Genomic DNA, 72,089 nt, shown 5'->3' with positions numbered 1-72,089 from the left:
TTCCAATGTACAAATCAGTGGACATTGAATGAGTTGTCTGCCACCATAAATGATTAACTTAATTTTTCATTGATTTTTTATTTCGATTTTTAAATGAAATTATTATTTATTTAATTTTTTATTTCCAAATCCTTTCCCACCATTACAATTTGAAATTTAAAATTGAAATTCAAAATTTGAAATCAATTTAGAATTCGAATTTCAAAAGAGTGAGCAATTCTAATATAGAAAACATTTAAAAGAACTGAGTAATTCCAATGTACAAATAAGTGGGACATTGAATGAGTTGTCTGCCACCTTAAATGACTAACTTAGTTTTCTATTGATTTTTTATTTCGATTTTTTTAAAAAAATATTATTTATTTAATTTTTTTTTCCAAATCCTTTCCCAACATTACAATTTGAAATTTAAAATTGAAATCTAAAATTTGAAATCAATTCAGAATTCGAATTTCAAAAGAGTGAGAAAATACACAGAAGAATTAGCATTAAAAATCTTGTTCCTCTATGATTTCAACTTTCAAGGAATGAGAAGAAAATCGAAATGGAGAGTAAATGCGCATTTTCCCTTTATTTCATTTGATAGCGGCTATCTCCTAATAACTTTTGGGAAGAACACTATCTTAGTGTGTGCGTGTGTGCATATATATATATATATATATATATATATATATATATATATATATATATATATTCTATTAATTAATATGATAAATGTTATTATTAAAAAGTCAAGTTAGGCTATATACGTATACATTTGGTCTTAGCCAATTTCTCTATCGCTTTTTTTTTTTCGTATCCTCTTCAAATTTTGAGCGAAATATTTTGAATTATCTCTTCGGCTTTTGCACAATAATCCCCTGTTTCTATTTTCATATTAATTGTTATCTTTTCATTGCTATCTTCATTCATTCATTAACATCATTTCCTAGGCTATGCGTGGATCATTGTAAAAGGATGCAATTATTGCAATACGCATACTTCCTTCCATGCATTGTTTAGTGCGTGTGCTTATAATAAATAGATTATATTTTCCATAGAAATAATGGTATCGTAATCTTCACGGAATTATTACATTATCTTTTATTTTTATTTTCTAGAAAAATTAAAAGATGGCCTTTTAATTTACGATTGAGAAAATAGTGGGAGTTACTAATGCAAGTTGATCATGAAAACGGTATACTTCAACAAATCTATGATTTATTACTGATATCTTTATATTTTATGAGAATCTAAATAGTTTTTAAGTAAATTATGCATTTTATAAATTTTTAGTCTAAATATTTATAGGCTTTAATGTGTCTAAAGTGAATGTAGATAAGTTATCTACATTCGCTCCCAAAACAACGTCGTTTTGAGTTGAAAAATTAAAAAATTATAATGAAAAAGACTATTATAACCCTAAAATAAATTACAATTACAAAAATACCTTGATTTTTGCCTCAAAGCGACGTCGTTTTGGACTCACTGTAGATAAGTTATCTACATTGACTGTAGAAAAAGTGAACCCATATTTATATGTGCTAATAGAGGGAAATTTTTAAAAGTTGAGAAATTATCCCATGATTAAGGTGGCCTTCTTTTTTATCAAGCAAATGTCAAATCAGCTATGATCAAATTAAAGTGTTGCCAAGTTGGCTTTAATTATTATTATTATTTTTTATTTTTTTATGTTTGAATATTTTTACGCTGCACTGTTATTTTTTTCCCCATTTTGCGTGGTTTAAATCACCATAAATATCAAGTACAAATATTTAATGGCAAATATCTTTTTGCGATGCAGGAGCTGGATGGTCATTCATTTTTATAGTGATTAAATTTTAATAATTTATTTTTTACAGAATCATAGATGTAAATTTTTAATTTTTTATTAAAATTTAAATTTTAAATTCTTTTATTATAATTATACATATTTTTTTAAAGTAAGTTTTTTCTCTTTTAATTTAAAATTTTATATTTTTTAAATTGGTTATACATATAAATTAAAAACGTTTATATTACTTTTTTAAAAAAAATACTCATACGAAATTTTTTCTTTTTTTGAATTATTTTTTAAGTTAAATTTTTAATTTATTTTCTTTTAAAGTATAAATATGTTATTTCTTATTTTTTTTCATTTAATTTCCAAATTTAAATTATTTTGAATCAACTATATTGAAATTTTTATAATTTTAAACATTTTTTTGTTTAATCTATAATTTTCTCTTTAAAATTTTAATTGTGTTTTGGTGAGAAATTGATTGATTAATAAATGGCAGTTAATGATGTGTTGTTATGTCTGATTCTTTAATCAGTCTTTTAAAATTCCTTTCACGGTATGATTTATGACATTTACAGAGAAATTTAAGTTACCATTCCTTTTATTATTACTTAATGTTGGTGATTGTCAAAAAAATTTCGATTCTTTAATCAGTCTTTTTTTTTTTTGGTAATCAATCAGTCTTTTAATATTCTTATGGATGTTGATGTTGGGCTTTTATAAAAATTAAATGATATTTATTAGGCTTGACGTTTCCAATGCAAAAAGTTGTGATTATGTTCATGCAACACAATCCCAAGATTCATAATAATTGTGTTTTAATAAAAATCATTTTTGTTTTCAGTTTCAACAAAAATCGAAAAAGCTTGAAAACTCTTAACTTCATCTGATATTGAAATCATGAATAAACAAATGAAACGCGGAGCATTATATACTGGACAACGATTGAAATTTTATCTTATCTTACATCGTTTAAGTGCAGCCTTTATATTTATATTAATTAAACCTCAACGAAAATGCCTAATACATGATTGTTAAGCATCAAAAAGAGGTTCCCTCCCAATGTTTAATTATAACATAGCCATCGTCCATAAAATTATGCAACTTATTCCAAAGCATCATTTATTCCTTCCAACAAATGGCTTTACAACAACATCAACAAACACTTTCCTCAATCCTAGCACGTTTGCAGAAGAAGGACCTTCCATTAAAATATGAAACGAATCGGAGAAAGTCAAAGAAAACAAAAAATAATACCAACACAACAACCCCTACAAACAGAAATGAAGAAAGAAATCGTAGGCAAGCTAAGAAAAAAAATAAGAAACACAACTTCTCTATTTATACAAAATGAATGCCTCCCAAAACTCTCCAAATCTTTTCCCACCATCCATATTTTAAATTCAAAATTTGAAACAATTTCAAAATTCGAATTTTAGATCAGATGAGTAATTCCAATGTAAAAAGCAATTAAAACAGCTGAGTCATTCCATTTCAAAATTTGAAATTTTTAGATCAGATGAGCAATTAAAACAACTGAGTCATTCCATTTCAAAATTTGAATTTTAGATCAGATGAGTCATTCCAATTAAATGAGCAATCAAAATTCGAATTTTAAAATTCTAATGTAAAAAGCAATTAAATCAGCTGACCAATTCCAATGTGATGGGCAGTGGGACATTCAATGCCTTGTCTGCCACCACAAATGGTCATTTATTTTTCGATTTAAAAAAAAATTCAATTTTTAAAAGAAATTCTTTTTCCAATTTACCAAAGAAGAAAAGTTTTTATATGCCATGTAGTGTGAACACAATTTTCAAAATTAAGCAGAGAGTGACACATCAGCGAAGTTTCCAACATTGAACTTTCCTTTATATATATGTAGATGCAATTGTTTTAGTGTGAATGTTATTTTTTATTCACTCTTGATTTCACAGAAAAAGAGATTAACACACAAAAAAAAAATTAAGCTTATTTTTGGATTTAAATACTAGTATATATCTATACAAATCAAACTAGAGTTTATGAAATTCTAGTTACAGGATGCAATTATGAGTTCATTTGTAAATATTTACATGTTTGATGTCATTATTTTATTATATATTAACACTGGAATTTTTTTTTTTTTTTTTTTTTTTTTTATAACAACACTGGAATTTTTAACTAATCTTAAGATATGATTTGTATAGTTGAAATAATTCTTTTGTCTTTAACCTATTACTTGATACTTTTTTAAAACTTGAGAAATATTTAAATGTTAGAGATTAGAAATAAAATATTAGCATTAATATGTTTATTAATTTTTTATTTTTTGGGCCAACTTGCCTCAAAATGAAATGGATTGGTATTTTTGACTCACTCACCAATGACGATCAACCCATCCCGTTTTTGGCAAGTTGAAGGCAGGGATGGTTAGCCTAATTTCATCTCTTTCTCTTTTTCTGAATATAATGGTGAGAATTGAACACATAATCTAACATAAACTATTCAAATCCTTCCCCACCAAATACTAATGGCTTAACAAGGAAAACCTAACGCCACCAAGAAGGGCAACATATTATTGCCCGGAAGAGTTTTGGGCCAGCGCTGGTATGGCAACAAAGACATTTTATGGTAAACATATGCCAAAAATTACCTTACTTATAAATCCATGCAAATCCACACGGAAAAGCGGGAAATAGGGATAGAAAAGATTGTTTTTAATTGAAATACTGCTATTTCATCCAAAAAATACATAATATTCTATCATTTAAAATGATAAATAATTTTATCAAAGAAATAAATACAAATCATATTTTGAACTAACTATTGATTTGTACCTTTAATTTGTAGTCAAAGACTAATAATATACTAAATATATTTGATAGTGGACAATGACATGGAATGTCATAGCTGGAAGTAGGGGTGGTAAACGAATCAGAGGCATTTGACTCGGCTCGTGAAGGTTTGAGTTTACATATCTGAAATTGATTGTTGGAACCAGGCTTGGACTTGTATAAAAGCTCATTTAATAAAAAGGTCCCAGACTCCAATTCAAAAGCTCGGCCTTAAAGACTCCCAGGCTGGCCTAATATATTTATTTTTATTTTTATTTTATATTTTTATACTACTTTTAGTAGTCCCCTCTCTCTCCTCAATTCATTTCACCCCATTTTATTGGTTAAAAAGACTTTTTGAATGATTTTTTTTTCTATATTATGCTATTTAGATGTATATTGAATTTATGAATATTTATGAAAATACTAGTGCTGTTGATTATAATATTGTCCTATTTTTTTAAACAGGTTAAATCAAGCTTTTATTTTTCATAAATAAGTCAGGTCACATGCCGATACTTATATTCATAACAAGTAACAGACTTGGTCAGACTGACACATTTAAACACAGACTTAGCCTTTTAAGACCAAAGCTCGGCACGGCTCGGCCTGTTAACACCCCTAGCTGGAAGGGTATATTATGTCTCGTTTTGAAATAGACCTAAAAATGTTATTAAATTCAACTTGGACCGGTTGGGATGAATTAGAAACCGGTAAATCCTTAATATAATATGTTTGAGTAAGTCAACCGATTGGGCATACAATAGACCCAGTGAGAACGGTTCAACTTGATCCATTTTTGGTAAAAAATCGATAACCCAACTGGTTTTCTTTAAATCGGTTGAACTGATGGGTCATATAATTCTTTTTTAAGAAATAAATCAGTGAAGTGTTGTGTTTTTACACCAATACAAGCAAACCAAATTTCTATTACAACACATATTTATATTCACATACACTCCACACATGTCTATTAAAAAAAAGATTAAATTTATGAAGAGTGAAATTGAAATCAAAACTCCAAGTAAAATGAATTGAAAGCATAAAAGATAAAGAGGGAGGGCTTGCTTCGCAAAGGAGAAGGAATCATCAATGTCTCCGTTCCCTAACAACTAGAAAAGGTGCACGAGCAAACACATAAGTCACGTAAATTAAAGAACTAAATATTTTGACTTGCTACATCACATTTTCGACATACAAGGTTTATTGACAAATGGAATGTTTTTTTTTTTTTTTCAAAAATAAATGATATTGGTACTGAGGATTTCAATATGACTTCAATACCATTTTAGATAGGTTAGGATTGGATCAATTAGCTACTGCAACGAAAACAAAAAGAGTAATTTTATGTAAAAATTAATAATTATGACGAACAAAACAAATCATATTATTATTATGGGCCGTGTGAACGAGCTTAACATATATGGATTTTATGCTAGGTAGTGTTGTTATTGTTGTTCAACTTAAACTGTCTGAAAATAATCCTATCCCTTCACAACACAGAGTTTGTGCTAAAGCAATTGCTTTAATAGAGTGTGGAATTGAGGTATGATAGTCATTCCTCTATATGTAAATATTTAAATTTTCACATGAAGCTTGATAGAAAAACCTTGCTAAAATACTACTATAAAGACACGTGCATGTGTAGGATTATAATATTTTTATAGCCAATAAATGACCTTATATATATATATTTGAGAATTTGAATATTTTTGTAAAATTTTAAATATAAAATATTATTTATATATATTTATTCTAGTCAATCAATTTAACCAAGGATTCCCTTATTAATTTTTCTAAGTTGTTTTATGGTTGGTTCTATATGCCATCGGTACAAATTTAATAAGGGAGTCATTGGTTAAATTGATGGTAAAGAAAAAAAAATGTGGATACCAAAAAAAGAAAAAAAAAATGTTAACCCGCTGGTGTAGCTCAATTGGAGAGTGAGCGCTAATGGGGTGTTTGGTTCAAGTTTTTGAAGAGGATTACCGGTAATCCTTCTTTGGTAAATGTAATTACCACGTTTGGTAGAAGGAATAAATTACGATTCCCGGATATCCAAGGATTACCGGTAATTTGATTTATAAAGAAAAGTCACTATTCAGATTACCAAAAATAATATGGTAATTCGGAATACTAATCAGAATACCAAGTAAAGGGAAAGCACAACAATAAATTTTGAGACAAAAATACCCCAATACACATAAAAATCTAGACCCAATCTATCAATTACAAAAGTAAAAATAGTTTGGGGTTATTTTTGTAAAATAACCTCATATTCCAAGTCATATTTCGTTCTAAACCAAATATGGAATCAGTAATTTTTACCCAATATTCCCGGTAATATTTTGGCGAACCAAACACCTCTTTCATAAGATTCCAAGTAAACTCAATTTCTACTGAATTCCCATTAATCATGATTCCCGGTCACCAAAAAATTTCTCTTGTACCAAACACACCCTAAGAGTAAATGCTTGGAATGCCTGTGTACAAATCCTTGGAATCTTTTATGGGCCAAAGAGTAAATGCTCTTTACTTGATGTTTGATATCTCTGTGTTCGTTTGGATGAGCTTTTATTCCTAAAAAAGTTGTTTTTTTTAAGTAAAGGCCTTTTTGAGAATTTTTAGATGTTTGGATAACAACTTTTTAAAAAAGTAAAATTTAAAATAAAAGTTAAAATGCTACTTTTTTCATAGCCTGTAGTTGATTGCTTTTGAAAAAAGCAGAAATTAAAAGATAATATAATTTTTTTTAGAAAAAAGATAATATAAATTTTTTAAAATACAATTTTAACCTTATCCCATCATATCTATTTTAATTCTCTTTATTCCACGATCATGCTATTTCATCTCTCATTTATTGTAATTTTGTATATAAAAGTGTTTTTTTTATTTTAACATCCAAACAATTTTTTTATGTAAAAGTGATTTTCAGATCATATATCCAAACGTAAAATAACTTTACCTTTTAAAAAAAAGCAATGCATAAAAAGTCATTTTTTTAAAAGCTCATCCAAACGGGCCCTAATCTTCAAAAAAAAAAAAAAAACAATTAAAAGTTAGTTTTGGTATTTATCAAAGGAATTTCAATCCGTCTGGAAAAAAATTTGGTCCTACAAAAAAAAATATAACTATGTATTACGAGTAGTATATATTATAATATTAAAAATTATTTTTTTCTCTCCTCATAAGGATGTCCGTTGACATGGCAGAGAGAGAAAAAATAACTTTAATATAATAATTATCTACTACATATAGTACATATATAATTACAATATGTAATATGATCAAAATTTTCTTCCTAGAACATGATTCTGATATTTTCTTTTATTAAAAGGGCTTTAGACTTTCTATCTTATGCTGAGATATCAAAGCAATGCTATCTACGAAAATTTAAAAAAAAAATGATGGCACACTTTTTAATGGGTCAAGAGAAAAAACACTTCTCTCACAACTTGAGGAATGTATTTCCCTTATTAAAATTAGAGATAAATAATTCAGGAACTAATTTTATATATATAATACTAAATAAACATTGGGTTCGTTTTTTCTGGAATCAATGTAGATAAGTTATCTACGTTAAGCTTAAAACGACGTCGTTTTGAGACAAAAATCAAAGTATTTTTGTATTTATAATTTATTTCAGAGTTATAATAATTTTTTTATTATAATTTTTTAATCTTTCAACCCAAAACGATGTCGTTTTGGGAGTAAATATATATAACTTAAACATTAAATCCATAAACATTTTAAGTAGAAAAGCTTGAGTAATTGAATATTTTTATGAATGAAATTTGAAATACAAGCAACGGTAACATGATAACAGTGATGATGGAGCTGGTCATGGTAACTATCTTTAATACTTTAAGGAAATAATTAATTCATTTCCGTAGTTGCCATTAGATATACTTTTGCTATCCCTTCTTTATACATGACAGTATGATAATAGTGACAATGGCCGTGGTAATAACGGTGATTACTCAAGGGAATAATCAATTCATTTCTATAATTGTCACTAAACATACTTGCACTCCATCCACTACTAGAAAAGTCTAAAATTTCGACGGAAATTTTCGACGGAATTTATTTTCCGTCGAACATTTTCGACGGAAAATCAATTCCGTCGAAATTATTATATTAAATAAATTAAAACAAAATTATATTTGTGAATTTTCGACGGAATTCGATTTTCGTCGAAAATCATTATAAAAAATAAATTAAAAAGAAATTATATTTATGAATTTTCGACGGAGTTCATTTTCCGTCAAAAACAATTATATAAAAATAAATTAAAAAAGAATTATATTTATGAATTTTCAACGGAATTGAATTTCAGTCGAAAACCATTATATAAAACTAATTCAAAAAGAAATTATATTTATGAGTTTTCGACGGAATTCATTTTCCGTCGAAAACCATTATATACAAATAAAGAAAAAAGAAATTAAATTTATGAATTTTTCGACGGAATTATATTTCCGTCGAAAACCATTAAATAAAAAAAATTAAAAAACAAATAATATTTATGAATTTTTCGATGGAATTATATTTCTGTCGAAAATTATTACATAAAAATAAAGAAAAAAGAAATTAAATTTATGAATTTTTTGACGGAATTCTATTTCCATCGAAAACCATTAAATAAAAAAATTAAAAAACAAATTATATTTATGAATTTTTCGACGGAATTATATTTCCGTCGAAAACTATTACATAAAAATAAAGAAAAAAGAAATTAAATTTATGAATTTTACGACGGAATTGAATTTCCGTCGAAAACCATTATATAAAAATTCAAAAAGAAATTATATTTATGAGTTTTCGACGGAATTCATTTTCCGTCAAAATCCATTATATAAAACTAAAGAAAAAAGAAATTAAATTTATGAATTTTTCGACGGAATTATATTTCCGTCGAAAACTATTACATAAAAATAAAGAAAAAAGAAATTAAATTTATGAATTTTTTGACGGAATTCTATTTCCGTCGAAAACCATTAAATAGAAAAAATTAAAAAATAAATTATATTTATGAATTTTTCGACGGAATTATATTTCCGTCGAAAACTATTATATAAAAATAAAGAAAAAAGAAATTAAATTTATGAATTTTTCGACGGAATTGAATTTCCGTCGAAAACCATTATATAAAACTAATTCAAAAAGAAATTATATTTATGAGTTTTCGACGGAATTCATTTTCCGTCGAAAACCATTATATAAAAATAAAGAAAAAATAAATTAAATTTATGAATTTTTCGACGGAATTCCATTTCCGTCGGAATCCATTAAATAAAAAAATTAAAATACAAATTATATTTATTAATTTTTCGACAGAATTCTATTTCCGTCGAAAACCATTACATAAAAATAAAGAGAAAAGAAATTAAATTTATGAAGTTTTCGACGGAATTCATTTTCCGTCGAAAATATTAATACAAAAAGAAATTATATTTATGAGTTTGTCGACGGAATTCATTTTCCGTCGAAAACAATTATATAAAAATAAAGAAAAAAAATTATATTTATCAATTTTTCGACAAAATTCGATTTCCGTTGAATACTTATATTTAGTCAATTAAATATCCCAAATTAGTATGAAAGCATTGATGAAAAAGAAGATGGTCAGAAACAGAGAAGAAATTGTTATGTTGAATTATAAATTGATGTTATAATTTTATTTGTTAATTTTTTAAGGTTACAAAATATATTTATTTGTTAACGAGATTTGATTTAATGAGATTTGATTTTATTGTATTGATTAAGAAGATTTGATTTAATGAGATTTGATTTTGATTAAGGAGATTTGATTTTGATATGTTGTTTATTTTGATTATATTTTTTTATCAGGTGTAGTATAGAAAATTGGTATTAATTTTGTAGAGAGAAATTTTAAAAAATAAATTCTAAAATTTTTCAACACATTTTATTTTCTGTCAAAAACTTTTTCAACTATTTTCGACGGAATTTTATTGTTTTTCCATTGAAAATTTTCGACGGAATTTATTTTCCGTCGAAAACTTTTTTAACAATTTTTTGACGGAATCAGTTTTCCGTCGAAAACCATTACAACAATTTTCGATGGAATTTCATTCATTTCCGTCGAAATTTTTTGACGAAATTTATTTTCTGTCACAACTTGAGACAAGATTTTTCGACGGAATTTCATTCATTTTCCGTCGAAAATTTTCGACGGAATTATTTTTCCGTCGAAACTTCCCACAGAAATTATTCCGTCGAAATTTCCGTCGAAATTTTTCGACGGAATCTGTAATTCCGTAAAAAAAATTGTTACCCACGAAGATATATTCGATGGCTTCATTTCCGTCGAAAATATCATTTTCGAAGGAATTTTAACCATTTTTGACGGAATTTTTCCGTCGAAAAAAAAACATTTTCTAGTAGTGATCCCTCCACGTACATTTTCTTTTTCTCTTTTCAATTAGACATCTTCCTTATGCTAAATCAAACATCACCTAATATACATACCTTTTCGGTTTTTACCTATTAGACCTCTCTTCAAATTATTAAAATTAGAACCTTTCATAAATGTAATTTAAAATACAAGTATAGGTAACGTGACAGAGTGATATTATGATAATGGTGATGGTAATAGTGATGGCTATTTTTACATTTTGCAAAATTAAATGTCACTTAATATATATATATATATGTGTGTGTGTGTGTGTGTGAGTTCGCTTTTTCTACAGTCAATGTAGATAACAGTCAATGTAGATAATTTATCTACATTGAACCCAAAACGACGTCGTTTTGAGGCGGAAATCAAAGTATTTTTGTTATTATAATTTATTTTAGGGTTATAATAGTCTTTTTCATTATAATTTTTTATTTTTTCAGTTCAAAACGACGTCGTTTTAGCAGCGAATGTAGACAACTTATCTACATTCACTTTAGAAACATTAAAGCCTATATACACACACACACACACACATATATATATATATACCTTTTATTTATTTATTTTACACTAATCCAAATTATCTTTTTGAGACGAGTTAGTCAATGGGTATTCTCACAAGCTTTTGACTATAAGACTAATTCCAAGTTGGGGCTTGATCACAGTTAAGGCCCGTTTGGATGAGGTTTTAAAAAATGACTTTTTATACATTGCTTTTTTTTAAAAAAAACCTTTTTTAAAAGATAAAATTATTTTCCGTTTGAATGTATAATCTGAAAATTACTTTTACATAAAAAAATTGTTTGGATATTAAAATAAAAAAAAACATTTTTTATATATAAAATTACAATAAAGGAGAGATAAAATAGCATGATTGTGAGATAAGGAGAGATAAAATAGGAATGATAGGATGATGTTAAAATTGTATTTTAAAAATTTATATTATATTTTTTTCAAAAATAAAATGAAATTTATATTATCATTTAATTTTTGCTTTTTTCAAAAGCAACCAACTATTGGCTAAAAAAAGAGCATTTTAACTTTTATTTTAAATTTTGCTTTCTTAAAAAGTTGTTATCCAAACATCTAAAAATTCTCAAAATGAATTTTATTTTAAAAAAAGCAATTTCTTTAGGAAGTAGAGTGTACGATCGATGCATATCTGGGTTAATATGTGTAAAAATATATTGAGATATATGCTGAAGTTGATTATGGTCAGTCGTCTTCTTTACCCATCCAGTCGATACATATGAGGATGAAACGATATTGTGGTCATAAAGACAATTTTGTTCGCTCACCTGCAGCTCCACTAATATTAAGTCAATTACATTAGGGGAGCCAAAAAATGACATCATTAAGGGTGTATCCAACCTCACCAGCAGAATGAGGTGGATCCACATCTAGCATAGGGATTTCCTCATCAACACCATCATCATCATCAGCAACAACACCATCACCAGCCACCTCCATATGTGCATCTCCTTCTTCCAATTGGACTTTAAGCTCATCAGCACCATCATCATCTTGGTGATCCCACATTTCTTTAAGAGACATTTCCCGAACTTAAAGTTGAAAGTCTCAACATCCATGGGTACCTTAAAGCGCTCTAAGATCCTTTGAACAAGAAAGGCATATGAAAGTGCGCCCTTCCTAGCAGCTCATGCATAATGCAATAGATGTAGTGTCTCCAGAAACTTGCACATTATGTCGAATGTACCACATGATAACTAGATCGGTCTCCACCACCTTCCTGCGATTATGAGGTCACAAGAATATAACGTGGTTCATGATATAGAACTGAATATGCACATCCATAGTCAGCCCACACCAAATTGTGTGTTTTATGCAAGCCAACAACCCCACACCACAATAATGACAATTTTGGTAGAAAACCTTCATCGTGACCTCCAAATATGGGTATAACATATCTGCAAGTACCTTCAAGTGTGCACGATCAAAAAGTCTAACATTGTCTAATCCCTCGATCAAGAAAAATATCGAATCCAATTACTTTGGCTCGACTATGCTTAAACGCAAATCTTCGAGCATGCTCTATTGAATCATTTTGGAACAAATATCTATACGAGATGTCAATCGACTCTAGAGCAATTGATCGAGATGATGATGACCCATTATGCCTTTTCTTGGAATGCCTCTTCGAAGCGGGACACATATATATGAACATCTATCAACCATGTGGAATCAATACAAAACTGTAAACAAAAACTAAACCGCATCAAAAATTCTAACAAAATCATAAATGCGAAAGAAAACATGCAATAAACTTAGATTGGGTTAACGTCTTCGATTTTAGGAATTTCTCCCCTAAATACTAACAGAAATCAGAGGCAAATCAAGGTAAAAATTTGAGATTGATGATGATTAACACCAATTCAGCCACAAACTCACACGATTTGGAGTGATTTTTTTAGGTTGGTGACAAGTTGACGTAGAGGAAAAGAAGAGCGACACTAAAAAATATCTCTTTCATGTAAGCGAGGAGTTTTAAAACAAGCCTTTTCAGTACTATACTTACCCGCACTTATTTGTGTAAATGTGTTACTCGAGTACAGAAGTCGTGTACCCAAGTAACTGATTTACTCAAGCAAGTGTCCCACTTACTCGAGTAAGTGTCAGTCAGCTGGTCAAAATGGGGCATATTAGTATACAGTTTGGGGAGGAGACAAAGGAAAAAAAAAATTAAAAATAAGAGCAAAATAGACAATCAGCCGGCGATAATGTGAAGAAGATAATAATGATAGTAGATGATTTAATATAACAATAGTGATGACTAAGATTATTGTTGTTTTGATATTTTGTGGAAATGACTAATTCATATATGTAGTTGTGACTCAACACAAAGTGAATGACAAAGGTATTCCCAAAGGTGCTTTTCCAAACATTGAACTCTTATCCTTGGGGATCAAACAACTACTTTTAATCAATACGACCGGCACCCATTGAGTGGGAAGAAAGATTTTTTCTTCAGTAAAAATATAATATGTTGAAATATGTACAAATGGTGATTTGCATTTTTATTATGAGAACATGTTGTTGGAGAAAATGTTCCATCTCCTATAAAAATAAAAAGGTTATTCCCTTAAATTTTTTTTTTTTACTAACAGTGCGCCTCATGTTTTGTCTCTATGACATAAGACAAGTTATCTAAGTTTAACATGAGATTAATAAACGAGTCATTTAAAATTCAGATACGTTTTTGGGCTTTACCTCCTTGGTCCAAGCAAATTTTAATATCTCTAAGTTTGGCGAATTATTGGAAATTTTACATTTCTCAAACAACGTATTCAACCTCTAGCAAATAAACAATGTGGAAAATAAACTCTATTACGCTATTAACCCCAAAATGTCATCCCGTGTGTGGTGTTAAATGTAACACCCCGTGTATACCCGGTTTGTTAACATGTCATCGTATTAAGCCACGCTTAATTTAAAATGCGGAATAACTTTTTACTTTCAATTATGACGTCATCAATATTACCAAGTTAATTACTTAATTCTTTTCATAAAAAATCGCCTGTATGTAATTGCAAATAAACAGCTATCTACACTGAAATAACCTCAATATATAAATAAAAGTGAGTATCTAAGTCACGGAACTACAACACGTAGACCGGACCATAATCCTAATACATTAATACAACTCAAATCTAAGATATGACATAGTCAATCAATGTGGCATGGACAATCCCCATGCTCACCAAATAAGGCAGCAAGCCCAGCAAGTCTCAACAACAGCAACATAATAGTAAAGCTAAAGACATAATAGCAACAGGCATATCCAGCATCTCAGCACAATCAGCATAACAGATAAATATCAATCAACTAAGCTCTGACCTCCTGCCGCTAGAGGTCTCAACCCCCGCATTACCTGAACCTGAAATAAGCGCCCCAAACATGGGGTGAGATCTCTAAACAGAAATCTCAGTAAGACAAGGGGTCCTCAAGGATCTTCCACCCCAAGCTCACTTACATGTGCAATATAAGTTCCAAAACAGTTATACATTATAAGTTCCAAAATAGTGCAATGCAGCAGATAATCATGTCATGTGTGTTATACCTATTCTACTGATAAGAGAAGTGCAGGAATACGTCTATTACCCACATAGTACATGCCCATGTTGTACCCGCCTACAGGAACACCCAATGGCTTCCTGTCTAGGCGAAACACCATATACATATCATAAAGCAATTGCACTTAACAGCTCAATAGCATTTCAATAAAACAGGACATGAAAACACATCATGCATATAACCATCCCCCCATGGGACATGGTGGAGCAGTACACGAAAGCTTACCTTGCAAGCTAGCTATCCAAGCCAAGAGTCCACACAAACTCAAAGCCCAAACACAGCAGAATCACAATCTGTTTCGGACCAGCAATCATATCAACAACCATAGCTAAAAAGCATAAACATAAAGACAGCGCTTCTCTTTTACGTTTCATGTCTTAAGGCTTCTCACAAAGCCACAAGCCCTTAATCACTTGATTCTGACTTAGTTCAATTATTACAGAAGTCTCACTTCATCAATCTAGGGTCCACAAACCCCAAACAGCCTTCTGTATGAACAGTACAACTACTGTTCTTCGAAAACCCAAATATCTGATATATGTCGGGGGCATATCCGGATATCCATATCCGGATATGCGTATCCGGATATCACAGAGCCTATATCCGGATATCAATATCCGGATATCATACAGCCCATATCCGGATATCAATATCCGGATATCATAGAGCCCATATCTGGATATCAATATCCGGATATTTCGCAGCAGAATGCAATTTCTGCATTTCGCGAGATATCACTTCCAAGGTTCTATTTTTAACACTTTTAAACGTTAAAACATGCATCTTTACACTATTTTAGGTTCATATACTGGTTGGTTACTTGTTTAACTTATTAAACATGGCAAGACTCCACTTTTACCCAATAAAACTCATGATCAAAGGTTGGTAACACTTACCCAAGGTCAAAACAGAGATGCAATGGCTCTTGGAGCTCACCAAACAGCTCCTCAAGCTCTGACTTCTCGAAGGTACGAAAATGGTGATCAAAGGTTGGTTCTTTGTACCAAAGATCACTCCTTGGAGCTCCCACAACCAAGGAAAAGCCCCCCAACACCCAAAAAAAGAAACTCATCCCCACAACAACCAAAAACAGTGGCTGAGCAACCAGAAAAGAGCCCTCTTTCACACTCACAATGATCCCTCTCGCTCACACAAGGTAATAAGTGAAGAGAAATGGAAGAAAAGAGGTCACAATGCTCACAAAATGGATGAGGAAGCAATGGAACAGTGTTTAGCTGGTCAGCCACCCAAGGAGTCACGTAGAAAACTGATATGACCTAGGGTTTAGAGCCAAATATGAGTATTTATAGTGGTTTAAGTCTTAAACACATAGTATTAGCATTAATAGTTATGCTTAGTATTTTAATCCCAAAATTTGGAATCTAAAACTCCTCATTTTTCTAAGATTTATCATATTTTTATTTTATTTTTCGCAGCACCTTTTTGATACGCGCTTTTTCATAGCCAGTATCAGTTTTGGCACCAGTTCTTATTATTTTAACTTGAAACTCGTTTTACAAGTCCTATATAATATTCTAGGAATATTCATGCACTTATTACAATTTTATGGGATACTTCATCGGTACACATTTATACCGTGTAGCGGAACCAGTATCTGCATTTTTCGTCAGAAAAGCGACTTTCAGCATTATAACTCACTTACCAATATTATTTAAGCCTTATCATAATTATTAGGATCAGTTATGAAATTATTTCCTAATTTCTCATAATTAATTAATTAACTTCCTTAATTAATGGTGCGAGTTCTTACATAAAACAGCGTGGGGTCATCATTTTGAAACCACGTAGGCAACTGATGCCACGGCATTGTGAAATTTGGATCAAGTACGGCAAGCAAGAAAGGCCTCTGATACAAAGGATTATCCTTAAGTAGTAGAATAGATGCATCAGTGAGGACATAACCCATTTCTAGCTCATTCTCGATGCTATTCTGTTTAGAGAAGAAGCCAGAATTGGTCAAAATTCGCATCAAGCGGTATTTTGTCTGGGCTTATCAAAAAAGTAATTTTTATATCTTCTTTATTTTAGAAGTATTTTTTACAAAAGTTAAAGTTATTTATATTTTTTATAAAAATATTTAGTTTTTGAAAAAAATATTTGACTTTTGCTTTTCTTAGAAGTTAAAATTTTTAGTTTATGAAAAAAAGTAGATTTTTGACTTTTTTTGCGACTTTTACTTTTTTTAAAAGCAGACATCCAAACGAACTAAAAATGAGAAATGATTTTTTTCTTAAAAAAAAGCAGTTTTTGAAGAAAAAAAATTTCATCCAAACAAACCCTAAGTTGCGAGAATGGCATGGGTTTGCCATAGTTATGTATGGCGTCTGGTATGTCAAAGTCAATAGCACATTTAAGGAACATAGAGTTTATGAAGTTGAAAATGTGATTCCATATATGTGGGTTTGAGCTCCAAGTAGTTTGGCAGCATGCTCTTCACTTTGAGATTCCATAATTTTCTTGCCTGAACTACTTGCTTGATTTGTGGTATGGAACGTCAAATCACTTGAGGTCTACTTATAAGGCATGCTTGTGTGCTTCGAAGGTTATGAAGGCAATATGAGAATGCGACATTTTCACGTCGAAGTTATTTGAGATACACTCGTAGAGGTTCTTAGGTGGAGTTCGCTAATATAGATTTTTCATTCAGTACTTTACCCTGAAATTTATGCACAAGTAACCAAAGTGAAACATCCCAAAATTTATATATGAATCAACTAATTTACCATGTACTAATTAAGATGCAATTTTTTTTAAAGGAATAAATTTATTTAGTATTTATAAACTTTACCTTTTACAACCACCACATATATTCAAAAGAGAAAAAACAAATGTTATTAGTAGATTCGGTATGCATTGATATTTCCATTGAAAATGCTATTATATTTGACAATTATAAACTTTACCTCTTACAACCACCAAATATATATACTGAAAAGACAAAAAACAAATGTTATTCGTAGATTCGGTATGCATTGATATTTCCATTGAACATATCAATGTTATTATATTTGACAATTATAAACTTTAACTTTTACAACCACCACCTACGTTCAAAAGAGAACAAAAATAATATTATTAGTAGATTCGGTATGCAATGATATTTCATTCAAAATGGTTATATTTGAAAATTATAAACTTTAACTTTTACAACCACCACATATATTCAAAAGAAACAAAACAAATGTTATTAATAGATTCGGTATGCATTGATATACGTTGAAAATGTTATTATATTTGACAATTTACATCTTCCAAAAAAAAAAAATTATTAAAAAATTTAACTTTTACAACCACCGCATATATTCAAAAGAGAAAAAATAAATGTTATTAGTAGATTGGGTATGCATTGATATTTTCATTGAAAATGTTATTATATTTGACAATAAATACCTTTTACAACCACCACATATATTTAAAGGGTTTTGATTTTCTTATGCAACCGGAGAAATTTTTTTCATGTTGTAGACACATCTTATGTGTGGCTCACATCTATTAAAAAATAAAAAAATAAAAGAAAATATTGCACAAAAATCGAAGGGTCACTAGTAGAAGAAAATAATTCTCCTACGACATGAGAAAATATTTTTCCATATTTAAAAGAGACAAAACAAATGTTATTAGTAGATCCGGACCTAACCGGCTGGTTCAATGTAGAAACCAGTAAAACAGTCATGTAATCAATCTAGGTATCTCAATTGATCGGAGATGCAAATCAATTGGTACGACCCATGTAATTTAGCCTGATTTCATTAAAATCGGTGATCCGCTGGCTCATCGAGTTAGATACAGGGATGTGCAAAAGAATAAAAAAATTGAACTGAACTTTGAACCGAATTGTACTGCACTTAAAATAATTTTAAAAAAGCAGTTTATGAACCAAATTGATTTTTAAAAATTAGTTTATGAACCGAACTGGTTTTAAAACCAGTTCAAGAACCCAGTTTGTAAGCTGAATTATTTTTTTTCCTTTTTCTCTTCTTTTTTTAATTTCTCTCATTCTCTCTGTTTTTTCTATTTATTTAGTGGCCTTTTTATTTTTATCTTTATTTCTTTATATTTTCTCTTTTCTTTACTTTTCATAGTAGGTTCAACCTGAACTGGTTCTGAATCAAACCGAATTATTTTTTGTTGAACCATAGGTTACCAATACTCTGTATGTGAAGTTTTGATGATTACAAAGTACCAACAAACTCGACATGGATATATAACATAGAAGTCACGACAACAAGTCATAAATGATATATTAGAAGACCAAATCAAAGTGCAAAAAAGATAAGTCTACTCAAATATTAAAGTCAACCTAGAAGTCAAAGATTTCAAGCTTTACAAGGCACTAGAAGGCTCAAGACGTGAAGACAAGTGAAGATCAAAGAAGACTTTGATATGCCTTTAGTTCTCTATGTATTAATGGTCAAATTAAGTAATTAATTGATCTAAATTCAACCAAAAGATATAAGAATTGTGATTTAATTGGATTTTTTTTTTTTTTGGTATCCTATTTAATTGGAATTTTACTCTCACTAATATTCTCACAAAAATCATCTTATTTCGTAAAAAAAATTCTTATTAAAAAATATCAATTGGAAAGCCCAAAAGCCTACAAAAAAGCACGAGAAAGTGGCACTTGCATAATGGAAAAGCGCTAATTTTCAAGTCTAAAGCTCATGGCGCCAAAGGAGCCAATCTCTCTAACATAGTCACGCCAAAGGCACCAAGTTTCCCAACTTTCTGGAAAGTGACGCAAAAAGTCTCAAGTTCCCCTCATTATCGCGCAGGAAGCACAAGCGTAATTAACCTCTATTGGGTAAAGCGCCACTTTCTCACACAAGTGGCGCCAAAGGCGCCATGTATTATTTGAATTTCGAAATTGATTTCAAGCTGAAGATTTGACTCTAAAATAAAACAAAAAGGAAGCTTTTTGTTTATTAATAAGAAAAAGGGTTTATCATCTATCATTTAACATGACCACAAAAAGTTTCCTACACACACAACATTTTGTGGGGCCCGCAGCAAAAAAAAAAAAAACTTCGGCACGCAAAACGAATCTCTATAACATAATACAATCACTTTTCCTACAATATAACTCTTATAAAACCCTAAGAAAAATGCAACTTTGGATTTAATAGAAGAGGGATGATATCTGATGGGCTGTGAGCGAAGATTTGATTTGGAAAAATTAAGGAAATTTCTTTGATTAAAAGAAAAAGAAGAATAGCTCGAAAGGGGATTCTAACACAGGGAAAGAGAGAAGAGCGCAGAAGCAGAGAATTCAGAGATATGAGATGGTGAACGAACTGAAGAAGGATCGAAGTGAAAACACGGAGATTCAACATCATTCTTCACCCAGAAATTTAGATTAATGTCTTTTAATTTTCTTTTGATATTTTGTTAAAGCCAGATATGAATATATCTGGCTAACTTTCTTAGTAGTTTGCGATATGGATCTGACGTGAATTCTTGTTTTCATTTAATTTCTTTTCAATAATAATCTTTCTCAAATTGTTAGTGTTTACCTTGATTTGTATTTTTAAATTCTTGTATGACTTGATCAATCATATAGGAATAAAGAGGATTCTAAGACATTAGGATTCTGATTGGGTAGATTTAAAGAACTAAGACATTCAAATTTAACCAATTAATTCTTAGACGGTGAATTGTTTGAAATAATTGGGATAGAAAGTTATTGAATTGAGATAAACCAATTAAGGGGGACCGAAGGTGATGTAAACCTAACTGCATTTTTATTCATAATTTCAAGTTCATCTTTTGAATCAATTTCTTTAGTCTGCATCTTTTATTTAATTTTTAATTAAATATTGGTTACTGGTTGAAATCATTTTTGAATTGTCTAACTTAGATAAAAGCGGTGAATTATTGCTTGAATTTAGTCCTCGTGGAAACAATATTCTACTCATCATTTTACTACTTGGAATGACCGATATACTTGCCGTGATCACAACAGACTTGTGCTAAAATTGTTGTAATAGCTTAGTATAGTCTTAGAAACTTAGAGAATGAGTTTATTGACCTTTAACGTGAGCATTGCATTTAGAAGTTTTAAACTCATGCATTAGTGACATATATACCTTGATCATGTATATAAGATCACACACATGAAGAGTTGTTATATAAGTGTTAAACATAATCATACACATGTTAGAAGTCACTAAGGATCATTTAGAAGTCATAAAGAATCACTTAGATCGAAAAATCAGTAAGAAAAGTTGCATTCTATCATGAAGTATTCAATTATTACACTGAGTATTCGATTACTTGGGTTTTTTTTGAAGAAGTATTTGATTACCTTATGAATAGTAATCAACCACTTGATGTCTTTGAAGAAGTAATTGATTATTCCCTATTTTAAGTGACTTAAACTTTAAGTAATTTGTTAATTAGATGTCCACAGGCTATAAATACATATGTTACGGGTTATGAACACAAGATTAGCACTGGGAAACACCATAATGTTAAAAATCAAGAATTGACCCCATTTAGGCTCATTTTGTACATCCTTGAGAAACAACTCAATTACTTTCTCTTTTCTTAATCTTTTTATGATCTTTTTGTTGATTTAGAACAAGGAGAGGTTTCTCCTTTGCTATTTTAAAAAGGTGGTTTCAATAAATGCGATTGGTTTTTTTTTGGAGAGATCCTATAGGTGACAGGTTGAGTGAGATCAAAGATATGATCATAGATCTTGTAAAAATTCCATTGTAAAATGATTTTTCAAGCACCGGTTGGAATCTTGATAATAGTGGAACGATCAACGTTAGTTTGAATGTAGCTCTCAAGTTCATAGAGGGTGAACCGAGATATATTACTGTGTCTTCTCTTCCATTCAATGTTATTAAAACCGGCCCAGTCAATGACCCGGTCGAGATACTGGGTCACTGGTTCAACCGTATGACCCGGTAATTATATGCAATTTTATAATTTATATTAAAAAATTATAAACATACTCAAAAATCTAAAAAAATGATAAAAAATTCAAATATTTTAATATAAAAAATATTAAATGACATATTATTATCCAATAAAAGATCAAACAAAAATATAATGATCGTGATACAGGACTTTAGGTTAAAAAAATGACATCTCTAACTATAAACCAAATCAAAATTTTTTGCATAGTGCATAATTGAGATAATATTAATGTTGTAGGTACATAACTTAAGTAAGTCAATAAAGAAAAAAATATTCAAATATGTCCATTATGATTTTTTTTTTAAATTGATTTTTTTTGGGATCGGGCCAGGTCACTGGTTAACCGACCAGGTCACCGATTTTCATGAAAACTGGCCGGGTTGGACCGGGTCGCACCGGTTCTGATGCATAACCGTTTCGTTGCTTCAACCGGACCGGTTCACCGGTTCCCGGGTCGACCCGGCCACGTCGGTCTGAGTTTCATAACACTGCTTCCATTCCCTGTCTCTTTAATTCCGCTGCATATAACTCAAACTTGATATATTATACATGATGTTTTAAATCTGTATTTGAGTTGGGAATGTTTATTTACTAATCAGTTTTGTTTTTGCATGTTTTCTTGAAAAGAGGAGTTGATTTACATTGTTTCTTGCAAAAGAAGTTACACACAACTCACCCCTCTTGTGTTTATGTATTAGCCCCTAACCGCGTAAAGAGCAGGATCCAAGCCCAACTTTGGCATCTCTGTGCCAAGAGGTCCATTTCGGCTCAAGATCGACTCTAACCTGCCGAACTTGAGATATGAACAATTGATGAATCGCGCGCGGCTAACCCAAGCGAGGAACATTATACACCTCAGCCAAGTATAAGATCAACCTCGGTGCTCACTATCAAATCGGTCAGAATCCATTAAGGTGGCTAAATTAGACAGCCCGACGGGGTTGACACTCATGACGAATCTCTGCACCTCAGAAGTCCGAGTTCTCGAATTGTAGAGCTGTAAGGAAACTATTATGAACCAAAATAATAGGTCCCTATCTTAACAGCCTAAGCACTAGAAATATAAGGGACACATATATAACAAGGTTATAAATAGGTTTTTTGACAAATTAAAATTGAATGTGTTTCGAATAATTTGATGGGACATAATGTTTTATAAATATAACACTAACGTGATACGTAGACACATTATTATTGCAGCCATTACAGAGATGGGAAAAATATTTTTGCTTGCATAAATTTTTTCTCTTCCATACTCACATAAAAGTGGGCGAGTCCTATTAATTTCTTTTATCTCTTCTCTTTATAATGAGACTCACTCACTTTTATGTGAATGTGATAGAGAAAAACTTATACAGGAAAAACAAAACTATTAAACCCTATAGGGATTACACATGTTGACAAGATGAATTACTAAACAATGAAAGGAGCATAAATTGAAAATTAAGAGTGATGACCCTCTCATACCACTTTTCTAGTGGTGATGTTAGGCTTTATTAAGAAATAAAAAGTTACTATGGATAAACCTCAATGAGAGACCTTAAGCCCAGCATTGGAGTTATCTTGTAGTCACTGAAACCAGCAGAGAAAAACAGCATGGCCCATTCTTTCTCATTCCTCTCTTTTCCAGGGTACAACACCATCACCAGAATATCAATGAAGAGCTGCGTTTCAATTGATTCATTATCTTCCTTTTCATTCTCCATCACCATGTCTATTACAATCACCTTTCCTTCTTTGCCTTTGCTAGTGATTGCCTCCTTGCATTTCTTCAATATTTTCACACATTGCTCATCATTCCAGTCATGCAATATCCACTGCATGCATGTCAATTAAAGCAACTTTTGATCATCTGAATCATGTTAATCTTAGTAAAATTACTACATCATATTATATTTTTAATTTTGCAACAAAAAAAAAAGGCCATATATTTTACCTTAAGTAAAATGGCATTAGCAGAAGGAATTGACTCAAACATGTCTCCTCCAACATATTTAAGGTTGTCAATTCCTTTCAAATCAGCAACAACATGTGGAAGATCAAATACAGTGCACTCAAGTTGTGGGAATGATTTGGCAATGGCCTTAGCCATAGTGCCAGTTCCTCCCCCAATATCTACAAGTGATTCCAATCCATTGAACACTCCCTTGCACCTCTCAATTACAACACTTGCAACCAATCTAGCATCACTTGCCATGGCATCATTGAAACAGTGATTAAGTCTTGGCTCATGGCCAGCATAATCCCAAATTTTCATCCCATGTGTCATCTGAAACGGCGAAGGATCATCATTTTGAAACCATGTAGGAAACTGTTGCCATGGCATAGTCAAAATTGGATCAAGCATGGCAAGCAACAAAGGCCTTTGACTTAAGGGATTGTCCTTCAGAAGTAGGGAAGATGCATCAGTGAGCACATAACCCATTTCTAGCTCATTCTCGATGGTATTCTGTTGAGTAAAGAAGCCAGAATGGGTCAACATTCGCATCAAGCGGTAGATGAAGGAGGTTTTGGAAGGGTGGGTTGATAGTGAAGCAATAAGTTGTGAGAGTGGCATGGGTTTGCCATAGTTGTGAATGACTTCTGGTATGCCTAAGTCAATTGCGCATTTAAGGGACATAGAGTTTATGAAGCTGAAAATGTGATTCCATATGTGTGTTTGAGCACTAAGCAATTTGGAAGCATGCACTTTGCTTTGCGATTCCATGATTTTCTTGCCTGAACTACTAGCTAGATTTGTGGTATGGAACATAACATTACTTGAGTCTATTTATAAGGCAAGCTCGATAAATGATATCGTGTTTTTCATGTGTACAATTTACCTGGTAAAATATAGGGAAAAATTCATGAATGCCCGTTTGATTTACTCCAGAATTACCCATGTCCTGTGGGTTTTTTTTATCATATATGTTCATGTGGTTTGTAAAATAGTATGTTTTTTTATCACATATGTCTCTGTGATTTTTTATTTTTTACAAATCACAGGAGTATATGTGATACAGAAAAACCACAGGGACATAAGTGATTTTGGAGTAAACCACATGCTCATTCCTCAACTTTACCCTAAAATATATTGCAGTTACTTTAACACATATATAAACAATGATGTTGTAGGTTCATTGCAAGTTTAGATGCAGTGTTTATCAAATATTATATTTGTAGATAAGCAATGACTCGATAAATGTCACGTAGGGTACTGTTTGTCAAGTTTAGATGAAGTGTTTGTCAAGTTTAGATGTTGTTTGTGTTTTTATTTAAATATTTTTTAAGTATGATGTTTGGTTCTGTTTTTTATTTTTATTTTGGTAAATTGCGGTTCTATTTATACGGTTAAATTATTGTTTCTTCATCGTTATTTGTATCTTTTGTAGGCTTTGGTGAGTTGTTGTCTTGTTAATTTTCACTTTGTTAATATTGAATCAACATCAACAACACCTTTATCCCAAATTAATTAGGGTCGGTGGTAGATGAACCCACATGAAAGATACAAAATGGTTGAAAAAAAGTAACAAAAAAAATAAAAAATAAAAAATAAATAAATGAATAAATTAATAAATAAATAAAAATACACAAATAAAATAATAAAATAAAATAAAAATATATGTATATATAAATAAATAAAAGTAAAAAAGAAAGGGACAAGAAGAAGTGGGGGAAATGAAGGGGAAAAGGACTAAAAAAGGACCATCTGGAACATAGGAATAACAGCGGGTCAACCCTCCACCATACTTATAGCTTTTCTCCATTCCTTTCTAAGACATACTGTCCGCCAATCTATATCCCACTCCATTAAATCTTGTTTTACTACTTTTCCCCAAGTAAGCTTCGGCCTACCTCTGCCTCTTTTTGTGTTTAGCTCTTGGTAACAAACTTCTGTTCTTACAGGAGCATCCATGCCCAAACCACCTCAATCTATGTTCTCTCATCTTCTCGGCTACCGGTACTACTCCGACCTTTCGTCGAATATCTTCATTTCTTATCTTATCCATCCTTGTGTACCCACACATCCACCTTAACATCCTCATCTCTGCTACTCCCATCTTATGCTCATGTTGCCTATGTGCTGGCCAGCATTCCGCTCCATATAGCATTGTCGGTCGTACTGCTGTTTTATAGAATTTTCCTTTTAACTTCAGGGGAATTTTGCGGTCACACAAAAATGCAGATGCACTACGCCATTTCATCCACCCTGCTCTGATTCTGTGATTTACATCCTCATCAATCTCTCCACCATTTTGTAAAATGGAGCCCAAGTATTTAAAAGCATTTTTTTTTTGTACCTCTTGACCATTTAGATGCACAGGTTCTTGGTCCTCATCTTGTACCAGAGAAAACTCACACTTCAGATACTCAGTCTTGCTTCGACTTAATGTGAATCCTCTGGATTCCAATGTGCTTCTCCACAATTCAAGTTTTCTATTAACACCCTCCTTGCTCTCATCAATAAGCACAATATCGTCTGCAATAAGCACAATATTGAATAACGTTACTTTTTTTATTTTGATTTAATTTTTGGTCCTGTAAGACACTTTGCTATACTCATTATTTTTTCACGATACTGGTTTTTTTATACTAGGTTTAGTGGTTAAAAGGAGCTAGTTTTCACATTAAAAGTTTTTTTTCCCTCTTGTCTATTTAGAGATGGAATATTTTTTATTCGCTGTATATTTGCTTCTCATAAGTTCTTTGAAGCTGGAAACGTTTTATTTTGCCCATTTGGGCGTTTCGTTGATTCCTCTGCGTGCACGCCTCTTTCATGACGTCCGAACCTAGTGTTTACCTACAGTGGCGGAGTCAGGTATATCCTGCTTATGGCCTCGGTCCGAACTAAATTTTAACAAATTATATTTATTATATGTAATTATATAATTATTATAATTTGGTCCGAATTAAAATTATAATTTGACCCGGGCTACAATTTGTATTTTTGCCCTATCTCAAACTTAAAATATTTTTGGTAAGAGATTTGAGTAAGTTGTATTAGATTATGTGTTCAATTTTTATTTGTATGAAAAAAATATTTAATAAAATTATAATTCTTCTTGGTATTGCCTACTTAGGTGCTCTATATTTAATATAATTTTAATAGGGATGGTTATGTTTACAAACTTTTTATTTATAAACTTTTACAAACTACACTATGTACTCCTGGAAGTACACTAGGTAACACTATGTATTTTCAGGAGTATATAGTATAATTTAAAAAAATTTGCAAAAAAAAATTTATAAAAGGATTTTCCCCCAATTTAAATATGGGAGTTATTAATCTTATCTCACATGAGATAGTTATCTGATGTGGGTGAAACAAAGTTGGGGGACTCATAGTTAAAAAAAAAAAATGGGCGCAAGATTCAATATGCAACATAAGATAGTTGTCTTTTGTGACATAAGACAATTATTTTCCTTTAAATATATTATAATATGAACTAACTAAAATTAAGAAATATAAATACACGTATAATTTTTTGGCCCGAGCTCAAATTTGAGCCCGGCTCCGCCACTGCTAATTGGCGAAAGAGAAGTAAATCTATGGCAAGATAGAAAAATAAAGAAGTAGAAAAATAACACACAGAGAACACAAAAAAATTTTCACGTTAAAAATCTCCTCAACGTGAGGAGTACAAATCACGAGACCACGAAGTTCAAGAAAACTTTTACTATGAAAGTACAAGAGTGTAAGTTTACACACAAACACCTCATCCACTAAAGATGGTTTGCACAACTTTATTTCTCACTTGGAGAATTTATCTCTCACCTATATGGTCAAACTATTTCTCACTTAAGAACTCTCTCTCTCATAATGCGTCGATGCTTCGATGGGATGATTTGAACAAATGAGCAAGGGTGTCTTTTTCTAGGAACATCTTCCCGCATTCGAACAACATCTCCATGTGCAACTTGTGTTCACGGTTCTTGAGGTATTGCATTCGAACAATTCCTATAATATGCCTCCAAATGAATAGTATCGCAATTTGAGATATTGCATTCATGCTTTTCATTGAATGCTTTCGATCAAATGAACAGTGAAGAAACATGTCAACATTAAAAACAACAGTTGCCGACAAAAGCTACCAAAAATCGTCTAAATCAATTCGATTTGAACCAATTCGATTAAAAGTTTTTTTTTTTTAAATATTCCCATCTGTTCATAACTTCGCTACTAGTCTGATTCAGGGTGGGTTTATGATTAAGGTTTTAAACTCTTCTCAAAGGTGATACTGGGAGGATCGAACACATGCTCTCACCTTTACCTGCTCAACTCCAATGCACCAACTGAGCTACCACTATTTGGTTATTCGATTAAAAGTTTGGGAGCATTCATATGTAAGCATTTACCTACTATAATAATTTAGGAGAAAAAATCTAACACTTATATAGCCAGTTTCACCGAAAACAATTTATTGTTCCTAGATTAATTCAGTGGCATGCAAGTATGCAACGTCTCAAGCTTTTCCCATAAAGTTCAGGCACGTGAATCATGTACAATATGATTCAGAACATTGTCATTCACTAATTGTGAATAAAGCCCCAAACCATTTCGTGATCAAAAGGACATTCTTCATTAAAAAGTAGCTTTTTCACAAATAGTAGATCTTTGGTTTTTTCTTTACATGCACATATTATAGTTTGGACTAAAGCAAATGAGTAGGTTACAAGAGAATACCCTTCAAACCTAGTTTTCCACCCAAGCTTGGTGGTTTGACACACTATCTCCTTTTAGGCACGCAGAACTATACTAATCTATATTTCTTAAGTTTATTGTTTTCTCCTTTTCTAAAAACCTTAATTTGAGATATAAAGCTATAAATCCATTAAGGTTTGAATTTTAAGCTGTCCCAAGCATGTGCTTATCACATGTTCTCATTAATTAATTTTCTGTCACTAGCACATTGGTGGTATACAATATTTTTCTTGCATCCCTATCTTTCTCACTTCTAAAGCATGTTAAGAACCACTACATAAGTTCTATGCCACAAGGTGATTTTTACTTACGTTAAGATGATAAATTTCAACTTCTAACACTTTAGCTCACTTGTTTTCTGCAAGTTACTCTATGGTTATTGGTTGATGGGAATTTCTTCTTATCGCTTCCTTTTATCAAATATAGTAAAAAATAATATTTTTATACTATCCTTGCCTTTATATTTATTAACACTCATATCTCACTTTTTTCTATTTTTGGTGGGGGACCATATTCTCCTCGAGCACATAAAAGTTCTCCTCAAGACCCCACAATTCAACTATAAGCTTTTTCACTTGTTTTCTCATTTACTCTCCTTTTTCTTTTCCTCCCTTACTCTCTACTTTTACTTCTTTTTCTTTCTTTCGAAAATAAGTATTTAGGGTTTGGATTTTGCTTTTAAAACATGAAATAATTATGGGTTTATTATTTTTCATGTTACAGGAGATAATTTTTATCTCTTATATATATATATATATATATATAAATTTATAAGATCCATATTTTCTTTCTCTCTCTTTTCTCACATGAATCTCACATACTTTTATATATGTATAAGAAATAAATTTATCTCCTATAACATGATAAATAACAAACCAAATAATTATCTAAAGTCATAATGGACTATTTTTAATTTCTCTAGAGTTTAAAACTCTTTAGATTTACCAAAGAAGTGATTATTTGAACAAATAACTAATTATTTGGACAAACAGAGAACATTAGGCTCTTCGATTCTGATAAATATATCAATAATTCTTTTTAATAATCAATTATTTATTCTAATGATCGATTAGACCTCACTGATAATCATTATTCTTAACAAAATCAGTTTCAATTCTGGTTACTAGTAATGATTGATTGTTTTATTGTGAATGCCAACTTGTTTAAGATTTTGATCAGGCATCATTAGACTGTTTTTCCAAATTTTCTTCACCTTTTAATCCTTAAACAATATTTAAGTCTCCTAAATGCTCATGCCACATTACATTTTTTTTTTTTTTAATTTAACATTGTAAAACTTACAGAATAAAAGATACTTTCTTTTTCATTATCCTGCGTCTTATCTGGACCATCATTTTTATAAATAAAAGTATACTCAGTCAAGTTGCCATCATATATTTCAGCTCTGCTTTACTTCAAACATTTCTACACATATTCCGCAAGCTTTAGTACATGCCATTAAACAGTCCAATATATAGCCAGGAGAAATGCTTATAACTTTGCCTATTGTTCAGTCTACTACTTAATATTAATACATTTGATGACTTACTCTTCATTGACCTCGATTCGTTAAAATTGGCTAGATCTTGTGAACATTACTTGCTTGATCCCAACAAAACTATCACAAACAAAAACCAAAGAAAATAGATGGGATTAAAATAAACATCTAAGAAAAATAAAAAATAAAAATACTAAAACTTTTTATCTAATATACCAAACATGAGTACTAAAGCAAGGATAAGCTAGAGGAGCTGAACAAAAAATAACTCTTCAAACACATACATGCATATAGAAAAGCATATCAAATCTTTTAGAGCAAGAGTGAAGCATGGACACTAACATGGGACCCATGAGATGACACAAACACACTCCAACACAACAAATTTTTAACTGTCCGATTAGGATTTGAAGAGTCATGTTGCATGCAACACAAATGTCCGATATTTTACTCTTTCCTTGAAAGATTGGTGAGCACCAATCAAAATGATAATCTACAACTTCTATTTTCTAATATTGCTCACGCAAATTATCAAAAGAACTGTTCATCCTAAATGGCTTTGGTTGTTTAGTCCCTGTTTGTTTTTGAAGTAATTAATCAATAGAATAAAGCAAGTGGAGATCATACTCGGAGCTTATGTGTCAATGCATTTTACCAAAACATCCAGAATCAACGGCTCATAAGATCCAATATCCACCCTGTTACATAACAAGAAGAACATATTAGTATTCGCACTTCAAATTACATCAACATGTATAACAAAGCATTAACATAAAAGAATGTGCAATTGGTGGTGCACCATATTCGAGCCAAGTTGTCTTGAACCTCAAGATCCCCAAGGTTGTGAAATGTAGTTGGTGTCACATTTGCACCCTGAATATAATCGTAACTTGGTCGTTTATCTATTGGAGACTGTGACAGCTGTAGTAATGATGCTAGCTCCATAAGCAACAAAGTCGTTTGAAAAATTCACCAAAAAAGAGAGAGAAAGAAAACTTGGTATCCAAGGCAGAAGAGAAAAACTCACTTGCATATTCATGGCATTGCATCCACCAAGACGTCCAATAATGTGCCATGATCGTATAGTCTGTAAAGACCCAAATTCAACAAAATTTCATAACATTACATGTGCGTCATGGGGAATGTAAAACAAGATAAGAGTCATAGGACAAAGTTCCTTACATTACAAATTAAGGAGATGTCTTTTGCCAATGGAGCATTGTAAAATTCAAGCCATATATATGAGTTTGAAAAGTCAAATCTGGAAAGACCAGCATTAGCATTAGCAGTAAGATAAAATAAAAAATAAAAAAAAATTATTGATAAGCAAGAAAAACAGAATATGTAATTATTGAGAACCGGAGGGTTACTCTTTTGTGAAATCCTAACTTTCTGTTTAGCCACTTTTCTATGCGCTTTCGGCATCATTTGGTATCAGAGCACTAGGTTGCCTTCAACCAATGGCTGAACAGAATCGTGGAGGTCGACGACGACAGAGTCACGAGAGTAGGGAACGTGGATTCGTTCCTGAAGAATATAGACAACTGCGTCAGATTGACCCGCAAGACATAGAAAATGAAGAATATAGACAACCTAGTGCTCTGGTTGTCACTTAAATGTCTTGCTACTGCACGAGATAGAGACTCTCCTTTCCTCTCCTCGGCCTCTGATGGAACCTATTTTTATAAATCTGAAATTGTAGAAAATGCAGAAAATAAACCCAGAAATCTCAACTCTCAGAGATTCCCAATTTTCCCATAAGCCAATACTAAATTCATGCATTTTATTCTATACAATAATTTCCATAACAAACTAACTAATTCACTACTTTTAGGCCCGTGGCCCATCAATACTCCACCTTGTCCTCAAGGTGAAGAGAAAAGATAGGTGATGTGAACAAACTTCCACCCGGATCCCATTGTTTGAAGTTTTTTGAACCCATGGTCAATTTCAGCTCTTCTGTAACGTATACTGCCAATAAATGATGCCAAATTTCTAAATTCAGGATTCCCAAATTGGACCTGTTGTTCATGTGTTGGTCATTTTGATTCACAAGGTTGATTTTATTAGACACCCTAATGAAATTTCGATTCTGCCCTCCTGTCACATTAATACTTCTTGTACCATTTTTGTTAACTCCATATTGCCCAGCACTTCCTAACCAGCCCATCCCAATTATTCCCTATCTATTGGCTTGCATTTCAAAACTATTTGGGGCCTTTCTATAAAAGTTGGTCACACGTGTGTGACTCTCCTCCACCAACGATCTACCCAAACCCTCGTTTCGCTTTGCTGCCTTCTCCAATGCAAGTCGCTGGAATCTTGGCCCCTGCGGCTCGCCGCTATCCGTCGCTTTTACAGCACCACCGCGCGAAGACTGGGTTACAGCCCCACGATCTATGGTTTTTTGTACGCCTTTCGTTTTGGCAAATGGGTTGCACCACTGTCGATCCACCATTTCTGCCTCCGTTCACCGTCTAAACCTCACATGCCTGTCAATGCTTTTGTCGTTCTCCACTAACCTTCTTTGCATAGCTCCTCGCTCTTCGTTTCTTTCTTCCTCTTTAGCCTCTTTTCTGTTTTTTTCTTCCTCATCCTCTCTTTCTTCCTTTTCTGTAACGGCTTCTTCTTTTCCTTCTTGGGTTCCTTCTTCTTCTTCATTTTCGTCTTCTTTCACTTCTTCGATTTCTACGAATTGGTTTTCAACCTCTGTTCTTCTTTTTTCATCTCCGTCTATTTCTTCTTCTGTAACTACTACATTTTTATTTTCGTTTTTTCTTTTTCTGTTTCTTCTTTGTTGGCTGATGTTGTTGTGTCTTCATTTGCTTCTTCTTCTGTCTCTACTTCGATCTCTTTTTTCTAGCAACTGTTACTGCTTCTTTGTCTTTCACTTCTTTGATTTGTTCTTTTGTTACTTTATCTCCTATCAATTACTGGATCTGATTCTCGATCATCTACTAATAAAATTTCAGGTAAATATTTCTCTATGAACGCCTTCTCAAACTTCCTCCTGCTTGCGGTAAGATTGAACCATTTCCAACTTTGATACCAGGTTAATGCTTCTCACATGAATCTCACATACTTTTATATATGTATAAGAAATAAATTTATCTCCTATAACATGATAAATAACAAACCAAATAATTATCTAAAGTCATAATGGACTATTTTTAATTTCTCTAGAGTTTAAAACTCTTTAGATTTACCAAAGAAGTGATTATTTGAACAAATAATTAATTATTTGGACAAACAGAGAACATTAGGCTCTTCGATTCTGATAAATATATCAATAATTCTTTTTAATAATCAATTATTTATTCTAATGATCGATTAGACCTCACTGATAATCATTATTCTTAACAAAATCAGTTTCAATTCTGGTTACTAGTAATGATTGATTGTTTTATTGTGAATGCCAACTTGTTTTAAGATTTTGATCAGGCATCATTAGACTGTTTTTCCAAATTTTCTTCACCTTTTAATCCTTAAACAATATTTAAGTCTCCTAAATGCTCATGCCACATTACATTTTTTTTTTTAATTTAACATTGTAAAACTTACAGAATAAAAGATGGGTTTTATAAGAGTTATGTTGTAGGAAAAGTGATTGTGTAATGTTATAGAGATTCGTTTTGCGTGTCTTAATTTTTTATTTATTTTTTATTTTAAAAAGTGTGGGTCCCACAAAATATTGTGAGAGTAGGAAAGTTTGTTGTGTTATGTTAAAGGATAAAACGAAAACCCATGAAAGATACTTTCTTTTTCATTATCCTGCGTCTTATCTGGACCATCATTTTTATAAATAAAAGTATACTCAGTCAAGTTGCCATCATATATTTCAGCTCTGCTTTACTTCAAACATTTCTACACATATTCCGCAAGCTTTAGTACATGCCATTAAACAGTCCAATATATAGCCAGGAGAAATGCTTATAACTTTGCCTATTGTTCAGTCTACTACTTAATATTAATACATTTGATGACTTACTCTTCATTGACCTCGATTCGTTAAAATTGGCTAGATCTTGTGAACATTAAAACCTGAATCCTCTGATGCCAAATTCTCATTCCAATTCTCAAATTCTCCTCAAACACTACTTGCTTGATCCCAACAAAACTATCACAAACAAAAACCAAAGAAAATAGATGGGATTAAAATAAACATCTAAGAAAAATAAAAAATAAAAAAACTAAAACTTTTTATCTAATATACCAAACATGAGTACTAAAGCAAGGATAAGCTAGAGGAGCTGAACAAAAAATAACTCTTCAAACACATACATGCATATAGAAAAGCATATCAAATCTTTTAGAGCAAGAGTGAAGCATGGACACTAACATGGGACCCATGAGATGACACAAACACACTCCAACACAACAAATTTTTAACTGTCCGATTAGGATTTGAAGAGTCATGTTGCATGCAACACAAATGTCCGATATTTTACTCTTTCCTTGAAAGATTGGTGAGCACCAATCAAAATGATAATCTACAACTTCTATTTTCTAATATTGCTCACGCAAATTATCAAAAGAACTGTTCATCCTAAATGGCTTTGGTTGTTTAGTCCCTGTTTGTTTTTGAAGTAATTAATCAATAGAATAAAGCAAGTGGAGATCATACTCGGAGCTTATGTGTCAATGCATTTACCAAAACATCCAGAATCAACGGTTCATAAGATCCAATATCCACCCTGTTACATAACAAGAAGAACATATTAGTATTCGCACTTCAAATTACATCAACATGTATAACAAAGCATTAACAGAAAAGAATGTGCAATTGGTGGTGCACCATATTCGAGCCAAGTTGTCTTGAACCTCAAGATCCCCAAGGTTGTAAAATGTAGTTGGTGTCACATTTGCACCCTGAATATAATCGTAACTTGGTCGTTTATCTATTGGAGACTGTGACAGCTGTAGTAATGATGCTAGCTCCATAAGCAACAAAGTCGTTTGAAGAATTCACCAAAAAAGAGAGAGAAAGAAAACTTGGTATCCAAGGCAGAAGAGAAAAACTCACTTGCATATTCATGGCATTGCATCCACCAAGACGTCTAATAATGTGCCATGATCGTATAGTCTGTAAAGACCCAAATTCAACTAAATTTCATAACATGACATGTGCATCATGGGGAATGTAAAACAAGATAAGAGTCATAGGACAAAGTTCCTTACATTACAAATTAAGGAGATGTCTTTTGCCAATGGAGCATTGTAAAATTCAAGCCATATATATGAGTTTGAAAAGTCAAATCTGGAAAGACCAGCATTAGCAGTAAGATAAAAAAAAAAAAAAAAATTATTGATAAGCAAGAAAAACAGAATATGTAATTATTGCACATGTGGAATACAACTTAAAGCAGAAAGCAATGAGTTATTATCAAATAAAACATGGTGATAGGAACCAAGTATGAATCGAACCAAGAATAGAATGAGAAACATGTAATTTGTGTATATTTCACTGATATCAGTAGGATATCAGTATCAATATGGGAAACTACAAGCTGTATGGAAAAGAAAATACAAGAAAATGCAGTAAAATGAAAGAAACCAATTCCAAAGATTTCGAGAGACTCTCAACAATTAAGGCAACATATCTCTTTTTCCTGGCTCCAACGATCATGACGCATGGAACCATACTAGCCATTTAGTTGTTGCATGGCTTGCTACTGCACGAGATAGAGACTCTCCTTTCCTCTCCCCGGCCTCTTATGGAACCTATTTTTATAAATCTGAAATTGCAGGAAATGCAGAAAATAAATCCAGAAATCTCAACTCTCATAGATTCCCAATTTTTCCATAAGCCAATACTAAATTCATGCATTTTATTCTATACTTTAGGAATATTCTAGAATAATTTTCATAACAAACTAACTAATTCACTACTTTTAAGCCCGTGGCCCATCAATACTCTCCCTTTAAAATTCACCTTGTCCTCAAGGTGAAGAGAGGAGATAGGTGATGTGAACAAACTTCCACCCGAATCCCATTGTTTGAAGTTTTTTGAACCCATGGTCAATTTCAGCTCTTCTGTAACGTATACTGCCAATAAATGATGCCAAATTTCTAAATTCAGGATTCCCAAATTTGCTGTTCATGTGTTGGTCATTTTGATTCACAAGGTTGATTTTATTAGACACCCTAATGAAATTTCGATTCTGCCCTCCTGTCACATTAATACTTCTTGTACCATTTTTGTTAACTCCATATTGCCCAGCACTTCCTAACCAGCCCAGCCCAATTATTCTCCATCTATTGGCTTGCATTTCAAAACTATTTGGGGCCTTGCTGTAAAAATTGGTCACACGTGCGTGACTCTCCTCCACCAACGATCTACCTAAGCCCTCGTTTCGCTTTGCTACCTTCTCCAATGCAATTCGCTGGAATCTTGGCCCCTGCGGCTCGCTGCCGTTCGTCGCTTTTACAACACCACAGCGCGAAGACTCGGTTGCAGCCCCACGATCTATGTTTTTTTGTACGCCTTTCGTTTTGGCAAATGGGTTGCACCACTGTCGATCCACCATTTCTGCCTCCTTCCACCGTCTAAACCTCGCATGCCTGTCAATGCTTTTGTCGTTCTCCACTAACCCTCTTTCCATAGCTCCTCGCTCTTCGTTTCTTTCTTCCTCTTCAGCCTCTTTTCTGTTTTTTTCTTCCTCATCCTCTCTTTCTTCCTTTTCTGTAACGGCTTATTCTTTTCTTTCTTGGGTTCCTTCTTCTTCTTCATTTTCGTCTTCTTTCACTTCTTCGATTTCTACGAATTGGTTTTCAACCTCTGTTCTTCCTTTTTCATCTCCGCCTATTTCTTCTTCTGTAACTACTACATTTTTATTTTTCTTTTTTCTTTTTCTTTTTCTTCTTGGTTGGCTGATGCTGTTGTGTCTTCATTTGCTTCTTCTTCTGTCTCTACTTCGATCTCTTTTTTTTAGCAACTGTTATTGCTTCTTTGTCATTCCCTTCTTTGATTTGTTCTTTTGTTACTTTATCACCATCAATTACTGGATCTGATTCTCGATCATCTACTAATAAAATTTCAGGTAAATATTTCTCTATGAACGCCTTCTCAAACTTCCTCCAGCTTGCGGTAAGATTCAACCATTTCCAACCTTGATACCAGTTGAATGCACTCCCTCTCACAGCTTCCCTGTATTTTTTATCTTCATTGATTACTTTGATCTGGAAATATTGTTCCAAATCGATCAGTCATCCCCAAGCTTCGTGATCTCCTCCTTCTCCAAAGAATTTTGGAACAATTGTAAATTTGTGTTTAATTTTTTTTTTGTTTTTTTTTTATGCAGACCTGTGGATTAAAGAGCACTCCCAGGATTGTAGCGCTTTGATACCAAATTGATAGAACCTATTTTTATAAATCTGAAATTTCAGAAAATATAAATGGAGCCAAGCTCCTTACAAGATAAAATGAAGAAAATAAACCCTGAAATCTCAACTCCCAGAGATTCCCGATTTTCCCAAAAACCAATACTAAATTCATGCATACGGTAGAATATGTAGAATATTCTAGATAGTATTTATTGATGTAGTTGGTAGTTGTATATTTATTGATGTAGTTGGTGGTTATATATTTATTAAAGTAGTTGAGGTAGTTGGATGTACTCAATATAAAAAGGACCCATTGGGTCTCTCAATGAATCAAGAAAATATTATTCAGACAAAACACTTCTTCCACTTCTTCTTTTCTTCATGGTATCAAGATCTGGTTATATTCCAGTCTCTTCCCCATTCTGATTTATTTTTAAGTCATTTTCTTATTCCTTTTTTTCGTTTTAGCCACTGCCCAAGCCAGAATCCTTACCTAGACACCTCCAACCACGAAACCAAGGCCACCATTAGGTTCAGAACAAAATTTCGAGCCAGCCCACAGAAGACCCGTAGCAGTACTGTTCATCACTGTAGCAATACTATTCATTACTGTAGCAATTACTGTTTCACTATGGCCAACCCTCTTCCTGTTTTGAGGGTCAAAATCGTATTTGGAGGAACTTTTTTCTGGGTACCTGTTAGAAAGCCATGGATGCTGGAAATTCTAAAATTTCGTCTGGAACCTCACCCCTTCCGAACTCTTCGTCTTCTGGAGACAACCCAGCAATGCAGATCACCAGTCACCGTTTAAACGGTAGGAACTATGTGCAATAGTGTCAATCTGTTAAGTTGTTTATCCAGGCTAAAGGGAAGATGGGGTATCTTGACGGAAAAAAGGTAAAACCAGCAGAACGTGAACCTGGTTATGATGCTTGGGTGACTGAAAATGCTTTAGTCATGACATTGGTGACTAATTCTATGGAACTAGATATTAGTCAAACTTATTTATTTCTTGATACAGCTCAAGAAATCTGGGAAGCTGTTAAAGAATATTACTCTGACCTGGGCAATGCATCTCAGGCTTTTGATCTTAACAACAAGGTGAAAGAATTACGCCAAGGAGGGATGACTGTTACTGAATACTTCCTTGCTCTAAAAACACTGTGGCAAGAGTTGGATCTTTATGATAAAGCAGACCTTCAAGGTTTAGAAGCTAATGCAAGGTTCAAAAATTATATAGAGAAAAGACGTCTCTATGATTTTCTTGGTGGCCTTAATTCTGATCTGGATGATGTTCGTGGAAGAATTTTGGGGCAAAACCCATTACCTTCCCTTGCTACTGCTTTTTCTGAAGTATGAAGGGAGGAGCTTCGCCGAAAAGTAATGTTACGTGATATGGGTCCTCTGATGGGTCAGCCCTTATAGCAAAGAATACAGTTCATCCTTCTAGGGACTCAAAACGTTCTGACCGTTGGTGTTCTCATTGCAATAAGGGTGGTCACACCCGTGATAGCAATGGAAACCAAAAGGATAGAACAAGAATCATGCTAATCAAGTATCTTCTGAAGATAAAGGGGAGGTGTCTCATGTCCCTTCAAACCTTGATGGTGTTTTCCTCTCTAAGGCCCAGTATGAACAACTTCAGAAACTTATATCTCAACCTACCGAGGCAACTAGTCATGTTGCTAAAAAAAGTATGGCATTCCATGTTGAACGTAGTAATCGTTGGATCCTTGATTCAGGGGCCTCTGATCACATGACAGGTAATGCAATCTTATTTTTCTCCTATACCCCTTACTATCACCCGTCACGAATAAGAACAGTTGATGGGAATTTCTCCACTATTGCGGGGAAGGGATCCATTCAACTTTCTGAGCATATTATTTTGAATCCAGTCCTTCATGTTCCCTCTCTTACCTGTAACCTCATCTCAATTAGCAAACCTACTGCTGAGTTGCATTGTGTTGCTAAGTTCTCTGCAAATGCTTGTACCTTTCAGGAACAGGACTCGGGGACAATGATTGGCAGTGCTAGAGAGGAAGAAGAGCTCTACTATTTTAAAGAGGATCCTTGTGAAAGGAGGATTTTTTTTCAAACCACTCTATGTTTATCAGATGACTGTAATGATGTTTTGTTATGGCATCGTAGGTTAGGACACCCAAATTTTGTCTATCTTTAGAAGTTATTCCCGAACTTGTTCATTAATAAAAAGCCAAGTTCCCTTCTTTGTGATATTTGTCAGCTTGCAAAGCATTCTCGTGCCACTTATTATCCTAAAAAATATCATGAATCTTCTCCCTTTACATTGATTCATAGTGATATTCGGGGACCTGCTCGTGAAAAAAATGTCTTGGGTGCTCGTTGGTTTATTACTTTCATTGATGATCATTCTAGGGTATGTTGGGTATACCTCTTAAAAGATAAGTCTGATGCGGCATCCACCTTTAAAAACTTTCATGCTATGATTTAAACTCAATTCCAGACCTCTATCAAAATTCTGCGAACAGACAATGGTACTGAATATTTTAATTCTGTTCTTGGAGATTACCTAAACCAGCATGGAATTATTCATCAAAGTTCTTGTCCTAACACCCTTCAACAAAATGGGGTGGCTGAAAGGAAAAATAGACATCTAATTGAAGTTGCTCGAGCTCTCTTATTCACAATGCATGTCCCTAAATATCTGTAGGGTGAAGCCATCTTGACAGCCTCTTATCTTATTAATCGGATGCCTTCTCGGGTACTACATTTTCATTCTCCTTTATCCTTCCTTACTAAATCTTTTCCTTCTTTCAATGCTCTTTCTTCTCTTCCTCCCAAAATATTTGATTGTCTGGTTTTTGTGCATATTCCTCCACATCAAAGGTCCAAACTTGACCCTAAATCCATCAGATGTGTCTTCATAGGATATTCCCCTAATCAAAAAGGTTATAAGTGTTACTCACTTCTCTCCGTAAGGTTTTTGTTTCCATGGATGTTACCTTTTATGAGACACAATCCTTTTTTTTTCCGACTTCTCTTCAGGGGGAGTCTATTGGTATTGGTATGGATGAAGATAAGCCTGGGAAACCAAATGATGTTGCTGTCTTACCTTGGCCTTTGGAAACAGGGGGAGTTATTGGGAAAGAAACAGGGGGAGCAACTATACCTGAATCTAATGATCCTCCTTGTGATCCTCCTGGTAAATGGGGAAAATTTTACAGCAGGCGCAAAACACATGAAGATACTCTAGACTGCTAGGATCCTGACTCGAGTCCTTGTTCCAGCAACCCACTTGAATGTACTAGTACAACCAACATTCATATGCCTATTGCTCTTCGGAAAGGTACTCGATCTTGCACTGCTCATCCTATTTTCCATTATATCTCATATGAAAAGTTGTCTCCAGGTTTTCGTGCTTTCAACACTATGTTAGATAGTACCAGGATACCCAAAAATATCCAAGAAGCACTTGATGACCGAAAATGGAGGAATGCAGTATTAGAAGAAATGGATGCACTTACAAAAAATGGAACATGGGAGTTTGTGACATTACCTAAAGGAAAGAAAATTGTTGGTTGCAAGTGGGTGTTCACAATAAAATTCAATGCAGACAATAGCATCAATAGGTATAAGGCCGGATTAGTTGCTAAGGGATTTACTCAGACTCATGGGATAGATTATCAGGAGACATTTGCTCCTGTTGCCAAACTTAACACTATCCGCGTTCTGCTATCTCTTGCCGCCAACCTTGATTGGCCATTGCAACAGTTAGATGTTAAGAATGCCTTCTTGAATGGTGATCTACATGAGGAAGTTTACATGGATCCACCTCCTGGTTTTGAAAAAGGGGATGGTTCTGTGTGCAAGTTGCAGAAGTCTCTCTATGGACTTAAACAATCTCCCAGAGAATGGTTTGGGAAATTTACTCAAGTTATTAATGGAAGAGGGTTCACCCAAGCTCAGATTGATCACACTTTATTTTTTAAACACTCCGACAAAGGAAGAATTGCTATTCTGATCGTTTATGTTAATGACATAATTGTCACTGGTAATGATAGTGAGGAGATAACCTCTTAAAAAAAATGTTTAGCTGACCGTTTGAACTAAAAGATCTTGGATCTCTCAAATATTTCCTTGGCATGGAAATTGCTCGGAGTAAGGAAGGAATTTCTTTAACTCAAAAAAAAACATTCTAGACTTGTTGCAAGAAACAGGTATGCTTGGGTGCAAGCCGGCAGAGACTCCAATTGAAGCTAATATGAAGATGGGAGTTGAGGACGAGTAAGATGTTGATAGGGAGCAGTACCAGAGACTAGTGGGAAAATTAATCTATTTGTCTCACACTCGTCCTGATATTTCTTTTGTTGTGAGCATGGTTAGCAAATTCATGCATTCTCCTAAGGAAAAACACCTTAGTGTTGTTTATAGAATTCTCAAATACCTCAAAAATACCTCTGGTCGAGGAATTTTCTTTAAAAAGGGGCACAAAAAGATAATTGAAATCTATACAGATGCAGACTGGGCTGGCTCTGCAATGGACCGAAGATCTACTTCAGGATATTGTACTTATGTCTGGGGAAACCTTGTGACCTGGAGAAGTAAGAAACAAACTGTTGTTGCAAGAAGCAGTGCAGAAGCAGAATTTCAGGCTCTAGCCCATGGTATTTGTGAAGGAATTTGGTTACTAAGGCTTCTGGAGGAGTTGAAGATCTCTTATTCCCTATATCAGATTATATTGTGATAATAAGGTTGCTGTCAGCATTGCTCAAAATTCTGTTCATCATGACAGAACAAAACATGTGGAAGTTGATCGTCACTTTATCAAAGAGAAATTAGAAGACGGTAGTGTATGCTTGACATATATACCTACCAAGGATCAGACGGCAGATATCCTCACCAAAGGATTACTTAAGCCGACCTTTGAGAATTTGATCAGCAAGTTGGGAATGATCAATATATATCTCCTAACTTGAGGGGGAGTGTAGAATATGTAGAATATTCTAGATAGTATTTATTGATGTAGTTGGTAGTTGTATATTTAGTTGGTAGTTGTATATTTATTGATGTAGTTGGTGGTTGTATATTTATTAAAGTAGTTGAGGTAGTTGGATGTACTCAATATAAAAAAGACCCATTGGGTCTCTCAATGAATCAAGAAAATATTATTCAGACAAAACACTTCTTCTTTTCTTCACATACCCACACTACCACACTACCTACCTTTTATCCTATACTTTAGGAATATTTTAGAATAATTTCCATAACAAACTAACTAATTCACTACTTTTAGGCTCGTGGCCCATCAGTCTCACAAGCTCCATCATCCTAGTTTGCTAGACAGCACTAAAGTGTTTTAGGTCAAATGTGCCCGGACATGATTATGGGTTCACAAGCACAATCTTCATACGAAACAAAGACATCGCTAGGCTAAGCTTGGAGCCAAGTAATAACAATTTGGGTCAGACCCACTTGGGCAAGAATTGGCCTGATTTATGTAGTCTTCTCCCTTATGATATCTCATGTGTTCACGACCGCAACATGGTAGTGCCATGAACCTTCCTCCTCTCTCTTAAGCATGGTGGTTCAAGTAATGGCAATGGTTCGACTAAGATTGCTGATGATTGTGACCTCATTGGTACTTGTGCAACCTTTGCTAGAGCCTCCATCGTATTCGAACGCTCTTCACCTCAAATCCTTTCTTCCTCATGCTCCTTCGTCACACAACCAAGTGATCGTATTTTGTCTACAAGACTAGGACCATGATTTCCCGTTGGTTTCTCCCTGCCCCCTTATTGAATTTTGACCACCTCATCAACGACGTGCTCCTTCTAACGATCTCTGACTCCTCCTTCCCTTCCATGGTCTCTGACTTCTCCAACATAGAGTTTCTTTGTGTTTATGTTCTTGTTTCTAGTTTTGGAGGTTCCAGCTCAGCTTCCTTGTCTTGAACCCATTTCCGATAGAACTACGATTGAAATTTCTAGAGCACTGCCCTCATGAAATTCCACCGGTTGCAATTGGGTTAGTCCAACTCCTGCATTGATACAGCTTCATAGCACAACCTTTCAATGCCTTCATAGCTTTAGGAAGCCTCTCAGCCTCTTGTATTCTTTCTGCATCAAAGTGTTGTACAACATTGATCAGTCACCACTACTGGGCTTCTTCTCCTTCGAATTATGGAATTATCCCTAAATTTGATACCATAATTTCCAAATCAATAGCTCTGATACCAATTAATAGAAATCAAGAATAGAAACGAAAACACATATTTTGTATATATTTCACTAATATCAATAGGATATAAGTTTCAGTCATGGGACAGTAAAAGAAACCAATATTTCAAAGCTTTAAAGGGGCTATGGTTTTTTCCAAGGACTACCTAAGAATTCTCAACAATTCTAATACCCCTCTCTCCTCTCTCCCTCCCACTCTTAACCCCTTTCCCCCCACTCAAGTTGTTACTACAACCTTACCCATCAAGATGCCATACAGGTCGCATGTCATTGACTGCTAATGAGAGGACCAATCATCTATAACCCTTCCTAGCCTAAACCCTAGTGATGGGTGTGTTCCTCTACGACCCTGCCAGATCTATGCTTGTTACTAGGGTATTCTTCTAGCAGATTATTCACTTCCAAGGATATCATTTTTCACGAGTCTAGATTCCCTTCTTTGTCTATGTTTAACTCTGAGCCCTATCTCTAACTCCTCCTCGACTATCATTAGTTCTATTCCCTTAATCTCAACTCCTCAAACATCTTCTGTTGAGTCTCTTCCATCTCTAGTCCCTTACTCTACACCTACATTCTTCCTCAGTATCTCCCTTCTCCACTCTTTGAATATCATCCTCTCTGACACAATTTGCTTCTGCTTCCCCATCTTCCCAGCCTTGCAGTCTCTCTTCCTCATCTTGTCCTTCCTATTCAAATTATCAACCCTCATCCTCCATTATTCCCCCTTCTAGTCCTCATCCTATGAAAACTAGATCTAAGCCCCCTATTATTTTATTGACTCACTTTGAACCTTCCACTCCTCAGTAGTCTTGGCTGATCCTAAATGGTTGGCAGTAATGCAATTATAATTTGGCAGTAATGCTTTAAAGGCTATTATGTGTAAATGAGTTTTCAAAGTAAAGGAAAACCTAGATTGTTCAATTAAAGTAGTACAAGGCCAAAAAAAATATCTAACTTGAATTCTACTTTTGCTCTGAAGCAGCTGGGACACTAGATTACTTCCTTGGCATTAAAGTCAAGTGTTTTCCCACAGGGTTTATCTTGCTCACACAAGTTAAATATATTAGAGGTCTCATCACTAAAGACAGCTAGAATGTTAATAAGGTATGTGATACAATTAAAGTAAATGAAACGCAACAATTTACTGAATGTTCCTCATTATATTGATATTTGCAGAACCGACAAGCAATAACTGAAGCATTACATCTGGTTCTCCATAGTGCTGCTATGGATCAGTGTTTAAAGGAAAGAAAACTAAAAGAAAACGAAAGAAATTTAACAGAGAAGCCCTTGCATTCTCTCAAGAAATTGCATACCCAATTGACCCCTTGGTACCTCTCTCTGTCATCTCACTCCCTTACATATATTCCCCAAGTAACTAACTTGCAATGCGTAAAGCTTCCTCCTCTTCTAACAAATTCTCTGACTCAGCAATAACGGATTGAGTGGGAGTAACACGTGTGGACCCTTGCCATTGCTTTCTTCCTTTGTCCCTCACGTACACATTCTTGACTTGGGCCTTTCGTAATTGGGCCCTATCAATACTCCACCCCACTACTAGCACCTTGTCCTCAAGGTGGAAATTTGGAAACTGAACATCCAAGGTATTAAAGTCCTCCCATGAATTTTCGAAATCAGGTAAGTGATGCCATTTGACCAGTACTTGGACCCTGCCTTGAACATCCCTACGCCAGTCCAGAACAGCAGCTGGAGTGACATTCAGTTCCCACTCCTCGGTCAATATAGGAGGTAATGGTTGGGCAGTCAACACAGCTGGATGAGCCTTCTTAAGCAAGGACACATGAAATACGGGATGGATTTTACACCCATCCGGCAAAGACAAGCGATAAGCAGCAGCCCCAATTTTTTCTCAATAGCAAACGGCCCATAATAACGCGGACTTAGCTTTTCATTAACTCGAGTAGCCAAATTCCTCCACCTGTAAGGTTGAATTCGCAGATAGACCATCTCCCCTTCCTCAAAAGTGATATCTCTTCTATGTTGGTCAGCCAAAGCCTTCATTCTATTTTGAGCTTTCACCAAATTGAATTTTAATTCCTCCAAAATAGACTCTCTTGCTGCCAGTAAAGAAGAAACTGCATCGACCTTTAAAAAACTATTGCCCACACGCAACAAATGAGGAGGGTCCATACCATATACAGCTTTGATTGGCGTCATACCCGTGGAATCCTTGTAAGTGGTATTATACCAATTCATCCCAATGCAAAACTTTTTGTTCTAGCAAAAATCAGAGGCTTTTTTGATCCGTTTTTACAATAAAATGTCTCCCTAACAGATAAGGCCGCCATTTCTGCACTGCAAACACAATCGCCATTAACTCCTTTTCGTAGACAGATTTGCTCAAGGATCGTGCAGAAAACCCCCGACTAATATAAGCCAATGGGCGGTTGTCCTGCATCAACACCGCTCCAATACCCTTACCGGAAGCGTCTGTTACCACTGTAAAAGTTTTAGAAAAATTCGATAAAGCAAGAACAGGCACACTGCTCATAGCTTTTTTCAACAACAGGAAAGCCTCCTCTGCTGCATTATCCCACTTGAACCCCTCCTTCTTAAGCAAATTTGTCAATGGTTGAGCTATCTTCCCGTAATCCTTAACAAATTTCCGATAATAGCCCGTAAGACCAAGAAATCCCCTCAGATCCTTCACCGTTTTTGGGCTAGGCCACTCCACCATTGCTTTTATTTTTTCTAGATCGGCACTGACTCCTTCAGCAGTGATAAAATGGCCCAAGTACTCAATCCTGGTTTGCCCAAAACTACATTTCTTTTTATTTGCAAACAACTGGTTCTGTCTTAATGCTGAGAAGACCTGTTTAAGATGCTTGAGGTCCTCCTCAGCACTCTTGCTGTAAACTAAAATATCATAAAAAAAAACCAAAGCAAATTTACGCAAGAAAGGTTTAAGTACCTCAGTCATGAGTGCATTAAGGTGGACAGTGCATTTGTAAATCCAAACGGCATTACTAAATACTCATAGTGGCCCTCATGAGTACGGAATGTCGTTTTAAGAATATCCTCCTCCTTCATGCGAATTTGATGGTAACCGGATTTCAAATCCAATTTACTGAACATAGTGGATCCCCCCACTTCATCTAATAGCTCCTCCACCACTGGTATCGGAAATTTATCCGGGACTGTTATTTTATTCAAGGCCCGATAGTCCACACATACTCTCCAGCTTCTATCTTTCTTTTTTACCAAAATTATCGGGCATGCATACGGAATAATGCTAGGCCTAATGAATCCATCACTCAATAATTCTGCCACTAGCTTCTCAATTTTCGTTTTCTGATAATATGGATACCTATAAGGACGCAAATTAGGTACCTGACTCCCTGCCTTTAATGTAATGGCATGGTCCCTAGAACGTGGAGGTGGCATGCCTTTAAACTTCATAAACACATCAGCATATTCTTCCACCAAATCAGCCAACTCCTTCCAACCAGGAGAACCATTACTTTCCTCATTCTTCGTACCCTTCTCTTCTTTTTCGATATAAAACCCTTGACCAGTTTGCAACAAAGCCTTGGTCATAGATTTAGGATATGAAATAGTTCTGGACAATGAAGGGTCACCTTTGATTACTGCTTCTTTGCCTTGATGCACATATCTGTGAGTCATTGCTCGAAAATTAGCTCGTATTTCCCCTAGGTCCCTTAACCACTCCATTCCCAAGACAATATCAGCTCCTGCCAAATCAAAAACAAATAGGTCCTGTTCAATTTCAAGATCCTGAATTGATATCTTCACTTTTCGACATACTCCACTACATTCAACCTTGTGCCCATCCTCCATCTCCACACAGTATAAAGGAGTCTTCTCCATATTCAATCCTAACCTTCGGACCACTTCTGCCTTAACGAAATTATCCGACGCTCCACAATCAATCAACACCACCAACTTCTCACCTCCAATCTATGTAGCACCGATACGACACGCGACACGTGACACGACACGACACGACACTCCGACACGTCAATCTTAAAAAATTATGGATTTCGACACGTTGGGACACGTTTTAATATTAAATAATATTTTTAATTTATATAGTGTATATTTCATTTAATATTTAATAATTTAACAAAAAAATGAAACTAAATTAATAATACCCATCAACACGTTATAAAGATGGAAGCTTTAATAAAAAAATAAGAACTGGGATGAGAGAGAGATATAATATCAGATAGAGAGATCAAATCATATTAGAGAGAGATACAACAAGAGCGTGATGGGAATTGACAACAATGATGCTGAGATGATCTCTTATCTACTTAAGTGGAAAAAAGACAAAAAGATAAAATTGATATGATCAGGTGGAAGCTTTATTAATATATTTTAACTTTTTTTAAAAAAAAATTTAAAAATAAATTAAAAAAAAAAATTAAAAAAAAATTACGAAAATGTCATTTGACCGTGTCGGACACGGTCAAATTCGCGTGTCGGAATAGTCAACGTGTCGAAAAAAGTCAACCGCGTGTCCGACACCGTGTCGGAGCGTGTCGGAGCGTGTCGCCGTGTCGGAGCGTGTCGGACCCGACTCTTCCTGTTTTTACAAGTGTCTGTGCTTCCTTGCCTCCAATCGCACCCCATACCTTCATAGATTGGCTCGATGTGAGCCCCATCATGCTCTGCAATGTCAGTTGTAAAGCGAGCTCCTCCTCCCCTTGCGTTGGCTCCGGCTCAGTTTCAGCTTTCCTGGACGTTGGGTCCGGTTCGTCTTCGTCCCCATCATCCATAATCAACACATGGAGCTGTTTGGATGCACACCTATGTTCAGGTGACCAACTGCCATTGCATCGAAAACAGAGTCCCTTGTTCCTTCGCTTCGTTGCCTCCTCGTTATTGATTCGTCGAAATGTGTTTCGCTGGCCTTCATCCTTGCTATTCGCCGACCAGCCCCCTTGAGTCACCGTCCCTGCTCTTCCTAGATTTAGGGCATTAGTCTTCGATTCCTCAGATTGAGTGCTGGCTTGAACCGACTCAATAGATGAAGATGGGTTATTTTTATTAAACCCTTTTTTTTTGGAAAAAAGGCTGGTTAATAATCCTTTTTGGCCCATTAGCGTTTTTAAGCCCAAAATACCGCACTCCCTCTTCAGCCCATGCAGCATTACGTTGATCAATTTTTTGGGCCAACTTCATCATGGCTGCCAAACCCAATCCAGGGGTCATCAACACCTCTTGTCTTATGCTAGGTTTTAATCCACTAAGCTACGCTCCTTTCAAAATCTTCACATCAGCATATCGCATGGTGCCTACAACCGATTCAAACTCTCCCCTGAAATCCATGACAGAACCGGTTTGCTTCAAAGAATACAAAGGACCATAGGGATTGTCCAATAGTTCCGGTTAAAATCTACACAACACCTCTCTCCTAAAATGCCCCCAAGTTGCTGTGGGTTTGTCTAACTCCCACCAACGATACCAATTGAGGGCTTCCCCTTCAAGTACCAACATCACCGCCGGAACCTTGTCCTCCTCACCAATGTTATTCACCTGAAAATAGCGTTCCACCTTGCTAAGCCAAGCGTATGCATTTTCCCATGAAAAAATGGGAATATCCAACCTTCTAACTATCTGTCCCACGTAATTATTTGCTCTGTGGTTCCCATGAGAACCCTCTGAGCTGGTTCTCGGTCTATTCCCGTTCCCACGATTATGACCGTTCCAGAATTCATCTGATCGGAGTTGCTCCATTGCCGCTCCAAGTTCCCGGAGTTGTCGAATGATTTCAGCCTGATTAGCGTCAGATGCATCCATTCTTCGTATCAACTCATCCTGAGTTTGTTCCCCGCGATGAAATCTCTCCTCCATTCCTTCCATGCTTCTCGTCAACACCATAACCCAGCTCCCAGTCAGAGCTTTGATACCAATTTGATACAATTAAAGTAAATGAAACGCAACAATTTACTGAATGTTCCTCATTATATTGATATTTGCAGAACCAACAAGCAATAACCAAAGCATTACATCTGGTTCTCCATAGTGCTGCTATGGATCAGTGTTTAAAGGAAAGAAAACTAAAAGAAAAAGAAAGAAATTTAACAGAGAAGCCATTGCATTCTCTCAAGAAATTGCATACCCAATTGACCCCTTGGTACCTCTCTCTGTCATCTCACTCCCTTACATATATTCCCCAAGTAACTAACTTGCAATACGTAAAGCTTCCTCCTCTTCTAACAAATTCTCTGACTCAGCAATAACGAATTGAGTGGGAGTAACACGTGTGGACCCTTGCCATTGCTTTCTTCCTTTGTCCCTCACGTACACATTCTTGACTTAGGCCTTTCGTAATTGGGCCCTATCAGTATGTCAATTCATGCATAACCCCAAGAGGAGCATTGGAGGTGGTTAAGAGGATTCTAAAGTACTCAAAGGGTACTATCACTCATGGTCCCTTGCTCAAGCCTGATGTTGGTAGACCTCTTGCTCCCACAGTATTTTGTGGCGTTGATTAAGCAACTGACCCAAGTGACAGGAGATCTACATCAGGAGCTTGCATTTTCCTTGGCCCTAATCTTATGCCTCAAGCTCCAAGAAACAAACTCTTGTGACCATATCCAACATTAAAGCCAAGTATCATAATCTAGCAATTACAGCTACAGAGATCCTTGGGGTTCAAAGTGTTCTAGTTCAAGTCACAGTCATTTTCTATGAGTATTGTGGCTTTACCTCACAACCCAGTACTACACACTTTAACCACGCATATGGAACTTGACATCTTTATGCGAGAAATGGTGCTAGACAAAAGCTTTCATGTTTGTCATGTTCCAGCTCTTGACTAGGCACTAGCTTACAATACATTTACCAAGGGCCTGTCTGCTCCTCGTTTTTGTGAGCTTCAAGACAAACTCATGGTCATGCAATTGATCCGAAGACCAAAACCTAGAGTTTGCAGGGGTGTACCAGAGATAATGATTTTGTATTGTATATTGTTCTTGTTAGAATATTAGATATGATTAGATATGATTAGATACGATTGGATTCAGTCCTATCCGTAAATATTCTGATTGTATTAGGGTTGCATTAGATATGGACCTTTCACTTAAGCCCATTAGGGTCTTTATATATTGTAACTCTCTGAATTAGATCAATACACAACATATTATTTTACATTCAAGTTGGTACCAGAGCTATTTCGTTCTGGGAACCCTCGCTTCCGCTTAGAAATCTTGTTCTTCTTGTCCTTCGCTTTAAAACCTAAGCCCACTGCTTAGGAGTCACCTTTTCTTTGTCGTGCGTCCTTCCGGCAAGCCATCAAGGACTGTAAGTCCTCTCCAGGCATCTTCTGCATGTGTTCACATCCCCAAACAGTCACCGGAACCACCGTCAACCACTGTTAAGGCCGCCAGAGCACTTTTCCGGCGAGATTTCAGATCTGAACGAACGCGAACAGCATCCTCCCCTCCCGGCGACCTGCTCTGTGGAAGTCCGGCCACCATCAGAGTTATCACGCGCTCTCACGCTCCACCAGTCTCTCTGCGCGTGGGCCTCACACGCCACCTTCTGCCGGCGCGTGAGGCTTTTCCGGCGGCCTTTTTCGGCCGGTCTTGGACAGAGAAGCTCGCCTTCTCCTCCCCTTTCTGGATCTGTATTTGTCTTGTTGTGGGTCTGACTTTTTGCGCGCACCTCTTCTTGATCGGTGATCAAGTTCGTTCCTATTTATTCGATTTATATCTTTCTGATTTCATACTATGGCAGCAAATGCTTCTAATTTCTCGGAGGTCAATTCTCCACCTCGTCCTGTCAAAAGTTCTCCCAATATCATCTCTATCAATGTTGGGTCCATTACCTCTTCAAAATTGAAGGGTTATGTTAATTACAAGAACTGGGTCACCTCTGTTCGAGTTTGGTTCTTTGGACAAGGACATGGGAACCATCTCACAACTAAGTCTACTGATGTCCCTAAGGAGGAAAAGTCTGATTGGGAGAAGATCGACAACCAGCTTCTGAGCATCCTCTGGAAATCTATTGATCCAGTTGTCTTGGACATCTTCTATTCGTTTCAAACTTGCACTGAAGTGTGGCAAGAAGCAAAAAAACCTCAACACTAATGATGTTCAGCAGCTCTATTTCATCATCTCTCAGTTTATGGAACTGAGCAAATCATCTGACATTCAGATGGAGACATATGTTGGCAAGAGCCGATCTTTGATGCAGGCATATTTGGATATGTTACCTTACCCTACTGATACTACTGAATATCGGAAACAGGTGGAACGTCTCTTTATGGTTGCCACACTTTCTGGCCTTCCCGAAGAATATGATAATGTCCGTGATACTATCTTGACTAGTGGGGAGCCTGATCTATCCATGACGTATCAGCGTCTTCTGAATTTGAATAAGAAATCTGCTCCTGCATCATCTTCTGCTGTTGATTCTACTGCTCTAGTTTTCCATACTGACTTTCACGGGAATATTGGAGGTGGACGTGGTCGTGGTAGAGGCCCAGGAAGCCCAGGAGGACGTGGCCCAGGCGGCCCAGGAAGTCCAGTCGGACGAGGTCAGCGACCTCGTTGTCATTATTGTCAGCAACATGGTCATTATGAGGAAGGCTGCTACACAAAGTAACCTCACTTGCGACCTTCTTTTGCTGCTAATATAGCTCAATCGGACACTGCTTCGAATGGTACAGTCTCTCTCTCCTCTGAAGACTATGCAGCATTCCAGGCCCTTCTCAGGAAGTCCTCTCCTCAATCTCAGGCCTCTGCCTCAGAAACTGGTAATCCTGTTGCTTGTGTTTCTCATTCTGCATCACTTGGTCCTTGGATATTTGACTCAGGTGCTACTGATCACCTCTGTGGTAATAAGGAACTCTTTTCTTCCCTTACATATTATGATAATTTACCCTCTTTTACTCTTTCTGATAGAACTAAGGCCCTCGTTCATTGGATTGGACAAATTTGTCCAACCTCCTCATTGACCTTGACATCTGTCTATTACATTCCTCACATCCCTTATAATTTAATATCTGTTAGTAAATTGATCAATTCTCTTAATTGTATTGTCACCTTCTCAAACCATTCTGTTTCTGTGCAGGACCCGGGTACGGGGAAGACGAATGGAGTGGGCTATGAGTCACAGGGTCTGTTCTACCTTAATGTGCTGAGTCCTTCAGTTGCTTCTTCTCTCACAGAATCTCCACAACTCATCCACAGTCGTCTCGGTCATCCTAGTCTTGCAAAATTGAAGAAGATGGTTCCTCTTTTATCCGGTCTTCAGACTTTAGATTGTCAGTCATGTCAACAATGAAAGCACATACGCTCCTCCTTTGCTAATCGAGTCAATAAACGAGTTGATGCTTCTTTTTCAATTATTCATTCAGATGTTTGGGGTCCTAGTCGTAGTGTGTCTATTTTAGGTTTTCGGTATTTTGTTACCTTTATTGATGATTTTTCCCGTTGTACTTGGATTTATTTAATTAAAAACCGTTCTAAGTTGTTTTCTATTTATCAAAAGTTCTCTGCTGAAATTCATACTCAATTTGGCGCTTCTATTCGTATTTTACGTAGTGATAATGCTAAAGAATATGTTTCTGTTGATTTTTCTCATTTCTTAGCTACACATGGTACTTTACACCAAACCACTTGTCCTCACACTCCTCAACAAAATGGAGTAGCTGAACGTAAGAATAGACATCTCATTGAGATTGCAAGGACTCTTCTTATTCACATGCATGTTCCGCTTCACTTCTGGGCCGATGCAGTCCTTGCTTCTTGCTTTCTCATTAACTGCATGCCTTCATCTGTGCTTAATAATGATATTCCTCATAACTTATTGTTTCCAAATGTTTCTTTCTTTCCTCTATCCCCACATGTCTTTGGTTGTACCTGTTTTGTTCATGATCTCACTCCTGGTAAGGATAAGTTAACATCCAAAGCTTTTAAATGCATTTTTCTTGGTTATTCTCGTCTTCAAAAGGGTTATCGTTGTTACTCTCCTGATCTCAAGTGTTACTTAGTTTCCGCTGATGTCACCTTTCTTGATCAACAACCCTTTAATTCTATCCCATTTCCATTGTCACAGGTTGATCATGTTCTTCCTGTTCCTTTTCTTGACTTGTCTTTGCCAGATGCAGGTACTTCTACTCCAGATCAGCAACCACCTATTGCTTCAGTACCTGAGGACTGTCCACTTCTCACTTATCAGCGTCGTAAAACAGTGCCTCCAGTCGACTCGACCCCTGCTGACTTATTGCCCCCTTCAGTTGCTTCTTCCCCTCCGGATCCTTCACCAGAGGCTCTTCCCATTGCTCAAAGAAAAGGTACACGTACTACTCGTAACCCTTATCCTCTTTATACCTTCTTGAGCTATGATCGCCTTTCTCCTCCTCATTTCACCTTTGTTTCTAGTTTTTCTTATGTTTCTATTCCTAAGACCACAGGTAAAGCACTTTCCCATCCAGGATGGCGCCAAGTGATGCTTGATGAGATGACTGCACTTCATACCAATGGCACTTGGGACCTAGTTTCTGCTCCTCCAGAGAAGTCTATAGTTGGTTGTCGCTGGGTGTTTATGTTACGAAGAGGAGGATTGGAGCACCAAGTTGCGTGAAAGACTTTATTGTTGATATTCATAGGAACATAGTGTTAGATATAATAGACTTGTATAAGAGTAGTTACAGCAATAGTTTACACTTGTATAGGGGTAGTTACAGAAATAGTTTATTGATATAGTCATTGTATTGTTAATATAGTCATTTGTAAATTGTACACGTGCACATGTGACGTGGAAATCAGTTACTTCATTTCATTAGTTGTTGTCATGGTATAAAAATGACAGTTGTTGTAATTGCAAGATTGATTCAGAAATATACTTGTTCTTTCTTTCGTTTCCTTTGGTTTTTCTTCCCCAATTTCATGGTTCTGTTGTTGAATCTCCATTAAGGGTTCGCGTCCCTTAACATTGGTGCTTTCATCATTGTGAACTTTGCCATTTTTGTTCTGCAAAATCATGCTTTCATTTCGTTGAATCTTCACCCTTGTCGAACGTAGCAAGCGATTCAAGATGCAAACGAAAATGGAGAAAGACTTTATTGAAGACCAAGCTTTGTTCTCCAAAATCAATACTTTGTTGCAGCAAATTCATGCCACAATCCTGGAGAAATGGTCCGATCAATCACTTCCTAGTCAGTTGTCACACATGGAATTTCCAGATCGTGGCTCTTTGAAGCCATCTTTTTCTGACCCTGTTCTGACTCCTCGATCTCCATCACCATCAGAGGTGACAGCAAAAGAGCCCATTCCTGTTCAAGGAAAGCCAAGTAGGAACTTGTTGACTCAACACTTGAAGCGTTTAAGGAACAACAAAATGCTCGTCCCAAGGCCCAAGCGCTGCAAAGTTTATGGGAATAAGCGTTCCTTGCCGTTGAAAGGAATGGAGTGGTCCCATTTGGAAGTTTGGAACACGACAAAGAAGGGTTGTGCACAGGTTTTGCAGAAGATGATGAATCCCAAATCCGGTTGGATCATCAAAGTTCCTGTGCAGTCCAATCTTGCAAAGAATTGGTATGCGCCACACATGTTTGATGAAAATCCTAGTCTAAGTGTATGCAGTACACATGTTTGATGGAATTCTTCAAGACCCATTTTCAGAATTTTCACTTCAAGATTTTGTTTCATTTTGCCTTCTTTATTTTGTCTTCCATTTTGCTTGGGACCCAGGGGGATTCATATATTCTCTTACTCCATCATCTGTGGTGACAAATAAAGTTGCGAAAACATCATCCTTCCACAGGCAGCTGCAACCTCCCTTCCCATCAGATGGCACAGTGGATCTCCGTGGACGACCAACGATTTCTTCTAGAACGGGGAAAGCTTGTCGTTTCGTACAACTCCACAAAGACTTGGTATCATCCGTAAGCAGTGTGAATAACTGGTCAGGAACATCAGGGATAGCTCCAATTCTTGGTGCTTGCGTAGCAGATTCTTACATGGGCTACTTTTGGACAATTATTATTTCCTTGCTCATATATTCCATACGACTTGGGCTTCTGGTCTTGACAAGTTCATTGAAGTGCTTGAGGCCAACATGTACAAATGGAATTTGCAGCAAAGCATCAAATTTACAAGTAATATTACTCTACGTATCACTATACACTATAGCAATTGGCAGTGGTGCAATGAAACCCAATATGTCAACTTTTGGTGCTGACCAATTTGATGACTTCAACACCAAAGAAAAAGAGATAAAGTCTTCAATTGGTGGTCGTTTAGCACTTCCTTGGGCATTTTATTGGCCACTCTGCTAGTTGTATACATCCAAGAAAATAATCAGAAACGTCTTTTTTTGTTCTCTTTTGTCCTGCTCTGTTCATGCTCTTATAGCACTTATGAGATGTTGACTGGTCACTTGTGGAAAAGGGTATGCAAGCGCAAGAATGCTGTTATTGTCATTAGCCCCAATGCACTCTCTGAGGGTGAAAGTTTTGTCTTTGGCTTTCCACCAAGATTTGGAATGATGGCTGCTCAATTTAAAGCTTTTCTGGATGCAACTGGGGGTTTATGGAAAACTCAACAGCTTCTTAGTGGGAAACAAGTTGACACCCCACAAGAAGTGCTTAGTGTCTTCAACATTGTGTTAAGGGAGCTTCTTGCTCAAAGTTATGTATCAATTGGGAGATTTCTCTATTCTCCGGATGTAAGAAAACCACAGCAACTAGGTGGTGGCCTTGATTCCTGGCGTGGTTTCTACCAGAGTTTAAGGCCTACTCAGATGGGATTTGCACATGCTTTTGGAATTCTAACAACGGTGGTTGCAGGATTGCTGCATGCTTTTGCAAAATTGATAAATGGCTTACACCATCCAAACGAATCTATTCATTTACTTCATGTTGGAAAAATGAGGATGAAGCTCTGTAAAGGAAAGACAACAATTGCCAAAGAATATTATTCAGGGTCAATGCAGCTTTGTGGAGTTCGAGGGGGTGGCAATGCTGCAGCATAGGCACTATTTTGGCAACCAAAGCAAGGGCCTTCTTTTGTCTTAGCTTTTGAATCAGAGCGTGAAAGAAATGCAGCCATCATGCTTGCAAGGAGTTTTCGTTCCAGAAAACAGATCATATCCATGGAAATTTGGTTTGCTCCACTAAGCCATGCAAAGACAGCTTCAGTTGGTGCTTCACAACAATCCACTCCTTGCAGGGGCTTCACAACAAGGCTTATCAGGTTACCTCCACCGTGTGGGTACGATTGATTTTTTTTTCTCATTCCTTGGACCTTGAGGACAAGGTCCATTTTTAAGGGGGTGGCAATGTTACGAAGAGGAGGATTGGAGCACCAAGTTGGGTGAAAGACTTTATTGTTGATATTCATAGGAACATAGTGTTAGATATAATACACTTGTATAAGGGTAGTTACATCAATAGTTTACACTTGTATAGAGGTAGTTACAGAAATAGTTTACTGATATAGTCATTGTATTGTTAATATAGTCATTTGTAAATTGCACACGTGCACATGTGACGTGGCAATCAGTTACTTCATTTCATTAGTTGCTGTCATGGTATAAAAACAACAGTTGTTGTAATTGCAAGATTGATTCAGAAATATACTTGTTCTTTCTTTCGTTTCCTTTGGTTTTTCTTCCCCAATTTCATGGTTCTGTTGTTGAATCTCCATTAAGGGTTCGCGTCCCTTAACAGTTTACTGTGAAAGTTGGACCTGATGGCAATGTTGATCGTCTCAAGGAACGCCTAGTTGCCAAGGGTTTTACTCAAATCTTTGGCCTTGATTACAGCGATACATTCTCTCCAATCGCTAAGATGGCATCCGTCCGCCTATTTCTTGCCCTTGCTGCTGTCTATCACTGGCCACTCCTTCAACTTGACATCAAAAATGCCTTTCTTCATGGTGATTTACAAGAAGAAGTTTACATGGAGAAACCACCTGGTTTTGTTGCTCAGGGGGAGTCTGGGAAGGTATGTCGTCTTCGAAAATCCTTATATGGTCTCAAGCAGTCTCCTCGAGCATGGTTCAGTCGCTTCAGTACTGCTGTACAAGCGTTTAGCCTAATTCGCAGTAAAGTTGACCATTCTGTATTCTATAAGATTACATCTCCTAACAAGTGCATCTATTTGTTAGTCTATGTTGACGACATCATCCTCACCAGAAGTGATCAAGATGAAATCCGTCAGTTAAAACAGCATTTATTCAGTGCATTTCAAACAAAGGACCTTGGGAAGCTGCGTTACTTCTTGGGAATTGAGGTGGCACAATCTAGACAGGGCATTTCTATCTGTCAAAGGAAGTATGCCTTGGATATCCTAGAAGAGACTGGTATGTTGGGATGTAAACCAGTTGATACACCCATGGATCCTAATGTCAAGTTATTGCCCGGACAGGGGGAGCCGTTATCTGATCCTGGACGTTATCGGAGGCTGATTGGGAAGCTCAATTATCTTACTGTGACTAGGCCAGATATTTCTTTCGCTATTAGTACGGCTAGTTAGTTCCTTGATTCCCCTTGTGATTCACATTGGGATGCTGCTGTGAGGATCCTCCGATACATCAAAGGAGCACCAGGAAAAGGTTTGTTGTATTCGGATCAGGGAAATACAGAAATTTGTGGTTACTCAGATGCTGATTGGGCAGGATCACCCTCGGACAAACGCTCTACTTCTGGTTATTGTGTCTTCTTCGGAGGAAACTTAATCTCATGGAAAAGCAAGAAACAACCTGTTGTTTCTCGATCTAGTGCAGAAGCTGAGTATCGTGCAATGGCAAATACTACCTGTGAGTTGATCTGGTTAAAGCAGTTGATTCAGGAGCTTCATCTTTGTGAACAGAAACAACCCATGACACTCATCTGTGATAATCAAGTTGCGCTACATATATCCTCTAATCCTGTTTTTCATGAGGACCAAACATATAGATATTGATTGTCACTTCATTCGAGAAAAGATTCAGTCATGAGAAATCAAGACAGCTTTCGTCAACTCGTCTAATCAACTAGCGGATGTTTTCACTAAAGCTCTTAGAGGTTCTCGGGTTGAATACATTTGTAACAAGCTTGGTGCTCACAATATATACGCACCAGCTTGAGGGGGAGTGTTAGAATATTAGATATGATTAAATACGATTGGATTCAGTCCTATCCGTAAATATTCTGATTATATTAGGGTTGCATTAGATATGAGCCTTTCACTTAAGCCCATTAGGGTCTCTATATATTGTAACTCTCTGAATTAGATCAATACACAACATATTATTTTACATTCAAGTGTTCTGTTTACTGTACTGTATTAGCATTTGTATCTTTGTATGTGTTCAAGTGTATTGTATCTGTTGCTACAGTTGTAAGGATCTATTAGTTAGCTGTGATTCAGTTAGTTTTTTGCTGTTAGTTAAGGAATATTACAAGTCTCTTACAAGTCAGTCCAGGTGTCAATCAGTTTAACAGATCCTCAGCTTCCTTTTGGAAGCTTCCTCTAACACTATAAATAGATCTCTCAAGATTTAGAGAGATCTGATGCTAATATACAGAAACCTTCAGAAACTCTGAAGCTTTTCCTCTCTCTTTTTCTCGAATTTTCTGATAATTTCAATTAAAATGTAACCAGATAGCATTAAACAGAAACCTTCAGAAACTCTGAAGCTTTTCCTTTCTCTCTTTTTCTCAAATTTTCTCATAATTTCAATTAAAATGTAACCAGATAGCATTATACAGAAACATTCAGAAACTCTGAAGCTTTTCCTTTTTCTATTTTTTCTCGAATTTTCTCATATTTTCAATTAAAATGAAACCAGATAGCATTCTAGTTTCACTTCAAATTGTTCTCTTAACAAGGGTATAATCTAAACTTATTTCAATGCTTATTCCTATTCTACCTTACAAGTCTTGAAAAGGTAAGCTTGACTACTCAGAAAATCTCATGTCCATCTTAAATACATTGAATTCCACATTCAATAATTCAATTGATTACATTACATTTTTCAAGGTTCACTTGTCCTGTCAGGCTGAGGCTGCTCTGATACTACTTGTTATAAGAATAATTTTGCCACTAAGACTAAATTCATATCAAGCATATCATACCACTTTGATCAATAGAAATAATGCTTTGATGTTCTACATACTAGTGGAAAAGAGAGTATGAAAAAGAGAGAAATCCTAATCACTATACCAACTTACTAACAACAATAACTTCAATTTCTCCATTGTACATTTCTACAACTTCACAAAGATAAATCATGCAACTTTGCAATAATTATTTGTAGAAAATCAGAATTCAAACATGTTTTCGTTTTTATTTTCTATTAATTAGGATTGATTATGATTGATTGTGATTGATTAGAATTGATTGTGATTAGGATTGATTAGTCATCGCTTAGTCATTCCTAGCGATTCTTTCTTGTATAAATACTCACTCATGTAACTTATTCAATATCAATATACACAAACTTCTTTTCAATATGGTATCAAAAGCGGGTTCGTTCCTACCCTAATTCAAATCTGAAATAACCATCCAAACACTTCCATCACCGTCAAACACCTCCTAAACACCTCATCGAATCTGTCCAACACAGAAACCTAGTCTACTGACCTCCAATCAAGAAAGTGAGGTGACCATTCGACTCAGAAGGATCCGACGAGTCGACCGCCGCTGGACCCATCGTCGTCCACCGCCGCACGCGCCGCCACGCGCCGTCACACGCGCGGCCAGTCTACGGCGCGTGAGCTCCACGCGCCGCCTTCCAAACGTCTTTTTTCGCCGCGACTTGCGTAAACCTTCTCGCCGGCTTCTCCCCTTCCTGTTCCAGAGGTCAGATCAAAAATTTACAAAACTTGATTTTTCATCAACGGTCAACCCTTCTCTTTCTATTCATGGCTTCCTCAAAACACTCTTCCGCCTCCTCATCTGCCCCAAATTCTCAGTCCTCTGGAGACAACTTAGGTTTGCAGATCACCAATCACCGATTGAACGGTAAGAATTTTCTGCAATGGTTTCAATCAGTTAAGTTGGTCATCCGGGCAAAGGGTAAGATGGGCTATCTTGAGGGAAAAATTAAGAAACCTACTGAGAATTCTCCTGATTATGACGATTGGGAGATTAATAATTCCTTGGTCATGGCTTGGCTGACTAATTCTATGGAACCACAGATTGGCCAAACCTATCTGTTCTTTGATACTGCCAAGGAAATTTGGGATGCTGTTCAACAGAATTACTCCAATCTGGAGAATACCTCTCAAGTTTTTGAACTGAGAAATAAGTTGAGAGACTTTCGTCAAAGGGGTATGACTATTACTGAATATTTTACTGCACTAACGAATTTATGGCAGGAATTGGATCTTTATTATGCATCTGATCTTAAGGGATTGGAAGCTAATACCCAATTTAAAAAACACTTGGAGAAGGAAAGACTGTATGATTTCGTTGTCGGACTCAACCGAGATCTTGATGAGGTTCGTGGTCGAATATTGGGGCAGCGACCGTTACCTTCACTTGGTGACGCCTTTGCTGAAGTTCGTCGAGAAGCCAATAGACGGAGAGTTATGCTGGGAGAAAAGGAGTCGCTTGATAAGTCTGATGATATGTCTGCATTAGCTGCCAACCGTACCATTGACCGTTCCTCCGGAGAATCAAAACGGGATGGTCGTCCATGGTGCACCCACTGCAATAAAATTGGTCATACCCGTGAGAAATGTTGGGAAATCCACGGGAAACCTGCAAAATGGAAGCCCAAAGGACAAAATAAAGGTCGTGCATATCAGGTCTCTACTGATGACAAGGTTGATGAGCCTCATGCATCCTCTGACTCTGATGGTTTCTTTCTTAGCAAGACTCAGTTTGAACAACTTCAGAGACTTTTGACTCAACCTCCTAAAGCCACTAGTCATGTGGTCCAGCAAGGTACAACTTTCCATGTTGATAGTCAAAATCATTGGATCCTTGATTCTGGAGCCTCTGATCATATGACAGGTAATCTTGGCTTGTTTTGTTCATACACTCCATATTCTGAACCTTCTCGGGTCAAGATCGCCGATGGCAGTTTTTCCCAGATTGCGGGACACGGAACCATTAAACTTTCTGAGATGATTACTTTGACATCAGTTCTTTATGTTCCTTCTCTGACTTGTAATCTCATTTCCATTAGCAAGCTCACCTCTGAGTTGCATTGCTTTGCTAAATTCTTTCCACATGGTTGTGTTTTTCAGGAACAGGACTCGGAGAGGATGATTGGCAGTGCTAGAGAGGATGGTGGACTTTACTACTTTGAGGAGGATGTGACTCATGAAGCTGTTTTCGTAGAAAAAAACTCTATGTTTCCTTTTGATTCATGTAATGATGTTATGTTGTGGCATCGTAGGCTAGGCCATCCAAATTTTATTTATCTTCAGAAGTTGTTGCCAAACTTATTTATTAATAAAAGTCCAAGTTTGTTTTCTTGTGATATTTGTCAACTTGCCAAGCATACTCGTGCTCATTATCCTTCTAAAGTTAACCATGACTCTTCCCCATTTTCCTTAATTCATAGTGACATATGGGGTCCAGCCCGTGTTAAAAATATTTCAGGTACTCGATGGTTCATTACCTTCATTGATGACCATTCTCGAGTCTGTTGGGTGTATCTTCTAAAGGATAAGTCCGATGCTGCATCCGTGTTTAAAAAATTTCATGCCATGGTTCAAACTCAATTCCAAGTTGCTATACAAATTCTTCGTACAGATAATGGCAAAGAGTATTTTAACTCTATTCTTGGAGAATATCTTTCCCAACATGGCATCCTTCACCAAAGCTCGTGTCCTGACACACCCCAACAAAAGGGAGTTGCGGAAAGAAAAAACCGACATCTCCTTGAAGTTGCTCGGGCTCTTATGTTTACCACGAGTGTTCCTAAATATCTTTGGGGAGAGGCAGTTCTCACTGCCTCGTATCTGATAAATCGAATGCCATCTCGCATTCGGAAATTTCAGTCTCCTCTTTCTAGTCTTGTTTGTATCTTCCCTTCCTTCCGAGGTGTCTCCTCCTTACCTCTCAAGTTATTTGGTTGCGTTGTATTTGTCCATATTCCCTCCCATCAACGGTCTAAGCTTGATCCTAAGTCTCTCCAGTGTGTCTTTATTGGTTATTCTCCTACTCAACGTGGCTATAAGTGTTATTCACCCTATCTTCGTAAGGTCTTTGTCTCTATGGATGTCACTTTTTCTGAGAATGACCCTTTCTTCCCCTCGACTTCTCTTCAGGGGGAGTCTATAGGAGTAGATGAAGATCAGTCATGGGAACCTACTGATGCCACGGTATTACCTCTACTTTTGGAAACAGGGGAAGCTACAGAATCCTCACCATCACGAGCCTCCTCAAAATGGGGACAAGTTTATAGCAGGCGAAAGCCTCCTCAAAGTGTGAATAACCCAGAGCCTCTACACTGCCAGGATTCTGAACCATGTTCTAGTTCCAGCACCCCAATACTTGAGTGTCATGGTGAAAATGATCTACACTTGCTCATTGCTCTTAGAAAAGGTACTCGATCTTGTACTACTCATCCTATTTCTAATCGTATTTCATATGGAAAGTTGTCCCCAGGGTTTCGTGCTTTCAATACTATGTTGGATAGTACAAAGATACCGAGAAATATACATGAGGCTCTCAATGATCAAAAATGGAGGGATGCTGTCTTTGAAGAAATGAATGCTTTAGAAAGAAATGGAACTTGGGAGATAGTGACCCTACCCAAAGGAAAACATGCTGTAGGATGCAAATGGGTGTTTACAATAAAATTCAATGCAGATAATAGCATCAACAGATACAAGGCAAGATTGGTTGCAAAGGGTTTCACTCAGACTCATGGGATAGATTATCATGAGACTTTTGCTCCGGTTGCTAAAGTCAATACCATCCGAGTTCTCTTATCTCTTGCTGCCAATCTAGATTGGCCTCTGCAACAGTTAGATGTGAAGAATGCATTCCTAAATGGTGACTTATATGAAGAAGTCTATATGGATCCTCCACCTGGTTTTGAAAAGGGAAATGGATCAGTGTGTAAACTAAAAAAGTCTCTATATGGATTGAAACAATCTCCCAGAGAATGGTTCGACAAATTCACACAAGCAGTCAAAAAAAGAGGCTTCATTCAAGCACAGACTGATCATACTCTCTTCCACAAACACTCTAAGGATGGTAAAACTGCTATTCTTATTGTATATGTAGATGATATAATTCTTACAGGTGATGATATTGAGGAATTGAACACCTTGAAGAAATTTCTAGCAGCTCAATTTGAACTCAAAGACCTTGGCACTCTCAAATATTTCCTTGGTATGGAAGTTGCTAGGAGAAAAACAGGCATCACTCTAACACAAAAGAAATATGTTCTAGATCTTTTGTTGGAAACAGGAATGTTAGGGTGTAAACCTGCTGAGACACCTGTGGAACCTAATACCAAGTTAGGTATTGAAGATGGGAATGAGGTGGATAAAGAACAATATCAGCGATTGGTTGGTAAACTAATCTACTTATCTCATACGCGTCCTGACATTGCCTTTACGGTGAGTATAATTAGTCAATTCATGCACTCACCCAAGGAGAAGCATCTTAGTGCAGTCTATAGGGTGCTTAGATACCTCAAGAATACTCCAGGAAGAGGATTATTCTTTAAAAAGGGGTATAAAAGGACAATTGAAATCTACACTGATGCAGATTGGGCAGGCTCATCAGTAGACAGGAGATCTATCTCAGGCTATTGCACCTATGTGTGGGGAAATCTTGTTACTTGGAGAAGCAAAAAGCAAACAGTGGTTGCAAGAAGTAGTGCTGAAGCAGAATTTCGAGCTTTAGCTCATGGAGTTTGTGAAGGAATCTGGTTGAGAAGACTTCTTCAAGAGTTGAAGATTTCATATTCCCTACCAATAAAACTATATTGTGACAACAAGGCAGCTGTTAGCATTGCTCAAAATCCTGTGCATCATGATCGAACAAAGCACGTGGAAGTTGATCGTCACTTCATCAAAGAAAAATTAGATGATGGAAGTGTGCGTTTGATATATGTTCCAACCAAAGAGCAAACGACAGATATCCTTACCAAGGGCCTACACCGTCCAGCATTCGAAGACTTGATTGACAAGTTGGGAATGATCAATATTTACCTCCCAACTTGAGGGGGAGTGTAGAAAATCAGAATTCAAACATGTTTCCGTTTTTATTTCCTATTAATTAGGATTGGTTATGATTGATTAGGATTGATTGTGATTGATTAGATTTGATTGTGATTAGGATTGATTAGTCATCGCTTAGTCATTCCTAGCGATTCTTTCTTGTATAAATACTCACTCATGTAAATTATTCAATATCAATATACAGAAACTTCTTTTCAATATTATTCATTACAAAAAACCATCCAACCTCTCGCTCCCTCTTGGAAAAGCACATCTTATTGCTTTGTCATTTCCAGTTCATTGTTGGGTACATAGTTTAAAAATTTAATAAGAGAGGTTACAAAACCAGTAAATTCTGGCACACCAGATTGAGGAGGAATGGATAATTCATAATAAGAAGCATGCAACTACACAAGCACAAACAACAGAAAACTGCATGATACAATCACTATATATGCATGGTTGAACTTACTTGTTAAATGACACTTTCATTGCTATTCCTGATCCAGTTTTTGTGTGAATTATATCGTTCCTTTTATTTCTTATTCTCTCTTCAATCTGCAAATCAATCAAGCTCATTTAATTTAAATACATGTAATATCCCTTGGCATCAAAATTCAAAAGTAGCTTGAAACTGCTTTTCTTAATTTTCAACAACTTGAAATGCAATGAACATCACCCTTAAAATAATGGAAACAAAGTAAAATCCCCTCCTACAAACATAGAATCTACTACTCAATGCAGAAGTTATGAAACCATCAATACATCGTGTTGCTTACTCTGGACTGTGCCTTTTGGGGATCATCTACAACACTCCCAAGAATTTCAGCAAGTTCTGGATCTCTATCGTAATCCTTCTCTTCCCTACTTGTATATACTCCTCGACCTGAATATCCACCACCATCATCTTCATCTTCTTGTACTTCTATATCAATGTCCTTTGCTTCCCTTCTTGCATGCTTTTCCTTCTTTCTTCTCTCTTCAATCTGCAAATCAATCAAGCTCATTTGATTTCAACATAAAATAATTTTAAATGTAACAAACACCGCCCTTAAAATAATGAAACAAAATCAAACACCGTCATACAAAGATAGAATCTACTACTCAATGCAGAAGTTATGAAACCATCAGTAAATCATGTTGCTTACTTTGGAGCGTGCCTTTTGGGGATCATCTAGAACACTTCCAAGAATTTCAGCAAATTCTGGACCTATATCATAATCATTCTCTTGCCTACCTGCATACGGTCCTCGACCTGAATATCCACCATCATCATCTTTATCTTCTTGTACTTTTTCTATACCAAAGTCCTTTGCTTCCCTTCTTGGAAACATTCCTTGAGCCGGAAACCCACCATCTTCATCATCCTCAAGCTCCATATCTTTTTTAATGATATCCCAATCAAAGTCCTTGCCATTCAAATCTTCACGGCGACTTCTAGCACTACATAAGGATGTCCATGTTCTGGTATATCTCGGGACCAGATGCAGAACTGTTGAAGATGGCAAGAAGATATTGTTATGGGATAAAGGTTTGGAGGAAGTAATGGTAGTGCAAGAAGGAAGGGGTCCAAAAGGGTGTAAGATAATCATGGGTTGTGTAAGAAATTCGTTAGGGATGATTGTATTGTTGTCTATCAGTTTAAAGGTAAGGCTAGCTTTGAACCTCTATTAACCTGCATCACAATGTTACAAGAAATGAATATACAACACAAACAAGCAAGAACTCCCAATTTGCGTAGTTCAGCATAATCATCAATAAATTCTTAATTTAAACAACAAAACAGTTCAAAGGAGATGGTTAAAGCTTGGCCCATTGGAAATAAACCAACCAAAATCATCAAAATTTCAACTTTGTATTAGATGAACAAGCAACATAAAAGTAACAACCAACAAAATTGTGAAATTTTAGATAAAAGAAGCAACAGAGACAATGTTGCAGAATCTCTCGTAAAATCATGTTATTATAATCCTAAATACAACCTCATCTTGAAGAACGCAAGCCCCAAAAATTAACAAATAACACAATATGCCATGTTGATGAAACAGAAAGAGAAAGAGAGAATAAGGGTCGTGAAAAATACAAGCTTTTTGGAGAAAGGGTCATTGTGAGCACAAGAGTGAAAGACAAGGGAAGGGAAAAGGAGAATGAAAGCACCAGCGGTCTCAAGCAGTGTTTAAAAACCCGGCCCGGCCATCCACCCGGCCGAGGTCAGGGGTCACGGAGTCACGGGTTCAACCGGGGTCACGGGGTGACTATGCTGACCCGGTTTTATATATTAAAAAATATAAATATATATATCATATATGTAAATATTAAAAAATAAATCACCAATCATCAAAGATTCAAAATATACTTAACATAATTCACCAATTACAACCATAAGTCAATATTACAAAACCTACTTAAAGTATCAAGATACCAAACTACAAAACTCATATTCTAACGGGGTCACTACGCTTATCCGGTTCTGCCTCTTTTGAGAAGGTCCCTAAAAAAAGAAAATTTAAAGAAAGTAAGAATGAGTTTTTATTTTCCATCAACGATCGTAAAGATTTCATTTGAATGGATAAAATTCTTACCTTTTCTAGAAGATTCATGGCAGCGAGGTGAAGATTGATGATGTCTAGGTTGATGGGAGAGAAGAGAACGATTAGATTTAGGTTTGTAAGTATTTTTATTTTTTATTTTTAATAAAACTATGTTGTTTCATGGAATTTTTTAAAAAAAAAAACATGCAGTGACCCCCTTTGACCCATATGACCCGAGAGTTACTGAAACCCGGTCGAGTTTTGAGGGTTGGAAGGGTCGATATGCATATAGGGTCCAACTTGTGACCCCAACCTTCAGAGGGGAGGGGTCAGGGTTGACCCGAGTCAACCGGGGGACGGGGTGGGATTTTAAAACACTGGTCTCAACAAAGAGCACGAAGGCATGGCAAAAGTTTGGTACTCACCGAGGAAGAGGATGGTAGTTGTGTACACTGAGTTGGTGATGAACTGGAGGAGGAAGAGAAGGTGGCGTCTATGCGTGGCTCAGGCATGGAAATTTTGAAAAGAGATAGCATACTATTAAGTGGCATGGAAATTATTCACCATTGATTATAATTTTATTAAATTTATTAAAAATTAATAATTAATTAATGAGTATGATTTAATAATTTGGGATAGGATATTGTGACACCCAAGTTATGTTACACCCATGTGACACCCAGTCAATTTCACCGTTAGATCGCTTATGTTGATCCAACGGTTATATTTATTTACATCTTTGTATGGTCATGATTTCCCAAATTTAAAGTGAAAGCATTAAATATGGGAAATCATAACCATACAAAGGTAGAAATAAATATAAAATATTAAATTTGGAAAATCATGACCATACAAAGATGAAAATAAATATAACCGTTGGATCAACATAAGCGATCTAACGGTAAGATTGACTGCGTGTCACATAGGTGTAACATAACTTGGGTGTCATAATATCCTATCCCTAATAATTTTCAATAAATTATTATTATTAGATTGACGAAAATCAATAGTATTAAATTGATTGTAAGAGTGGTAAACTCTTATGGTGGTAAATATATCATTTTCCTACTAATAATTAATAAATTAAAAGAAATTAATATATTAATTATAAGGATGGTTATATTGATAAAAAAAATTTACAAACTATGCTATATCTTACCGGTAAGACTCCACTAAAAAGTATCTTGCCCATAAAACATAGTGTGATTTGTAAATAAAAATTGTAAATATAATATTTCTCATTAATTATTATTGTTATTATTATTAAATATCAAATTATTTTATTTTTGCATAGAAAAAGTACAAGAAGATAAAAAATTAATAAGTGCAAACCATAATAAAATTTATTTATCCTTATTCAACCATCACTTAAAGTACAAACTCTAATTATTCGTAATAACAAGTTTGTAGAGTTTATATCTTTTTTTTAGGAAAATAATACTCTCATGCTACATGAGAGTAAATCATTTTCCTACACAAATTCATTTTTCGTGCCAATTAATTTTTCTTTTCTTTTTAAATATAAAATATGGGACCCACATTTAACTTCTCTCTACTTTTTTTTCTCTCCTACAATCCTGCAACATAAGAAAAATTAAACTCTTTTTTTTATCATCGAAGAGTTTATACTTTAAGCGGTAGTGGCTGAATCAGAAATTATTCGTAGGTTACAAGTGGTGGTGGGTGAATCAGAAATTATTTTATAGAGTTTGTACTTTAAGTGGTGGTGGCTGAATCACGAAAAAAAGTTTATTCATAATTTCACTATAATTAATTAATATTTTTGTTGTGCTTAATGCTATAATTATTGCTAATACATTGGGTGTACACAGGATGTTACACAAATCATAGTGCTTCAAGTTTTATAACCACAATTTGAGAGTGTGAACCTATTAATATACCATTCTTGTATTGAAATTGAATTATCTATATATATATAAAGGAAACCCATTTATTGGAAAGTCAGCTGATGTGTCACTCTCTGCTTAATTTTGAGATTTGTGTTCACATTACATGGCATTTGAAAACTTTCCTTCTTTGGTAAATTGGAAAAAAGTATTTCTTTTAAAAATCCAAATTCTTTTTAAAATCGAAAAAAAAAATTCATTTGTGGTGGCAAACAAGTCATTGAATGTCCCAATGCTGTCCACCTTGGAATTACTCAGCCCTTTTAATTGCTTTCTACCTTTGAATTGCTCAGCTGATTTAAAATTCGAATTTTGAATTTAAAATATGGATGGTGGGAAGAGATTTGGAAAGTTTTGGGTGGCACTCAGCTAATTTAATCTCTGTCTGCTTTTCTTTTGTTGCTTGCGTTTATAAAAAGGAACGTTGTGATAAATCAAAGTGATGATGTGGATGCAACGTACACTTGATGATTCCACGTCAACATAGTTTTGATGATAACAAAGAGGAATGCTCAAAGACGAAGCAACATCCAAAAAGAAACTCAAGCAAATGTGAAAGCAATGCAAGCACCAAGTCTCAAGCATCAATCCAAGTCCAAAATCTCAAATGGTATATTTATTTAGGACTTAGGAAAAACGTGTAAAGGTGTATAGATGCTAAGCATTGCATGAGCTCAAGGTCATTCATCACTCATATATTTCAAAAGCATGCATCCTTGAAAGAAAAGTCAAAACAAATGGTTTTATATGTACAATATTGGTTTGGAAGCGGTACCTACATGATACAAATTTTTCTAGATAATTTCCATAACTAATAACATGCATTACAAGTCATGGAAACCATTTAAAATGAGAAGAAACTCAGAATTCGTACAAAAAGGGTGCTGCCATGAAATATCCGGATATTGCACTTAGAATATCCGGATATCAATATCCGGATATATACGGATTACAACGGCTAGAAACGGCTAGTTTTTGGTTGAGGTGTCAATATAAATACCCACATTAGTGGTGATGAACAGTACACGACCATAGATAATTTATTGAAGCTTTATTACTCCTTCTAGCCTATTATTGCTCATTAATCACTTACTTTACTCATTACATACATTTGAGCTCATCTTTCCTTTGAAGCTATACATATCTTAGTTCTTCAATTTGTGCAATCTGTACTTTGAGAGTACTTAGCCACTTTTAAACACTTTCATCTTGCTTCTTGATTTGAGAGGGGAGTGAACCCTATACTTGAAAGGTCACCAAATTCCTAAGAAAATTTGGAGTGAAAAATTGTAAGGCATCAAGAGCCGAAGTCTTGAAAGATTGTAGAGGTTTGTCAAGCACCCTCAAGCTTGATAGTTAGTGAAAAGAATTGATTGAGCGGCTTCAATCTGGAAGTAGGTCACGGTGGTGGTGACCGAACCAGGATACATCTAGTTTGCAATTTCTCTAACCTTTATCTCTTTATTTAAGTATTGAAAATGCATTTTTAGATTGTCATTATCTATTCACTTGCTTACTTTGTTGATCTCTACACTTGCTTTTTCACTTAACTTTTTCCTTATTAAATCACTTTATTGAAGAAATAATCTTTAAAATATCAAAGGAGGCACCTTGCGAAATTTTTTTGTAAAACTCAATTCACCCCCCTCTTGAGTATTGAAGCCATTTGTCCAACACGTTGTGCAATGTTATTTCGTTCTTCTGTCTGGTCTACAATTTTTGCTAATTGTTTCTTTGAGAAGAATAGCTTCTTTCTTTTCTTCTTTTTGTCTTCCAAAACGAAATGTTTTGAATTTTTTCGTCTCTGTTGTGATTTTAAATTTTTGTGTCTGTGTTATGATTTTCGTTTTCGTTGTTTGAATTTTGGCTTTCACTTTTTTTGTAGGGTGGAAGTGGAAGGATCCATGCTACTGTCAAATGATCTTTGCAGGTCCGAAAAAAAATCTGTGACGGAGAGGTGTATTTTATAGGTCCAGACTCTACAATGTAATGGATGCACTGTTATGAATTACTGATATAATGTATTAAGCTCTAAAATGCTTCTACATTTCTCTTTTTTTTAATTTATTTATGTTATTGACTATAATGTGAACTGTACATATTACATAAGAGCTGTTTGATGAGGATCTAATCTCGGTGAATATAACCTTCTGACTGCTTCTTCTTCTTTGGGTGCTGTTATACAGACATATGATGCATCTTCAAATGTAACTGAGAATATAAACTAACAGCAGTGTTCTCGCTCATCTTTTGTCTATTTTATCAGGATGTTGGCTTTTGGCTGGAGACTATAAATCTTGGTAATTACTGGCAAATTTTTAAAGAAAATGGTGTTAATGGAGAATACCAGGAAGGAATGTCTATGTTCACGACTGAACAGATCCTTGGATTCATTAGACGTTGCCACATGAAGTGGGAGACTTTATCACATTGTGCAAGGAATTAAGACGGATTAAAGGTTTCTCTCTCTCCCTTAAGCATTAAACAGATAATGACATGTCAATAAACTCTCATTTGATTTTTTTTTTTTTTTTTTTTTACTAATCTGTTGTGTGCTCTTCTTCCATTGAGATATGGCTTGATCATCGTTGTTGTAACAATCTGGTTCATGTCATTTGAACAATCTAAGGAAACATGAATATACTAGATGAAAGATTAAACTCGAGGTTTAGTATTGGTGAGATATATCTTGAAATTGATATCATGCGTCTGTTTTCGGTACAGTTGTCACTTCAATACAGGCAACCATTAACAGATTCTCATCATGAGGCACAATTTTCTCACTT

At 35.3% G+C, this 72,089-nt stretch overlaps 1 protein-coding gene and 1 pseudogene across 1 annotated transcript; both read right to left on the bottom strand.

The window, feature by feature from the left end:
* Positions 1-23,235: 23,235 nt before the first annotated feature.
* Positions 23,236-24,751, bottom strand: LOC133314998 (probable O-methyltransferase 3). Its single transcript, XM_061516553.1, has 2 exons — positions 23,970-24,751; positions 23,236-23,850 (listed from the first exon to the last, which is right to left on the bottom strand). Exons 1-2 carry the CDS (start codon positions 24,738-24,740, stop codon positions 23,548-23,550), a joined length of 1,074 nt encoding a protein of 357 aa, XP_061372537.1. The 5' UTR covers positions 24,741-24,751; the 3' UTR covers positions 23,236-23,547.
* A 9,480-nt stretch (positions 24,752-34,231) lies between these two features.
* LOC133315060 (uncharacterized) lies at positions 34,232-66,244 on the bottom strand (annotated as a pseudogene).
* Between the last annotated feature and the right edge of the window lie 5,845 nt (positions 66,245-72,089).

The sequence above is a fragment of the Gastrolobium bilobum genome, unplaced genomic scaffold, assembly GCF_033153095.1.
Source record: "Gastrolobium bilobum isolate Gb01-03AN ecotype WA unplaced genomic scaffold, APGP_CSIRO_Gbil_v1 utg6435, whole genome shotgun sequence".
NCBI classification, from domain to species: domain Eukaryota; kingdom Viridiplantae; phylum Streptophyta; class Magnoliopsida; order Fabales; family Fabaceae; genus Gastrolobium; species Gastrolobium bilobum.
This window is presented reverse-complemented; position numbering and strand designations above follow the sequence as displayed.

Coding starts and splice junctions, on each gene's coding strand:
- LOC133314998 (XM_061516553.1), bottom strand. CDS start 24,740: ATGGAATCGCAAAGCAAAGTGCATGCTTCCAAATTGCTTAGTGCTCAA. Junction 23,851..23,969: donor CTAATGCCATTTTACTTAAG/GTAAAATATATG, acceptor ACATGCATGCAG/TGGATATTGCATGACTGGAA.